General features: G+C 49.2%; 1 protein-coding gene across 1 annotated transcript; it reads right to left on the bottom strand.

The window, feature by feature from the left end:
- Positions 1–2,529: 2,529 nt before the first annotated feature.
- RALBP1 (ralA binding protein 1) lies at positions 2,530–34,477 on the bottom strand. The gene is made up of 10 exons (XM_079108855.1): positions 34,289–34,477; positions 18,745–19,035; positions 16,546–17,004; positions 9,690–10,039; positions 8,220–8,381; positions 7,133–7,264; positions 5,742–5,843; positions 4,387–4,508; positions 4,151–4,274; positions 2,530–2,851 (listed from the first exon to the last, which is right to left on the bottom strand). The coding sequence occupies exons 2-10, from the start codon at positions 18,986–18,988 to the stop codon at positions 2,660–2,662; spliced, it is 1,887 nt and encodes a 628-aa protein (XP_078964981.1). The 5' UTR covers positions 18,989–19,035; positions 34,289–34,477; the 3' UTR covers positions 2,530–2,659.
- Positions 34,478–53,233: the final 18,756 nt, after the last annotated feature.

The raw sequence follows: 53,233 nt of genomic DNA, 5'->3' as shown, positions 1-53,233 counted from the left end.
CCAGTGGGGCACTCTGATAGCACAGAGGGGCCTAGGAAATTGACAGTGCTTAGCCACCCAGGTGCTCAGAGGTTGCTGCAGCTGGAGTCCCAGGAGGCTTGGCTACTGCTCAAGACGGCAGCAGAGCTGAGAAGCAATGACGCAATGCTGGCTCTGCAAGGAAGCAGGCTGCTGGAGTTACAGGGTCACAAAGGCGTCCCCAGGGAAGGCCTGGAGGCCAGCACCAGGGCAGCAGGTCAGAGCACCCCTGGGTGGTTGCTGAAAGGGCAGCACATAAATGTGGACGGAAGCTGGGGCTGTGGGGGTCAGAGGAAGAGACCACCAGGATGCCGTGTGCCAGATGCTGGCTGGATGCGGAGCGACAGGGCTTGTTGGCCAGTTGCATTTCAGTCTTGCCTTGGTCCTGTCCCACCTTTCCCATGTCCTGATTTCTCCCTTTTGGAACAGAAATGTTTACTCTGTGCCATTAAATATTAGATATATGTGACTTGTTCTTGATTTTTATACCTGAGAGTTTGAGTCTGAGGAGGTTTTGGACTAAAAATTGTGGGTAATGCCGAGACTGTTAAGGTACAGGGAGTCTCCTGGAAATGAAGTACACAGGTTTTGCACTGGGAGACTGGCATGAAGCTTTTGGGGGCCAAGGAGAAATGTTATGGTTTAGATATGAGATGCCCCCCAAAAGAAGTTTCAGAGGCAAAATCAGAACACGAGAGCTGTGACCCAGTCGGTGGTTTAGTTCACTGACGTGGACTAACCAGGTGGTGACTCTGCGTAAGTAAGTCATGGCTGGAGAACAGGCCCGCCCTTTGGCAGGCTGGTTTTGCCCTGGAGAGCAGAGTGCTCTCTGCCCGCTGGCTGACGTGTTCCGAGCTGCCTTCCTCCACCACGATGTTCTGTTACCACCTAGGTCCAGAGGTATGGTATTGGCCGCCCACGGACTGAACCTCTGAAGCGTGAGCCAAGATGAATGTTTCCTCCTTAAATTACTCGTCCAGGTACTCTGTCAGTGAAAAAGCTGACTAGAACACATCCTAACGATGGCCTCACCTTTCAAATGCACCCTCTGTGAACTACCACCACTGGGCATGCTGGGCCGGCAGCAGATGAGGGGAAAGCTAGCTGCCCGTGACTCGGTCAGCGCAGGGTGGGTGTTGATCTGAAACTCACATGTGGGCATTCTGTGCCCAGCCTGAAGTAAGGTGGCGGAGTGCACAGAATCAGGCCTGGGACCCCCATGGGCCACTCTGGGGAACCCTCCCTGCCTGGCTGTACGGAGGGACAGGAGACACAGCAGAGCAGCCACTCCTGTCCTGAGGAGGCACCTGGACTCCTCACAGCCAGGGCATGCTCAATTACTTCAAAGAGAGAATGTGCACAAAATCACAAGACATCTTCCCAAATAGCTGTTGAATTTATTTGCTCAATCAATAATGGTCCTGGCAAAAATTAGTTAACCAACGCTGAGACAGTTGTAATGAAACATTGATTTTAAAAATCCATGATACCTTTATAGAAATTAGAGTTCACACAAACAAAAGAAACCTTCGGTGTTGCCAGCAAATACAAAATGAACGTAATATGTCAGACAGAACAGCAAGAAGGCGTTTATACATTTATATTTGACACCTGACCATATTTTCAGTCACCATAATATCTTCTCTCCAGATTTAAAAAAATAGTATGCTGATTTCTATAACAAAGCTTTTTTTCGTACAAAAATCAAATAATGGCCGACAAGTCACAACAGTGCAATAGGTAGAGGATAAAAAACCGCATCAAACAGGTGCTGGAAATAAATACTAACTGGGAGGAGGCCAGGGCCTCGCAGTGGTGTGTGGGGTCTGTCTGCAGAGCCACCAGGCCGGCCTCTCGGTGCCGCGCATCTGCCACAGGAGCCTGGCCCCCAAGCCTCGCAGCGCCCGATCTGACGGGCAGAAGCAGAAGAGGCCGGGCCGTTAGCCAGCAGGAGCAGCGGCCCTCCTCTGGCTGCCCTGCGGCTGGAGTCCTGCAGGGCCGAGGCCGGGCTTCGGTCAGGAGCACGCTGTGGCTTCTTCAGGCAGACGTGCACATCCAGCCCCAGCAAGCGACCCGCGTCGCTGTCTTACTGGAGGGTCGCCCTGAAGGTTTCTGGTTTGAGAAACACCCGCGATGCCTCGGCCAGGGGGCCGCCTCCCCATCCCCAGTGCGAAGGCCTTTGCTGATCACTGGCAGTGAGTAGCCGGGGCCTGTGAGCGGGCGGGCGCCCCAGCCTCCGTCTGCCACCCCGAGAGGCCTCCTGGGATCAGGAGGCAGCAGTGGGCCAGGGAACCCCCGGTGAGAGCCACTGGCCAGCGGCAACATGAGGCGGCTCCCCCTGAAAAATCTGCACCGAAAAGGTGTGAGAAGGCACAAGCAAGAGGCCAGGCGCGCCACCCGCGGCTCGCAGGCGGGCGCCACCTGGCTCGGTTTCCCCACCTCGAATGAGATCCTGATTCTGCTGTGATAAAAAAGCAAAGAAACACGATTTTTGGTTTAAAAAGAAGCCACTCAAGGGTTAAAATAGTTACTTTAAGTTAACAAAGAAAATCAATCTTCAAACAAGCTGACAGGACGGGGTCTGCCCCTCGGGCCCCGGCGTCCCCACGTCCTCCTCCTGGAACCTGAGCCTGGCCGGCGCTCACAGGGGCGTCTCCCTCCGGTCCCGGCCAGGCGAGGGCTTGGCCTCAGGCGCGTCGCGGGGCTCCTCGTCCTCGGGTGCCGGCTGCTCGGCCCTGGCCCGCTGTGTCTGGAGCAGGCGCAGCTGCACACGCAGCTCGATGATGGCCTCGCGCTCCTCGTGCACCGCCTGGTTCAGGTGGGTGTTCTTGATCTTGAGCGACAGAAAGAACGGTCAGCATAGGGCACGAGGGCCAGAGCCCTGGGGCACCTCGCTGGACCGCCTGGGGAGGACACGCCCGCACAGCGTGCCCGCGACACAGGCGGCCAGCGCCGAAGTGGACAGCGAGGATGAGCAGAGACCCCAGCCACCGAGAGGGAGGAGCCGCAAAGCCAGACGGCCCAGATCCCACACTCGCCTGCCCTCTTCTCCCCGGGTGCGCCCAGCCTCCTGCAGCCAGGGGACAGAGGGCGTGGCCTTGGTTGAGGGCCAAGCACAAGCAAGGAGGCCCTGCCAGCACCTGGCCATGCCTCACCTCCTCCTCTCTCGCCACCAAGGGGCAGGCAGAGGCCACTGTGGACGCCGAGGGGAAAGGCCTGGGTGGAGGGGCCCCCAGGCCGCCCTGGAGGGGGCATGTGGAAGTCTCGTGACCCCACCCCAAGGACTTCACTTGCGGTTGCCCTGCTCGAGCCTTCCGCAGCATGCCAGGAAGCAGGAAGAAGCAGAGGAGCGCCCCGCCAGGCCTTCCTGAGGCCCCACCCTCTGCTGCGGCCAGTGTCCCAGCCCCGGCCTCCTGGCAGCCTCTGTGCTCTGCCGCTGCTCTGCTAGAGGACTCCGTGGTTCTCACTGCAGCTGGCTGTCCACACTGGGGACTGACCAGGGGCACCCGGCCCTGTACTGCACCCCACTCTTTTATTTCAACATGTTCCAAGACGGGTCCTGCCACACTGCCGAGCGGCCTTGGGCTCACAGCCCTCCTGCCTCGGCCTCCCCTCCTGCCTCGGCCTCCCCTTCTACTCTGGTGTAGGTGTGGCTTGGCTTTGCCCCAGCAGCTGAGTGAGCTGCTGAGGAAGGCATGAGCAAGCCCTGCGCCCTCGGTCCACCGCCTCTCCCTGACACTGGTCCCCAGTTCCTGAGCACCTTGTCTCACCTCCTGCTTTATGGGCTGAAGGCCAGGAGGAAATGGCCACCCCCTGGCCCGCGGGGAGACCCAGGGGACTTCTCCTTCCACTGGCCTGGCTTTCTGCTCATCTCTGGGAGCAGAGACCAGACTGGAGCTGCTCAGGAAGACGGGTGTGCTGACTGCTGCCGGGCGGGCCCGCAAGGCACACTGAGTCACCCAGGCTGGCCACGCTTCACACCTGCCTGAGGACACCCAGCCAGCCACCCAGCCCCACAAACTCTAGGGTGCGATGCCCCTGAGGTCCTGCGAGCAGGTGACCGAGGAAGATCCTGAGGCCAAGTGTGCCTCAATGTTCCAGACCAGCGACCCTCAGCCTCCCCGCCACACACCTCCAGCTCCTCGTTCTGCCTCTGCAGGTCCTCCAGAATGACCTGCAGCTCCTCCTCGTCCTCGCTCTCGCTCTCGCTCTCGGAGGAGTACTCCTCGGTCTCACTGCGGCCGTGCTGCTGGCGACTGCGGGAGAGAAGGGCACCTGGTGGGGCCCAGCCAGCGTGAGGCCGTCCGGGGGCACACAGTCACCGGAGGCCTGGGAGCCAGCGCCAGGGTGGCCCCTGCACGCCCTCACCTCTGGATCTCGGCGATCTCGGCTCTGAGGCGCTCGATCTCTTCCTTCTCCGCCGCAATCTGCCGGCGCAGGAACTGCTCCATGGCCAGGAGCTCCTCCTGCTCAGTCAGGATCTCGTTCTCCTGGAGGAAGAGCACCGTGAGGCCCTCTGCTGCTCCTGCCCAGACGCGGTCACCGCTGGGGCCTCCTGTGCTGCCCTGGATTCCTGAGCCATCGATTCAACACGAGGTACAAACTGCGCAGCCCAAAGAGCAGTCCCCGAGCTGGAGACAGGGCCTCGGCAGAGAAAGGACTCTTCTCCCTGTGTCCCCTGCGGCCAGAGCTGAGGCTCAACCCAGCAGGGCCAGGGCTCAAGAGGCAGCCGCTCTGTCTTCCCAGGGGGAGAGCCCATGCCGGGGGCCTTCCAGTCACAGGGCAGGGGCGAGAGGGGTAGCAGCTCAGAGGGAGGACAGCAGGGCACCAGGAACCACTGTCCCTTTCTCCCCAGGAGCTCATGGTCAAAGCCCACTTCAGCAGAATCTCCAGTTATTAAACTCAAGTCACAGAAACAAAGAAACAGTGGACAAAGTCACACTCTGCCAAGACCTAAGGAGATCCCAACCTAGAGAGCAGCAGAAACTGCCCGTGGAGCCAGGAGCGGACGCAGGCCTGCCAGCAGGGGCCTGCCTCCCTGGGCTCCAGGAGCTCTGCACACGGGGAAGACCAGCCCGGCACTTCACTCCAGGCGCAGCTGTGTGCCCACCGGGCCAGACAAGTGACGGAAGGGACAGCTCAGTTTCTGGAGGGCCAGACAGCGTGTTGGAACCTAGAATGCCATTCCTTCCTAGCTGGTCTCTGGAGATTTCTGGAAGAGCTCGCTCTGCTGTACCTGGGACACAGCAGGCACTCAGCAGAGATTCACGGAACTGATGAAGGAGGAGACGGCGCTCTGCCAACTGATCTCACCTGCACGGCAGGACGTCGGAAATCCTAACCGCTGTCAGCCACAGTCACTGCTGAAGTCTAACCCTCATACTTCACAGATTCCAGATTCCTAGACACTAGGGAACATGTTCTAAGCTACTCAAGTCTGAGCTCATTAACAGGAACAAATACCAACTCAGACTTACATGTGAACTAAATGGAATTAAGGAGAGCACTTAGGAAGCAACTCGTGAGGAGTGCTCGGCGAGGCTGCTTCCTTCCCAAGCTGAGGACCTCAGCACATACACACAAAGGTACTGCCAGAGCCACGGGCACGGTCCCTCGAAATCCTGTAATTCTGGTTAACAGAGTCTATAGCTGAGTTTCTCATATTATGATTTAAAAATGACCATTAAGAAACCTGCAAAATGGAAACAAAGAGTCTAGCTTACCTGGGCAAGGAGAATATTTATGACCTCTTCGTTCTCATCCGTTTCTTCTTTGGAAATGTCCTCTTTTGAGGCTATCTCTTGTGCGATCTTGGTTTCACACTCCTGTGGAGCAAGACAAGTGGAAGCACTGATGGGTCTACACGTGACACCTCTGACGAAGCTGCACCACCACCAAGCTACACGCTTCCCTCGTGTCCTAGACCAGACTTGAAAGACATCGCCGTAGCAGGTGACCCATGCAGCTGGACAGGCAGCTGCGAGCTGGCCTGGAGCACAGCACGGGGCTCAGTCTGCCCGCACGGTGCAAGCGCACCTTCTGGTGGGCGTGTCTGCCACTTCTGGAACCTTCTGCGTAGGTGATCTTCCTCTGGTGGGCATGTCTGCCACTTCTGGAACCTTCTGCGTAAGTGATCTTCCTCTAGTGGGCGTGTCTGCCACTTCTGGAACATTCTGCGTAGGTGATCTTCCTCTGGTGGGCATGTCTGCCACTTCTGGAACCTTCTGCGTAAGTGATCTTCCTCTAGTGGGCGTGTCTGCCACTTCTGGAACCTTCTGCATAGGTGATCTTCCTCTGGTGGGCGTGTCTGCCACTTCTGGAACCTTCTGTGTAGGTGATCTTCCAGATGCTTTGAAGGGTGGTCACAGTGCCGACTTTAAGTGCATGATTTGATTAGTTGTGACGAATGTGCAGTCAAGTAGCCATGATCACTGCCATCACGCTGTGGAACAGCCCATCATCCCAGAGCCCCTGGGGGCTGCTCCACCATCTGCTGCTTCCTGCCGACCACCAGCCTGCCTTCCACACCTACGGGTTTTGCTTCTCTTGAGTCTCATGTAAAGGAAACCCATCACCAGTCACTCTTACCTGGATACTGGGGATAGGACCCAGGGGTGCTCTACCACTGAACTATACCCCCAGCCCTTTTCAATTTTTGAGACAAATCTCACTAATTTGCTGAGGCTGGCCTTGAACTTGCGATCCTCCTGCCTCAGCCCCCAGCATCCAGGTGTGTGCCACCCCGTCAGCTTCACCTGGCTTCATTACACGGCCTGGAGATTCCCATTTTGATGGCAGATGAGCAACCCGTCACGGCAGGAATGCACTCCAGTCTGCGCTGACTACCTGGAGGGCGTGGGGCTCTCCTAGTTTTCAGCTGTTGGAACTAGAGAGGTGGTGGCCACCCTGTGCACGGCCGTCGCCTGGAGCGGTGGTGGCCACCCTGTGCTGTCACCTGGAGCGGTGGTGGCCACCCTGTGCTCTCCAGAGCCGGCTCATCCTAGGGTCTCCACTGTCCAGCACGCCTGAGATGGGTCACCCTCCTGCCTGCCACCCCAGAGGCTCTGTCCACTTCTTTATAAACATGATATGCCAAGATGATAAATTAACTCACCTGTCTTTTAGCTTCTCTCAGTTTTCTTTTGAGGGCTGTCAAAATTCTTTGTACTTCCCATAATCTTTCTTCTTTAAATAAATCCTTTATCCCACCCTGCAGATCTCGATGTAAACAATTCAAAAGAAACTCCTAGAAAACAAGAGTACATACCTAATAGTATGCCATGTCTTATTAAATAAAAATAATGTGTAATTTGTAAAGATGCAGAATTAGCTACTTCTCCATCCAGTGATGGAGTGAAATAACAGTGAACCCACACCCCTGCCCACCCTTCCCGCACACCAACTAGTGAGGAACCAGGACCCGGAAGAGACAAGGCAAGAGAGGCAAGGATATGATGATGTGCATGCACAATAAGCAAATGCATTAATCATCAAATGTATGTAAATTTCTTTAAAAGTCTTGAATTTCTTTCTCAACTACATACCCAGAGCAGTTTCTTACATCAAGGTAGCATAGTGAAAGCCCAGGATTTGGTCTTACTCTGGTTGTACAGCCTAGCAGTCATGCAACATAAATCATTAACTTCCCTAAATTCCAGGGTTCTCATCTGTAAAACACGGCGACATCAGCAACTCCCTCCACTGACAGACATTTCCAGAGTCTGCGATTGTCCTGGGCTGAGACTTCACACGTCATCTCACTAGGAACTCCTGACACTGACCCCATAAGGGGATGCATTTAAAAATGAGAACACAAGGCTGGGTTGCAGCTCAGTGGTGGAGCACTTGCCTGGCACGTGTGAGGCCCTGGGTTCAATTCTCAACACCACATAAATATGAATAAAGGCTCATCAACAACTAATAAAAAATATTAAAACAAAATCATGAGAACACCAAGGCCGACGGAGGTTTGGCTGTTGCCTGAAACTGGCAACTGCCTGAAACTACTGAGAAGCAGAGGCCCAAAGCTCTCCACCATGATACTCCGACTTATGTGTACTCCGCAGCGGCTGGAGAGGCCTGCTTCCTGTACAGGACAAGCCCAGGAGGCCACACCCAGGAAGTGCAGGAGCAGAGCCGTCCCATCGCCGCCACGCCCGGGTCGCGCAAAGGCAGGTGGAGCGCAGCGTGAGGGTGCACACCTGTCTCCGGATCTCCTCCTTGATGCCCGCCTGGGTCTCCGGCAGCGTGGGCATTGTGGCCATGTTAGACCACCGCAGAGGTCTCGTCACTTGCTTTAGGACCACGTTTCCAAAGAGCTCTTGTACGTGTGTGAACAGCACGTAGAGTACACGGTTGCTGATCTAGGGGCAAGAAGGCAAGGGGCTGGTTAGCACCGACGTGATCTCACCGTGTCCCTCGTGCAGCGCAGCCTCAACCCAGACCTGGAGCGTAAGACAGGCCCTGCTCATCAGTGGCCAATTTAAGAAAAAGATCGCCACGTCTGAGTTAAACCTTGTGCTCAGGCACCACAGGATGGAAGGAAAACAGGCCAGGAAAAGGACAAAGCTGACGACCATCGGTTCGCTGTTTTCCATGACCACCATCAGCTGATTAAAACCCGATGTTCGTTTCCAACACACCGAGACATCCCTGCACCCACACCAGCGGCTCCCCTTTGGACCAGGTGGGATGCTGGTGCACCCGAAGGGGTGCAGCTGGCTGGACCTCCAGGCACACCTGCACTGCCAGGGTTCAAAGGTGACAGCCACACGCTGAGGCCAGGACTTGGCCAGCTGACAGCTACAGAAGTTCCTTCCTCTTACAACCCACTTGGATCTGCTGGGACAACCATCCACAGCACAGTAACATTAAGTAACGACGTTAAGATTTACCAAATGTGGAAATCCCAACTAATAGGAAAGATCATTATATTCTGAGAAATTTCAGAAAGATTTTGCTCCCAAAATATCATCAACAAGCAAGGAAAGAATCTCTAGTGAAATAAAACATACTCTTATAACAGTGACGATGTTCATGGTCAGTGGCCTAGTACACTGGTCAAAAAGAGGGCTCAGAATAAAAATCCACCAATATCTCCTGTATCTTTTCTGGCCTGAGTAAAAGGTCAGAAGCTGTACAGGAGAGCGTGACTTGGTGACGGCCTGCACTGAGCAGCAATAAGGCAGGCCAATTCACAGGCGGTCAAAGACCCCGATCCTCACGCTACACCCAACTCCCTGTTGTCCCTTCTCACGTCAAAAGCCTTTCTGGGATCCACCTTGACCAGTGAAAGCCTGGTTAAATCCATGACCAAACAAACGTCAGCCCTCTGTGCCCGAGTCTGTCTGACGTGCACATGGTATAATCGAGTAAGGATGCTGTTTGATGAAAACAGCAGGAGCCTTTATCGATTTCTGGATGAACTCTGTAACTGCAGGTACCAGGGCTCTGCTCCGACCACAGACCACTGCCACCGAGAACTGGTTTACAATCCCACAAGGACCGCACGATGTTCAGATTTCACAGCTACGAGCAGAAGGGCAAACACACTGATGGTCTTTCGTGTGGAAGCCGTGGACGTTATGCCAGAAGCCCCCAGTCCAGCCAGCCCACCCCCACCATCTCAGGCCAGCCCCAGCCGCGACGTGCCGCCCCCAGGCCAGCGGTACCTGCACGGTGGGGCTGAGCACGATGGAGATGTTCTGTATGTTCATCTTCGTCTCCAGTTCCTTGGCGATGACGTGGCCCATGTGCACGATGAGCCAGGAGATGAGAAGGTAGTTACATTCCGGCAGCTCCTGAAGCAAGCGCTGGAATTCCTGCACCTTCTCGCTCTCCGTGGCCCTCCCACAAGCCTCTTCGAATCTGGGCACGAGCTCTTTGGTAAGCAGATTCTCTGGTAGGTCCCGCAGGTACTGCTTCAGCAAACTGGCCACAGTGTTAGGCTCGTATTCTTCCAAATTTGGAGACTCCTCTCGGTCATAGGCCGCTTTTAGCTCATCCACCTTTGATTTAATTCCTTGAACCATTCAGATTCAGAAGAGAGAATGCCAAGAAAAAAATATCAAGCACACAAGCTGTCTTCACTGGGACACCTCCCCCCATCCTGCTGAGCGGATTCAAGAGCAGTCACCTGACCACTAGCAAACCCCTTGATGTGACCGACTTAAACGCACAGGGCCACACGGTTCCCCTGAGGACATGATCACATGAAGGACTACACTTCAGCCAGGTGCTGGCACACCTGGAACCCCAGTTACCGGGAGGCTGAGGCATGAGGATCATGACCTTGAGGCCAGTCTCAGTAACTTGGTCAGACCCTGTGTTAAAAATAAAAAGCACTGAACATGTAGCTTGATGCCCGAGTGCGCCCAGGCTCAATTTCAGCACCAAAACAACTAACTAAATAGATCACCCTTCAAGGGTGACCTTGATCACAACCTGAGAGATAACTAGAGATTTTAGTATTCACAGCAACTGCAAATATATTATGTAAAGATGCCCAGGTTCAGAAAGAAAAAGAAATTTGTAAGAATTAAACTACAATCCAAGCGTAAGTCTTATCCTCACAGCTAGCCAGATGCATTTTCTTTAGTCATAAGACTAAAACATAACATGTAACTTAGTTTACAAAAATATGTCCCCAGAAGTTGTAGATTGATTTATTCTTCCAAAAGTAAGAATGTTACTATAAATTTTAGTGATTTTACTATAAACTCTTTGAAAACTATTCTCTATTAAGTATTCCCTAATTCCCATATAGTTTCTATTTTATTTTATTTTATTTATTTTATTTTTTTTTTGAGGTACTGGGGATCGAACTCAGGGCCTTTGCAAGCACTCTACCAGATGAGCTATCTCCCCAGCCCTAGTTTCTATTTTAAAGTGCAAATTCCTAAGCATCCTGAACCACGCACATGTTTTTGCAGTACTGGTGAACCTCTGAGCTACGCCCAGGCCTTTAAGTGTTTACATAACCTAAACAGATCCGGAACTTAAAAACAAAGTGAACTCTGGGCTTCTAATATCAAACTGTTTGGGTTTTCTTATTGAACAGAAAGAAACAATACATTAATTAAATATTTTTCAAACACTGTCAGCTTCTAAGTCTTTGTGAAGCCCAATTTGCATTGTGACATAATTCAGTGACAACACTGATCCCTAAGCACAAAGTGGCTTTGTGCTAGCTTTTTTATTTTTCAGTTGTTGATGGACCTTTATTTTATTAATTTATTTTTATGTTGTGGTGAGGATCAAATCCAGTGCTTCACACATGCTAGGCAAGCGCTCTGCCACTGAGCCCCAGCCCCAGCCCAGTCCGTGCTGTTTTTAATACTTAAAACTTTAGGCCAATGGTTCGAATGAGCCATCTGATCTGGAAGCATGTATAATTCACACGGTGCTTCCATTCAGGCTTTGACATGTCTTATCTTTTGTGAAAACTTTTTAATGGCATTAAAATAATACTGTAACTTACCCAGAATCACAAACAGGCCCAAATACAAAAATAACAATGTGGATCTTATTTTTGTATAATCCTTGAGGCAAAAAGTCAGAAAATAATTCCTACTTTCTTACTTTTATGACAACATAAGTAAAACAGGATGAGGGATCAACTACAATTTCTGGCAACGACCCCACCCACGTAATCTGTAGGTGTATGTCTAAGATCCCGATGGTGCTGGCCCAGCAGACTGCCTCTGTGCATGCATGGGACGGCCTCCCACGTTCTCGGATAGGCAGTTAATGCTGTAAATCGGTCGCACAGATTCAAAGCAATCCCCATCAAAACACCAATAACACCCTTCTCAGCACTAAGGAAACAATTTCAGAATCTTTTGGAAGAAGAAAATAAAAAGTCCCAGAACAACCAATGCAATTCTAAGCCAGAAAAGTAAAGCTGGAGGTGTCACAACGCCCACTTCAAACGGCATCACACAGCTGCAGAGAGAAGCGTGTGGCTGGCAAGACCGGGCTCCCAGACCAACGGTGCAGAGCGAGACCAGAGACAGACCCACACACCCACGGTCACCTGCTCCTTGACAAAGGTGCCGAAAACAAGCATTAGAGAAAGGACAGCCTTCCACAAAACAGTGCTGGGGAGCTGGCCATCCCCATTCAGAAGCAGCAGCAGATCCTCGTGCCTCACCCTCCACGTGGATCCAAGGCCTGGGCTTCAGAAGAGAAGCTACGCGAGTCCTACGAGAAAGCAGAGCCCAGCACACAGGCCAGACGACCTTCCCACTGAGCAGCACACGGGCCAGACGACCTTCCCACTGAGCAGCACACGGGCCAGACGACCTTCCCACTGCCAGGAAACACTGCCAGTCTATAAATGGGATGACATCGAGTGAAAAAGCTTCTGCACCACAGAAGAAATAAGCAGGAATGTGGACAGAGAACCCACAGAATGGGAGGAAACCTTTGCCAGTGGCTCTTCTGACAAAGGAAGAATATCTGGAATATATAAAGAGCCCAAAAAACTTCACACCAAAAACCATTAAATAACTGAGTTAATAATTGGGCAAATGAACTAAACAGACACTTTTCAGAAAAAGAAATACAAATGGCCAAAAAAAAAAATTTTAAAGGCTCCACATCATTAGCAATTAGGAAGATGCAAATCAAAAGCACACCAGCACTTCCTCTCACTCTAGCCAGGCTGGAAACTGTCAAGACACAAACAACGACAGCTGCCGGAGATGATGTGGAGAAAAAGGAGCACTTGTACACTGCTGGTGTGACCGTAATTGGTGCAGCCACCATGGAAATCAGTGTGGAAGCGCCTCAAAAAGCCTGCACGGAGCCACCACGTGACCCAGCCGCACCATGTGGCGGTTCTACCTACAGATGAAAAGCCATCATACTACCGTGACACAGCAGCAGGTTCACAACAGCCGAACGAGGGAACCAGCCCAGGCATCGGTCAATGGATGAAGGGAAAAGAAAAGGTGGTAGGGATACACCATGGGGTTTTATTCAGTCATAAAGGAAAAATGAAATCATGTCATTTGCAGGAAAATGGATGGAACTCGATAACATAAGTGAAAGAAGCCAAACACAGGTCAAGGATCATGTTTTCTCTCATATGTGGAAGCTAGAAAGGAAAAAGGAAAGCAAGATGGAGGGTCGGGAATCCCATGAAAAGCGATGGGAGATCAGCAGAGTAGAGAAAAGGGATCAAGGCAAGAGAGAAGGAAGAGACAGGAAAGCGCTGGGGCGCGACACTGTTATACTGTGAGCGTGTATGAACACGTGACCATATATCCCGCCACTGTGCGCAACTGTAACACACCCACAAAAAACATGGGGAAAATGTTCCGTTTAAAGATGGACATTCAAATAAAGAATGCCGGGGAGAGAGAAAAAGGTTATACGGATATGGTAAAATGTAGATGAATCAATTAAAATATATAAAATTGCTTAAACTGTCTTTCACATTAGTTTTAAAGTTGAAACTGATATATTAATGAATGAGACCAAAAATTCTCTAGCAAAAAATATCCATGGCATTCAAAGAGGAAAGTTCAAGGTGCCCCCCAGACCACAGCAGGCTGTGCTGACTATACGGGGCGCTCAGCTCAGGAGCCGACCACGGAGACAGTGCAGTTTGAAGTTTTCAGAAAGAAGAGATCCTGCAGACATCAAAAACAGGTCAGAGGAAAAGAGGCCTTTGAACAAAGCTGTAGAGACTTCTCAGAGAAACTTCCACCTCAAACCAAATTTCTTTGTGTCTATCAAGGTGACAGAAGAAAAGCGGCTTATATTATTACTGCTTAAATCAAACAATTCATCATATATTAGTCTTTAAAAAAATCAACATTTAATTTAATTCTGGTAATACTAAGGACTTATCGATTCAAATTCATTCCTTAATTTTGTTTTCTACAAAATAGTAGCCTAACTACTATTTAATGTGCTCAGTATTCAAGGACATGTTATCTATTGGATCATGCTAAGACTTTCCAAAGTATCAAAAACATGTGCCCTTTCTCATCAGCTTAAGTATCAAATCCTCCTGCTGCAAACAGGTAACCCCCACGGATGCTCTTTAGCTCTACTGCATGTGACTTGACTCATAGAAATGTGTGTGACCAATAACTGGTTTCATAAAACTCTCCAAACAGAAGTGGGTGATGCTGGAGGTGAGTCGTGGGACCTGAGGGGTGCAGACGCCACTCCAGCTCAGAACTCCACCCAGAGAGGCACAGTTCTATTTTGGAAGAAAGAAACCTGTTTACTTTTAAATAAGATACCTTTTACTTGATTTTACAAACCAAAAATAAAACTTTGTGCCAACTATGAAACCAGTCTTCATACACAATGGGTGTAGATAATGGGAAGTCAACCTCGGTGATCCTGTACTAGCAGCACATGGCCAAGGGCAGCATCTGCGTCTGGGGCCTAAGCATTTAGAAAGAGGTGAAAGACCTCTACAATGAGAACTATACAACACTAAAGAAAGAAATTAAAGAACACCTTAGAAGATGGAAAGATCTTCCATGTTCTTGGATAGGAAGAATTAATAATGTCAAAATGGCCATACTACCTAAAGTGCTATACAAATTCAATGCAATTCCAATTAAAATCCCAATGATGTACCTTACAGAAATAGAGCAAGCAATTATGAAATTCATCTGGAAGAATAAGAAACCCAGAATAGCTAAAGCAATACTTAGCAGGAAGAGTGAAACAGGGGGTATCGCAATACCAGATCTTCAACTCTATTACAAAGCAATAGTAACAAAAACGGCATGGTATTGGTACCAAAATAGAAAGGTAGATCAATGGTATAGAATAGAGGACACGGACACAAACCCAAATAAATACAATTTTCTCATACTAGACAAAGGTGCCAAAAATATGCAATGGAGAAAAGATAGCCTCTTCAACAAATGGTGCTGGGAGAATTGGAAATCCATATGCAACAGAATGAAACTAAACCCATATCTCTCACCATGCACGAAACTAAACTCAAAATGGATTAAGGACCTCGGAATCAGACCAGAGACCCTGCAGATTATAGAAGAAAAAGTAGGTCCAAATCTTCACCTTGTTGGTCTAGGATCAGACTTCCTTAACAGGACTCCCATAGCACAAGAAATAAAAGCTAGAATCAACCACTGGGATAGATTCAAACTAAAAAGCTTTCTCTCAGCAAAGGAAACTATCAGCAATGTGAAGAAAGAGCCTACAGAATGGGAGAATATCTTTGCCAATCATACTTCAGATAGAGCACTAATCTCCAGAATCTATAAAGAACTCAAAAAACTTTACTCCAAGAATTCAAATAATCCAGTCGACAAATGGGCTAAGGAAATGAATAGACACTTCACAGAAGATCTACAAGCAATCAACAAACATATGGAAAAATGTTCAACATCTCTAGTAATAAGAGAAATGCAAATCAAAACCACCCTAAGATTCCATCTCACCCCAATTAGAATGGCGATTATCAAGAATACGAGCAACAACAGGTGTTGGCGAGGATGTGGGGAGAAAGGTACACTCATACATTGCTGGTGGGGCTGCAAATTAGTGCAGTCACTCTGGAAAGCAGTGTGGAGATTCCTTAGAAAACTTGGAATGGACCCGCCATTTGATCCAGCTATCCCACTCCTTGGCCTATACCCAAAGGACTTAAAATCAGCATACTACAGAGACACAGCCACATCAATGTTCATAGCTGCTCAATTCACAATAGCCAGACTGTGGAACCAACCTAGATGCCCTTCAATTGATGAGTGGATAAAGAAACTGTGGTATATATATACAATGGAATATTACTCAGCCATAAAGAATGATAAAATTATGGCATTTGCAGGCAAATGGATGAAATAGGAGAATATCATGCTAAGTGAGATAAGCCAATCTCAAAAAGCCAAAGGACGAATGATATCGCTAATAAGTGGAGGATGACACATAATGGGGGGGAGGGAAGGGTTAGTGTTAGGGTTAGAGTTAGGGTTAGGGAGGGGGGCAAGTATGGAGGAAGGAAGTACTGTATAGAGGGTAAAGAGGGGTGGGAGGGGTGGGGGGAAGGGAAAAAATAACAGAATGAATCAAACAACATTACTCTATGTAAATTTATGATTACACAAATGGTATGCCTTTACGCCATGTACAGAGAAACAACATGTATCCCATTTGTTTACAATAAAAAAAAAAAAAAAAAGAAAAGAAAATAGGCCACGGCCTCCTAGCCAAGCTCGGAAACCACCTGCAAGGCTGTCAGAAGCTCCCTTCACTCCCCACCCCTGGCTGCAGCACTCCCACCACTCAGCCTCACTCAGTTCAGAGGCCGGAAGGCGAGGCAGAGCAGGCTCTGGGCACAGCCGGCCTGGGCACTGCTAACCAAATGCTTCCCTCCACCCTGTCCCGGCCACTGCAATCTGTGGACAACTCAGGTGCAAATGCATGAAAAACAGCCTGTCAAGATGCAAGGGGGCCCTGCAGCTGGGAGGACGCAGCAGATGCTGGAGGCTCCGGCCCGGCCCCGGCCCCGCAGTGCCACGCAGCCCGTACCTGAGACTCTGTAGATGCCCTCGCACTGCATGCCATGCCTCTCCACGTGGTCCACACACTCTCGGAAGACGGCCGGCAGGCGCACACCATCGCACAGCATGGTCCTCTCCACCGCGGCCGCCAGGGGAATCCCGAAGACGGGCCTGAGGCTCGGAGCATCCACCTGAGGCACCTCTGGCTCCTGGAGGGGCTTCTTCTTTTTCTTCTTTTCCTTCCACTGTTTAACAACATCGGCCGCCGTCAAGTCTTTTGACTTCTTCTCTTTATGCTTTTCTTCTTTGTGCTTTTCTTCTTTATGCTTTTCTTCTTTGGGTTTCTCTTTTATTTTAAAATCCTTCTCCTTCTTCTTAGAAAAGCTGGGCTTCTTGAACACATGGATTCCCTTGGACCTCTTCATTTTGGAAGGGCTTTCGGCCTCATCTCCAGAACTATCTTCCTGAAAGGCAGCATAGCCTTCAGCTGCCAAAGAAATGCAAGGAATGTAAGTCACACGTGTGCTCAGCATCAAGTGTCCATCTGCTTCTGAAAAGGGCACGGCGGCAGGGGAGCCCAGGCCAGCTCTCCTGCTTTCCTCCAGGGCCGGCAAAAGCAGGCTCTGCGCTCAGCGGCAGGGGGTGGCAGTGCCCCCGCCGGCCACACGAGGGCGACAGGCACAGGCCTCGGGGAAACGGGCGGGCGTGGGTGCTGGCAGGGGGCAGGACACACCTGGAGGCCGGCACAGGGCAGGAGCACGGGGCCCTGCAGCGGGGCGTCCTCTCTTCCTGTGACCCCTGCCCTCAACCCACACTACGCAGCCCCTCCAGGCACCGACTGGCATGGCTGTGCCCGTGCTCTGACTGCTCCTGTCACCAGCTATGGGGTTCCTTCTGCTGGCTGTGGCAGGGGCCACAGCCACCTCCGGGGAGGGTGTCCCGCTTATGGTGGTGGCCAAGTGCGTCACCCTTGCCTGCAGGGCAGCTCCGGCTCTCACTGACCTGGAGCCCCATGGCCTTGATGCGGTCACAGCTGTCACACTCTGCTTCTGCGTTTGCACTGTTTTTGAGACAGGGCCTGCTTCTGCTGTCCAGGCTGGCCCCAAACCCCTGGGCTGAGTGACCTCTGCTTCCACCACCCCAGCAGCAAGGACGCAGGAGCTGCTGCCCAGCCCACTACTTCTGTTTTCAACAACTAGACCTCTCCCGTTCCTTTCCGTAGCTAGCTACAAGTTATTTCATAACAAAATCAAAGATATTTTGTAAGTTACAAAATATCATGACTCAATCTACACTAACCAGGTGGCAAAAATCTCAAGAACAAAATACCACGACGTAAAGTGACTGGTGGGAATGCAACTGGTTCAACTGCCCTGGAGAGCTGTTCTGCAGGACCTGCTGGAGCTGACAGACTCGGCCTGGAGTGTGCAACTCCACACCAGCACACATGACAGAAAGGCACGAGCCGGCTCACCAAAGTGCCACGTTCACAGGGCACCACTCACGGCAGCTGGAACAAGACAGCGGCTAAGGGATCAACCACAGCCCAGCGGTGAGCAAGCCCTAGAGCACCAGCACAGTGAAGCGCTGTCGGCTGCCAGACCAGAGCGCTGCTGGGGAGGACAGGGAGAGGTGGGCGAGTGCGGCAGGGCAGCGGCCTCCACGTTGGCAGGGCCCACTGCCGCCGCAGCCCGGCTCCTCTGTGGGGAGGAGGTCCCGCTGAAGGGGAAGCAAAAGGCAGTTTACTGCGGCCTCTGCAGTCCTGGGGCTGCAGGGCCGAGCTGCTCCTCCGTCTGCAACACCACCCACCAGCTGTGCACTGGGTCTGCTTCGCAAGCAGCTCAGAAACACCATGAAACAATCCACAGGAAGAAACGCCAACTGCCTGCCTTGAAAACACTCAAGGGCTCGTCCTCCACAGGGACCGGGAGCCTCAAACGGTCAGGGCCTTGGCCTGCGACCAGGAGTAACACCTTTCCAGTTCCAACTGAAGCGTACCTGAAAAGCCCACAGAACCTGCCGGAGAAAGTAAGGCCCTCTCAGGCCAAGACTCCAGTGTCTATTATCATAGATGATAAAAGACATCCTCTAGAAAACCTGTACCATTTCTCGGAAGCGGGCATTTCGTGCGTGAAATCAAGACCCTAAAATGCAACTCCAGCACATGGAAACCGAGACCCGAGACCAAGGCCCACGTGCACCAGCCCGCCCAAGTCAAAGTACTTACTCCTCTTCTCCTTCTTCTTGAACTTCCCTTTCTTCTTGCCGTGCTCCTTCTCATCCTCTGAGGCCGCATCGGCAGGCTCGTGCAGGGCGTCATGGGGGGGCGAGGGCTCGCCTGTGCGGTAGAGTCCAGGGAACTTGGTGGGGCTGATCTCCTCGGAGCTGGGCGTCCGGGTCAGCCCACTGCCGTGCTCAGCCCTGCGGTGCTCGCTGGGGCTGCTGGTGGGGGGCAGGAAGCACTCGGTCATGCTGAGATCCGACAGGGAGGCGGCTTCTCCTCACCTGCCCATCACACCTGTGCAGAGAGGACAGCGTCAGTGGCCAGCGACCAGCCAAGGAGCGCCAGGCTGCCCAAGCAGCCTGCAATCAGCCTTCGCCGACAGTAGAAGGCAGCACCCCCCTTCACAAATGCCCTCGCTTTTTATCCCAAGGCCCTGTCTCACAGTGGAGGGCCCTGGACCTGCCTATCAGTGAAGTCGACCAATCGAAACTAGAGCTGGTTCTCAGAGCAGAACCCAGGGTTCCCTTGAGCAAGAACCAGCTAGCACAAAGGGCTCTGTTCCGACTGCTGCGCACCATGAAACCTCGCCGCCCGCCGAGTAACAAACGGAACCACCACTCACACAGCCACACACCAAGCTCACGTCACAGGCACTCGCATTGCTTCACTCGACAGGCTGCAGGGTCGCACCAACCAGGTGGCTGCTGTGACAGCTGGCGCAGGCCATCCCACGGGCCTGTTTCCAAGAACCGAGGCTTTCTGGGGGGCACTAAAGCCAAGGCACCCTTACCAGGCGACCCTTGGGACAGAGGTGGAGGCTGGCCCAACAGCAGCAGCACTGCCCAGGCACACTGGGAAGGGCCAGGAGACCAGCTGGCCCGCAGGGAGGGGCTAGTGCGGAGCTGGTGGGGGCGGTCACCTCGTGCAAAGCTGGCCAGTCACCATGAGGCCGAGAGGAGGAGGGGTGCAGGCAGCAGCTTGCCTAGCATATACCCCAGGCCTGGTTCACTTCACAGTACCAGGAAAATAGCCTGGGAACTCACCCCACGCCTTCTCCCCCAGCCCCACGCCCTCCGGCCTTGTGCCCCCGGCCCCAGCCCCTCGCCCTCCGGCCCCGTCCTTACCTCTCAGGCTCTGGTGAGCTTTCGGCAGTGCTCGGGACGGAACCCTGGGCACCACAGGCTAGGCGAGTGCCCAGCACTGAGCTGCTCCCAGGGCCTCCCGTCACAGAGGTGGAGCAACGGTGCTGGAAATACCAACAGACGCAGACCCGCCCCTCAAAGGAGAAGAGAAGAACCAAAGTGGGGGAAGCCACGAAGACACACAGGCCACGCGGCACATGCCGCACAGAACGGAGACTCCAGGAAAACCTCACCGTGAGGCGCCGATTTCCGACAAGACTTAGGAAAGAAGCCCTCTGAGCAGGGTGCTGGTGAACACGGACACAGGACTGCACCCTCTGCCACCCCACACAACGCAGCACGGGGAATCACGGACCCAGAACCTGAAGACTGAACCACACAACTATGAAACTAAAAGCACACTTCCAAGATGGCTCCACGGCGCTGACCGACAGCCACGCAAGCTGAAGTCACACCGAGCTATCCACGGAAACGTGACGCCGAGTGTGGGCGACCCGTCCTTGCACCCTGGTGCACACGGCTTGCCATCGGGACACCCTGGAGCGGCTACTGCTGGCGTGTCTCGTCAGACACACCCTCCCAGACCCGCAGCTCCGCTCCCGGACAGCCACAAAGGGCTTAGGGTTCCGTGTCATCCCTCAGTGTGGACGTTGGTTAATGCTGGACTGCTGAAAACTAGAAACGCCCACAAGCAGGAGCGGGAAGTTCCACACCTGAGCTGGGATGGGAGGTCGGAACGCGGTGCTCTAAAGCAGTGTATGGAATTACCTCTAGGCTGCATGTGCACCTGGATGTGAATCCCTGTCTGGACTTGGTCGTGGTCCCAAAATATCACACTGCCTTTAGGCAAGTTTGCCAAAACCTGGAGAAGAGTCCCCAGCACGTCTGGTCCCAAGCAGTCCAATGAAGCAATACTCAACCCGCACGCGTGAAGTTCTAGAACACGCAGTCACCTGGGTGCCAGAAGACAGAGGACTGGGGGAGAGGAGAGAAGGCAGCGAGCGAGAACAAGCAGCCGGAGAGAGCACTTGGGGTTCACGACGGCCTTCTCTTGCTGGACGGGCACGCCCTGTGCGGCCAGCACAGTGGACAAAACTTCACTGAACACAAACTGTATCTCACCAAAAACTCAGAAGGAAACTAAAAAGGCCAGGGATGCTCTATAAAATGACCAGCTTTCCCACCGCTGCTACGGAGTACAGCACCCACACCCACACAAGCACTCCAACGGCTACAGCAAGAGCGCTGCTCCAACAAGGCACGTGGCTGGCAGCTGGGAAAGAGCGCCTTCTCTCCAGAGAACAGAAGGTAAGAAAGTCACTCCTACACAACCCAGAGAGTACCGAGTCAGAAGTGTAAAGCAAAGAGCCACAGGTCTGGAATCGCTCGTTAGGACCAAAAATGTTTCCACCTCTGAAACTGAATAATATTCCAAGAACAAAGAATGGGTATACAATTGAGATGAACCAAAAAAAAAGAAAACTCAAACTTAACTAAACAATTGTTTTAACTTCTCCAAAGAAGAGGACCTACATGATTCTTGGAATAGTCCTTTCTGCTCGTGTACCAGTCTAATCAGCCCATATAATAAGAATCACCACCTGTGCAAAGGGACAAAACAACACAGAGAAGAAAGAAATTAAGACTGCTAGGTTAAAATCTAAAATGAGCTAGAAAATAAATCTCCTGGCATACTGAACTTGATATCATCTAAACATTAAAAAGCCTCTGCGAGAAAACCAACAGCTTGCTGGACAAGCTTGCAAGTTCAGATTCAGTATTTTGTAAATGTTCTTTATGAATAAGTAATAGGCTTAAATTCACCAAGAGCTTTTCCTCATTGTTCTTAAGAACAAGCAGCAAGTCTCATACCCGATGTGCAGCCAAGGAGGGGATGCCCATTGGCTTGACAGGCTGTGAGCACTGAGCGCCACGCAGCGGGACTCCTGCCCGGAAATGCTGAGTCCCCAAGCAGTTCCTGAACATGTTGTCCTTGTTCTTCCTAAAGTAGAGGAACAGCCCAAGCCTACAGGGTCCAGGTCAGAAGGACAACTAAGTGCCCCCACAGTGAAGGAAAGAGAGAGGCCAATAGGCACTCCAACACGTCAAGGAAAGCTTGGAACTGGGGCAGAAGAGTCCCAAACCCTCCTCCATCATAGTAGCTTGTTAAGAGATAATGTCAACACTGGGATCTCAAGAAAGAGCAGCTGAATTATATCATTTCAAAATAAGGAACTACCAAAAGAAATACCTAATAGAGAAAAATCGCGGCTGCGAGGGATGCAAGAACAAGCTGGGAGCAGTTTCCATTCAGGTCTGTGAGTGCTTCTGGGTTCCCAGGAACACACCCAGGCTCGGGACTCTCCAGAAAGACTCCTGTGGCATCTGGCTGTGCTCACAGCTGGAATTTACTACGCAGAAAGAACACAAAGCAAACTTGCAAAGGCAGAGGGCATGAAGCCCAGAGGAAATCAGGACAAGCCTCAAGGGCCGCAGGTCACAGTGGATGTGACTGCACCCTCGGCAAGAGAGCTGCTGGGCACCCCGGCCGTCAGCTTCAAGCTGTCTCTGGAAGCTGCCTGGCGTAGACCCAAATTCCAGACTCTGCAAAAGAAGCAGGCGCTCACACACATCTTAGCTGTCTAGCTGAGCGTGGTGAGCAGTGCGTTCACTGGGGAGCGGCTCGCCTCGGCCCCAGGCACCAAGCCTGCCGCACCCTCTCTGTCCAGCCAGACGCCATTTCACTTCCCACACCAGCTTCAGGAGCCACCCAGGAGACTCTTAAACATTTCTTAGAATCCAAGTCCCACAAAAAAGAAGACTGGAATCTTTCAAAGTGAAAAGGATCTCCTCTTAAAACACGAGCGCTACTGTTCTTAAAATTCTGTTGCATTTATGAGCTGAAGTGGGACAGGCATGACCTTTCAGTCCACGTAGTTCCGAGGGGAGGCTGCGCCTCACCACCGGGGAAATGTCCCAGCACAGGACGGCGCCGTGTGACACCAACAGCTGGCACTGCCCGTGTGTCCCCCAGGATGACCTGCTGCGCTCGGGTTCCTGTCATTCCAGGACCTTCCTTGCCTCTCACCCGCCCTCTGGCCCCCACACTGCTCATCCATACCCTTAGTTAAGAGCCCAGGTGACTGACAGAAGTCCACAGCCACATGCAATCAAGGTCTCCCATGCAGCCTCCCAAGACTGTGCACTTTGAGTGTGCCCAGGAGTGGACACCAAGATCTGAAGGTGCTCCAGTTTCCATGTAGAATGGTACAGTACTTGCATATGACCTATGATTCTCCCTTTCACTTCATCACTGGATTGGTCATGATCCTAATGTGATGTAGATGCTATGTGAATAGCTGTTTGGAGAAAACGACAAGACAAAAAACTGAACACGTTCACTACAGGTGCAATTTTGTTTTTTGATCTGTAGTTGGCTGAATCCAGAGATGAGACCTCAGGACACAGACGGCCAACTGTACCCTTACCTAAAGGCACCTATCATCTGTAGATTATGAAAAGTCACTAGCTATAAATGAGATTAGCAGTCACACAAATACAGTTTTATGACTGACAGATCACTTCATTTTTAAACAAAGAAAATGAAATGCAGTTTTATTCTCAACTTATCAACAATAAATGGCTCTCAATTTTGTGCTCCTGAATTAATTTAAGCTTCACTTCACGATGAATTACCATGTTTCATTACATAAGTGTCAAGCTCCAAAAACAATTCCAAATGAATTCTACCAGTATTTTTGTTTTCCATAAGCTTTTATGCAAAACATTCACATTTAAATAACCTTTTCGGATGGCCTGTTTGAAGAACTTCATTCAAATATAAAGGAACAGGCTCCATGGCTATCACGTAACAGGTGCTCGGCAAAGACCCAGTCCCTTCCTCTACGTGTTACATTGGGACTGTTCGGGGTGGACACACACACGCTTAGGCACATCTTCGGTTACATGTGTATAAAAGGCCTCTGAAGACAAGCAAGGAAATATATAGGGGTGATCCCTTGGGAGAGATCTTGGATGGCTGAGGACAAGGTAGAGAAGAGACATACTTTTCACCCTTATGAACCATAAGCATGATCTCTTTCAAAAAACAATGTTCAATCTTTAGCTAAAAGTGCAATGATATTATTTTCATCTCTTCCAGACTTGCATCTCTCTGTAGAGAAAGTGGGAAATACACAGATGGAGAGGCAGGGTGGTAAAGCATCTGGGCTTCAGAGTCTGACCAGTCATCTAGGCTCAACTCTGAGCTGTTTGGAACGTGGGCGTGAGCTTCAACTAACTTCCTCCATCTTTGTGCTGTTAGCTATCTACAAAGCAAAAATATAAAAGTAACCAGATAAAAGTCTGTTCGAGTTTACTGCTTTCCATTTCCTTAATTTTCCATTTGCAAAATTTAATTACACTTAATTACATTTTTAAAATACCATATACTCAAAAAGACAACAAGAAATTTGTGAAAAAATACTGGCACCAGAAATGACAAATAATTGTTTTTTAATAAAACAAAAATAAGTAAAGTATATGAACAAAATGCACAATAAAAGATATTTTAAAATGAAAGAACAGCAAATGCGAAATGCCCTTTCACACCTACCAATTTTGTAAAGAAAAACAAGTTTCATACCTAGGACCAAGAGGGAGGGTGTGAAGAGACAGTCTCATACTGTTGGCAGAAGTATAAGCTGATAGGAGACATCTCAGAAAAAGCTATCAAATTAATATACTGATCCAGGAATTCCACTATCAGAACCATGGCCACCAAACACAAAAAAGTGAGCAAAGATGTAAATAAAAGGATATTTACCTCAGCACTATTTGTGACAGACAAAAAAATCTTCATTATCTTGCATCTTTACTGGTCACCTGAAAACCCTTCAGAAATAAAGCAGAGAGAAAGAAAAAAAAACACCACAAGAAACTCAGAGAACCATCATAATACAGGTAGCTTAACTGGCAAAGAAATGGATGGATGGGCGGCTGGCTAGACAGGCAGCTGGACGGGCAATGCTGGTGAAAACAGTGGAATAAGGAGTCCAAAGTCCACCCACCCCAAGAAAGCAACCCCAAATTGGCAAAAAACAGCCATAAACAACTTTTCAGAACCCTGGAAACAACCCAAAAGCTTACGGCAATCCCGACAAAGCTTATTCAGGAAAAACTGAATCTTGGTAAGAAATAAGTTTTGTGACTTTTGGGGGGGCGGGGACACTGGGGATTGAACTCAGGGGCACTTGACCACCGAGCCACATCCCCAGCTCTATTTTGTATTTTATTTAGAGACAGGGTCTCACTGAGTTGCTTAGCACCTCGCTTTTGCTGAGGCTGGCTTTGAAGTTGTGATCCTCCTGCCTGAGTGCCCCAAGTCGCTGGGATTACAGGTGTGTGCCACTGCACCCGGCTTTTGTGACACTTTAACAAACACACTCTCTATTCACATCCTGGGCTCCCCGACAGCCTTGAAAACAACAGCCTGTATTTCCAGCACTGGTGCTGCAGAATGAACCTCATTAGCGAACACGTGGTTGGCCTATCCATGGATCCTTGACTCACCTGCTTAAAAGACCTGTTTTATCCAGTGCAACTGACCTGGAACTTCCCCAGAGCAAGTCACCACGGTGCATGAGAAGTGCTGCAGAAAGCATCTGTACACACAATTTAGCTACCACGACTGGAACAGTGGGTGACAGGGCAAGCAATACAATGACCAGCAATCTTAAGACAGCAGGCTGCAGAACCATGGGATGGGAAGAAGGCCTGGACGAGAGTCAGCACGCTCTTGGGAATCCAGGGCTGTGCACGTGCTCGGAAGGGACTTGAGAAGACCCTGAGGCTCTGCACAAACAGGAAACCAAACTGGCTAAGTGCTTTATGTGTACCCCAGCAGGGCATAGCATACTTCTGCAAAGACTGAGATGCTTGTGGTTCCAAATATTTAAGGAAATCTCTTCCTAATCACTGCCAAGTCAATGGAACAGAACCTTCAACTGGCGCACCTGACAAACCACACAGAACTTACAACAATGTGTTCAGAAAAGTCACTAAGCGAACTAAGCACAACTATAATGAGTACAGGTACTAAGTACAAGTACTAAGTACAACTACAAAGAACATCTCCCAGAGATGGGAGAATCTGACTTCCAGTTGTCATGTTAGGATACTGACAACTGTTCAGTTTAAACAAAAATCTATGGGCACACAAAGAAACCAAAGAACCAGTCCACGTGCAGGAGAAAACAGCGATCACAGAAACTGGTCCCAAGAAGTCATCATGGGACTTACCACATAAAAACTTTTGTCAGAAGTTTTAGGCATATTCAAGCACCAAAGGAAAACATATCTAAAGAACCAAAGGAAAGCAAGAGGATTCTGTCTCAACAAAAAGGAAGTCTGAAGACAGAAATCATAAAAAATGAATCAAACAAGTTCTGGAGTTGAAAAGGACAGTAACAGAAATAGAAAATTTACTAGAAGGGCTCAGAACTGAAGGTAGGTCAACTGAGATAGATCAGTCCAAGGATCACAACAAAAAAAGAATAAGGAGAATGTAACAGAGCCTGAAAGGTACACTGGACTCCAAAAGACATGCCAAATACTCATCATGGGAGTCCCAAAAGAGAGGAAGGAGCAGACCACCTGAGGACAGACTGGCCCAACACTTCCCAATTTAATAAAGAGACTTCACAAACTCAAGTCAGATAAATGGAAGAGTTCCCACCATGACTCAGCCTAGACAGCTGAAAGACAAAGAATCTGGAAAAAAGCGAGATTACTCCTCAGACCCAGAGGCTAGAAGGCAGAGGGATGACAGCCGAGCACGGGGGGAGCCCATCAGGCAGGAAGGCCTTATCTGGCACAATTATCTTCCAAAATTGAAGGAGAAATGAAAACATTCCCAGATTAAGACGCACACAGAACTCATCACTTAGAAGACTCGCCCACCGTACAAGGATGCTACCCAGTGTCCACACTAAAGTGAAAGGACACTAGACAGTAACTCGAATCCACAGAAAGAAACAGAAGAGGGCTGGGGCTGGGGCTCAGTGGCAAAGCGCTTGCCTGGCATGTGTGAGACACTGGGTTCGATCCTCAGCACCACGTAAAAATAAACAAATACACAAACAAACAAATAAATAAAATAAAGGACCATTGACAAGTAAAAAAATTTTTTTAAAAAGCCAGGCTCGGTGGCACATGCTTGTAATCCTAACAGCTGGGGAGGTTGAGGCAGGAAGAGCACGAGTTCAAAGCCAGCCTCAGCAACTTAGTGAGGCACTAAGCAACTCAGTGAGACCCTGTCTCTAAATAAAATACAAAATAGGGCTGGGGATGTGGCTTAGTGGTTAAGTGTCCCTGAGTTCAATCCCCAGGACCAAAGGGGGGGAAAAAAAGAAAATACTGGCAAAGGTTACACACAGGTAAATACAAAAAACAGTACAAATTTAGATTTGTCTATCTCTTTTCTTTCTCTTAATTTAAAGGACAACTGCATAAAGCAATGATTAAAATCAGTGTTGAGCATACAATGTGTAAAGATGTAATTTATGACAATAACAGCATAAAGGGGGTGCAGCTCTATAGGACTAAAGTTTCTTATACTATTGAAATCAGGCAGGTATTAATCTGAACTAGACTGTCATAAACCTGCTGCCCTAGCTAAGAGGGCCACAGGTACAGGAGGATCCACTGAGCCCATCAGCTTAGGCGATATAATGAGTCTGTCTTGCAAAAGAAACAAAACAAAATGAAATAGCAGTACGGCAGAAGTTCTTCTTTATCAGTAATTAAATATAAATGAATTAAACTCCTCAATTAAAAGGCAGATATTACTGGGCATGTTGGCCCAAGCCTATAATCCCAGCAGCTTGGGAGGCTGAGGCAGGAGGAGCACAAGTTCAAAGACAGCCTCAGCAACTGAGTGAGGCCCTAAGTAACTTAGTAAGACCCTGTCTCAAAATAAAAAATAAAAGGGGCTGGGAGTGTGGCTCAGTGGTTCAGCACCCTGGATTCAATCCCCTGTACAACAAAAACAACAAAAGGCAGATGCGGGCAAATGGATTAAAATAAATTATCCAACTACATGCTGTCCACTGACTCACTAAAGATTCAAAGGCACAGATAGGCTGAAAGTAAAAGGACAGAAAAAATATTCCATGTAACTAGTAACCAAGAGACTAGAATGGCTACGCCAAACCTGAACAAAACAGACTGCCTCTTCGGTATTATGTAATGACAAATGGGTAAATCCACCGATAAAATGTGACAGTTATAAACATACGTGCATTAATAACAGAGCTCACAAAAAATACAAAACAAAAAATAAGAGAACTGACAAGAGAGAGATCAACCACAGGAGCATTCAATATCCCCTTCAATAATGGACAGACCAAGAGAGAAGAGCAACAGCAGAGAGGAGACGTGACACCACCACGACAAAGCACTCGCAGACAGCTGGAGAGCCACCGACACACACCTCTGGAGGGCACCTGGAACCTTCTCCAGGAGAGAGCACAGAACAGACTCCATAACGTGCAAAGGACTGAGATCCAATGCCAATTCTGTTCTCCAATCATAACAAAATAAAACTGGAAATCAATACAGACAAAAATGCTACAGACTGAAAAAGTATGCAGAAATTAAGCAACACATTCAACAAGCGAGGAACAGGAGGGAATTCCTCACCTGACAAAGGCAACAATGAAAACCCACAATCAACACCATACTTAATGGTGAAAGACTGGAGGGGAGCCAGAGCAGGAACAAGACAAGGAATCTGCTCTAGCCTCGTCCACTCTACTTTGTTCTACCTGGAGAATTAGGAGAGACAATGAATGGAATCTCTCCACACTGGAAAAAAGGCAAACCTATTTCTATTAGCAGACAGCACAGTCTTATATAGAAAATCCGAACTGATATGCTAGAAACTACTGGAGAAAAGGAATTCAACGAAGTTACAAGATATACAATGAAGAAAGAAAATAAGTTGTGTATTTAAACACTAGCAGTGAACAGGCAAAAAAGGAAATGAAAAAACTTTTCATTTGCAGTACATCCAAAGGAATAAGTAGGAATAAATTTAGCCAAGGAAGTAAAAGACTTGTATAATGAAAACTTATAACATGCCGAAAGAAATCTAAGTAAATGGAAAGACATTCATATTAATAGAAGAGAAAACTTAATACAGATGGCTCCAACTTATGATGTTTCCACTTTATGTGGGTTAACCAAGACACAATTCATTGTACACCGAGAACCATCTGGACTTCCCATTGTTGAACTCATCATTTTTTGATTTATAATGCCTTTATCAGTGCATCAACTGCATTTTCAATTTAAAATATTTTTAAAATTTCCAATGGGTGTTATGGTATGGATCTAGAAAGTCCCCAAAGTCTGTATTCAGAGGTGGGGTTTTGGGAAAGTACTGGATCACGAGGGCCAAACAGAATACTGTGAGGTGCGACCTACTTAGAGAACGTCACTGAAGGAGGAACCTGGGAGGGTTTTCCTTGTCCTGGGCCCCTTCCCCCTCTCTCTTCCTGTGCTTCCTGGGTGCCTTGAGCTTTCTTCTGCCATGCCCATTTGCCAAAAGAGAAAAACAAAAGTTGAAGAAGTCACATTTCTTGATTCCAAAACGTACTACAGGTTACAATAATTAAAACAGGACATGATATCAGCAGAAGAATGAATATGCTGACCAATGGATGTGAACTGAGAGTCCAGAAACCCAGATATTTGTGGTCAATTGATTTTCAACAAGGACATCAGGAGAGATGGTCTCAACAGATAGGGCTGTGACAACTGGATTACCACAACAAATAAAATAAACCCTTCTCACCATAAACACAATTAACTCCATAAGGATCAACACCTACAGGTAAGAACTAAAACCAGGGCTGGGCTGTGGCTCAGTGGCAGAGTGCTTGCCTAGCAAGTGTGAGGCACCACATAAAAAGAAATGAATAAAATAAAAGTCCATCAACATACTTAAAAAAAAAAAAAAAAAACACTAAAACCATAGAACTCTTAGAAGAGGAGAGTAAATTTTTTGTTCTTTTTTTTTTTTTTTTTTGGGGAAATCACTTTACCACTAAGCCACATCCATAACCCCAGCCCTTTTCATTTTTATTGTGATACTGGGTCTCACTAAGTTGCTGACGCTGGCCTTGAACTCCCAATCCTCCTGCTTCAGGCTCCTGAGTTGCTGGGATGACAGGCGTGTTCCATGGTGCACAGAGGAGGGTAATCTTCACATCCCTGGATCTGGCCACAGAGTCTTAGTATGATGCCAAAAGCATGAGCAACAACAACAACAAAAAACATCAACTTAACTTCAACTGTACTGAAAACTCCTGAGCACCAACGGATGTTATCAAGATAGTGAAAAGACAACTGAGAGTGCGAGAAGAACTTGTAACCATGTACCTGGCAAGGGTCCAGTACCCACGCCGTACCAAAAACTCTCAGCACTCAATCACAAAAGAAACAACCAGCTAAACATGGGCCAGGAACCTGAGCAGAGCTTTCTGCAGAGAAAACACACACCTGACTGACAAGCACATAAACAGATCTTCAACGCTATCACCTATCGAAGAAACGTAACCAAACCTTCCACACGATACCACGTCACACCCCAGGAAAGCCCGAATTTAAAAAAAAGAAAACAGCAAATGCTGGCGAAGGTGTGGAAAGGGGGAGAACTGGACTGCAGAGTGCGGTGCTGCCTTGGAAATGGCCTGGCAGCTCCTCCGATGCGGAACAGATGGCCCTTTCCTGACACTTCTGACCCAAATGACGTTTCTTTATCCCAAACTCCAGTTCTCCGACTTTGAGACACCAATCGGGCATACTACTCCACTCAGAATCCAGTGTGCAGCCCTCGCCTCAGCTGCCAGTCACAAGTCCCCAGCCGCCACCTGTACTTCTGACCACACAGCGACGATCCAAGTCACACAGCTCCTGCTGGGAGGGCTGGTAAAAGGTTTCTTTTTGGGCTTGATGTAAATGTTCCTCAACCTGACTGCAGAGATGGACGCACAACTGTGAGCAGACCAACCACCACCAAACTGTACACTTTAAGAGGGTTAATACTGTGAGCACATGAATTATGCGTCAATACAGATATTGCTTAAAGTAAAAGGTAGTTTAAAGGTCATAGTAAGATTGCTCCCGCAACCTTCGAGGACTTCTGCCCACCTCGCCATGCTTCCCTTCGCACTGAGACACACTCACTCTTCAGTATCTACGTGCAGGGGCCCTGTGTCAACTTGGCAATGTGCGCTCCTTCCCTAACCACCTTCTCAAAAAGCACTTAGCTATTAAATTCAGTAGCTTCAGAGTCACCAAATTTGATAGACTCCTAATATAATCCAATTTTATTCAACTACTCAAAGCATTTAAAGGAGTGCTTTCCTTTTTTAAAAAATAATTTTGATTTTCCCTAAGAGTTGGTTGTTTTGTTAGCTTTGTGTCTCTGTGACCAAAACACCTGCCAGAGACAACGTGGCGGAGGGGAGGTCTATTTTAGCTCACGGTTCCAGAGGGTCACGCCACGGTTGTCAGGGTCCACTGCTCGGGGCCCACGATGGAGCAGCACATGGCAGAAGGGCACATGACGGCAGCTGGGAAGCAGGGAGAGGGAGACACCCTGCAGGGCAGCCCCAGTGACCCACCTCCTCCAGCCTGGTTACCACCCAGCTGGCTGGTTACAGCTCTCACCATCCAGTCATCTCTCCTCTGAACACTTCCTCACCAATGGGAGCTGTGGAGGAGACGCCTCTCTTCCAAACCACTAACAGCTACCAAGTACAGCTTCCATTTAAAAACATCCTATTTTGGTTTTGATGACATTCCTTCTCATGATTCCTCTGTATCTATGAACACCTAGGAATTTCCTTTTCCGGTTCTTCCTCTGTCTGGCTTTAAGTCTCCCTGTTCTCCAAAGCCCACTTCCAAAACTACTTGTTATCTATGCACTCTTCTTGAACAGTGCTCCCTAAGTCAAAAGACTTGAGCCACCACACAGAACACAGAGATATATGGCTTCCCTAAAGAAACTGACCACCAGTCAAGCATGGTGGTGCTTGCCTATAATCCCAGTGACTCAGGAGGCTGAAGCAGGAGGATTGTAAGTTTGAGGCCAGCCTCAGCAACTTAGGCCCTCAACAATTCAGTGAGACTCTGTCTCAAAATGAAAAAAAGGGCTGGGGATATGGCTCAGTGGTAAAGTGCCCCTGGGTTAAATTCCAATATCCATCCCCCTACCCCCAAAAAAACCGATCACTACCCCTTTGTACATCACTGAACCCCCATACTTTCTCCAACCAAAGCAATCTTAAAACCATAAGGCACTTATAGACTGGTAGTGTAGCTCAGTGGCAGAGCACTTGCCTAGCATGCATGAGGAACTGGGTTCTATCACCAGCAACAGAAAATATATTTATATTGTACTCACTGACAATTCAAATAAAAGACAAGTCTGAGGGCTGGGGAGATAGCTCAGCTGGTAGAGTGCTTGCCTCACAATCACAAGGCCCTGAGTTCGATCCCCAGTACCGCAAAAAAAAAAAAAAAAAAAAAGACAAGTCTGACCATCTGAAGGCAGTGTCTCTCATCCATATTCAAGCCATCTTTACTTGGCAAAGAACCTACCACACAGTAATTCCTGTATTCTAAATAATCAGCGCTTTTCCTTGTTCCTTCTTACATATGCTAGCATAAGCTTCTATCATGTATTTTGCATTCTAAAAAGAACAAAATACTTTTGGGTTATGATCTGAACCTGATTTCTCCTTGCCAAGCAAAACCTCGGCAAATACAACTGCACAAGCCAGAACTATATGAAGTTAATATGAGCCTGCTGAAACCACTTCTATCTTTCTACTTCATGGGGGGGAAATGGTCTCTGCAAGACCTGCAGTAAACAATACTTCAAAGAGTGGGCAAATTTGGTAATCTTACACTGTTTCTTGATACTTTAAAAAAAAATCACTGTTAAAACTAGCATTCCCCACTTGGACCTACAGGGCATTTGAACCAAAAGTGGGTCCCACTGCCTACTCCTGCCCATACAGTCCACACTAATTACTCTCTTCCGGAAGGCAATCCAAAAACTGTCAAATCACCAAGGCAATTCTGCGGATAGAAGTGAGTTTCCCTTCTCCTTGAGTCTCATTCCTTTGGAACTGCTGCCTCCCTGAACACAGAGCCAAAAATGGGCCTATACCTATCACCACTCAAGTGTTCTGGGAATGACTGCCGAGTGTGATGGAGCATGGCCCGAAGAGCTGCAGCAGAGTGCGTCCACTTCATAAGGCAAAAACTTAAGGGAGTCTCCCCACCGAGGCTGGGCAGGGCGCGGCGCGCACTCAGAGTCCACGGGGCGCACTTCCGTTCCTGCACGTTCCAGATACCGCGAGCCAAGGTTTTCCTGACCCTCCTGCAGGCTGCTAGGCCTTCGGCTAACACACTTGCTCCAGGAGCGGCGACCTGCAGTAACGAATGCCAAAACTGGAACCAGCGTGACCACTTCTGGAAGACCGAGGTGTGGACTCTTCCGTAAAACCTGTTTCGCAATGCTAAATGCAGGCGAAGGGAGAGCAAGCTGGCCTCGACTGCAAGCCTGTCCGCACAAACGTCGAAAATGACTGGGGAGAGGAATTCTCAGCTCCAAACAGACGCTTCGGAGACCTGAACAGAGGACCCGGCCGCAGGCGCCAGGCCCGCAGCCGCCTCCGCTCACGGTGCCCGGTGCCTCCCGCAGTCACCTCCGCGCAGGATCCCGGTGCCTCCCGCAGCCACCTCCGCGTAGGGTCCCCGGTGCCTCCCGCAGCCACCTCCGCGTAGGGTCCCCGGTGCCTCCCGCAGCCACCTCTGCGCGGGGTCCCCGGTGCCTTCCGCAGCCTCCTCCGCTCACGCTGCCCGGTGCCTCCCGCAGCCTCCTCCGCTCACGCTGCCCAGTGCCTCCCGCAGCCACCTCCGCTCAGAGTCTCCGGTGCTACCCGGAGCCTCCAACGCTCACGGTGCCCGGTACCCCCGGCAGCCTCCTTCGCTCACGGTGCCCGGTACCCCCGGCAGCCTCCTTCGCTCACGGTGCCCGGTACCCCCGGCAGCCTCCTCCGCTCACGGTGACCGGTGCCCCCCGCAGCCTCGTCCGTGCACGGTGTCCCGCGCCTCCCGCCGCCTCGGGGTCGACCAGAGCCCCGCCCCAGGGCCCCGCACGCTTGCGGTGAGCCAGGCGGCAGCTCTGCGGGCGGAGGACCGAGCCCCGGGGCGCGGAAGGCGAGCCTGCCCCCGAGGAGCGCCGCGACGGCCACGCCCCCCGCCCGAGCCCGCTGACACAGGAGGGCAGCCCGCGACCCCGCACGCCACCGCCCCCCGCGACTGACCTGCGCCTGCCGCCGCGCAACCGCCCGCTCCGCCGCCGCCACTGCGGCCGCCGCCGCCGCCTTCTGCGCCGCGCCCCGGGCCGGCCTCAGGCGCCCCATTCCCACCCCGCCCGGCCTCCGCCTGTTTACAAGGGCTGGGACGGAACAGGTCGGGCCGGCCCCGCGCGCGCGCACGCGCACGCCCTCCTCCCGCCGCCGCAGGCTTCGCGGTCCTCCTCCCCCGGCTCTGACGGCTGAGACCGCCCAGAGCAAACGCCCGTGCCCCTGCGCGGGGCACGTCGGGAGTTGTCGTCTTCGGGCCCAAAGTCCCCCCGCGACCGAGGCCGCTTGTCCGCAATCGAACTACAACATCCAGAATGCATCCCGCCTCCCCTTGGGCTCATGAGGAGACTGGGATCGCGCGAGAGGACGCGAGAGGGCTGGTGCACCCTGGCGCCTGCGCAGTGCTGGTCGGGGCTTTCCGGCCGTGCGTCTACCTCGGCCGGTTCTGGTGTTGTGGCCTTGAAAGGGGGCGCTCGCTTCTCACGCTCTGGTCGGCCTCTTCCTCACCTTCTTAGCAGTTGCCTTCCTAGTCGGCGGCTCAACCACGCCAACCGGTCGCACTGGCTGCGGGGGTCGTCCCGTCCTCGAGGGGGCTTGGGTGGGATGCTCGCTTGGGGTTTGGAGAGGCGATGCCCGCCTGTGGGTGAGACCTGTTTGGAGCTGCCGGACCCTCCAGAGTGCCTAAAATGGTGGGTGCTCGGCGGCGACCGCCGTCTCCACTCCCTGTGGCTCCGCGTTTGCCACGCTGCTCTTGAGATAGGACTCACGGTTAGCAGAAGTGGCCAGCTTGCCCCGTGGCCTCACCGAGGTTCGGCGTCCGTGCCGCCAGTGCACGCCGCAAGCTGCAAGTCCCCGACCTCGTGCAGCAGTCTTGCTTTGTCAGGATCTGTAGCTCGTTAGAAGACAGCTGGGGCTTGCAGTCTCGGCCGTCCCCGCGAGCCACTGTCCGCAGAGGTGCATCTTTGTGTGCTCCCAGGTCAGCTTTTCTGCGATCTGGCCACGAAACTGCCTCTTCTGTGCATTTCCATCCCGGTCTCAGTGACCGCTGGAATGGCGTGTGAACGTGCCGATCACAGTACTCTGCCTCTGGCAACACTGATCGCCCAAGGGATAGGCACTGACCCAAGCTGTGCATTTTGGAGCCTTGACCGGAACGGAAAGAAGGCGGGAGGGAGAGGTGATTGCTGATGGTCAGGTTTCCTGTGACATGCAGTGTCCTGTCCGCAGCAGGGATGTGTGAGGCCAAAAGAGGTGGGAGAAGACAGAAAAAGCAGGAGCTGGCAGAGAAAAGCTGGTGGTCTCATTAAGGGGCCATGGTTTTCGCAGCTCTTAAAGGACTGTGAGCGTCTGAGCTGGGTGGGTGAGCCAGTACCTGCACAACCCCTCCACACACAGTTCTGCTAAGGGAGGCGCGGTTACGGAGCACATCAGTTGCCTGTCTCCTCAGTATTCTTTCCTCCAACTGAGGTATGCAGCATGACCAGTCTCTCTGGCAACCAAGAATTTCAGAGGTGATCATCATGTAACCCAACCAGAACCAAAGAGCCCACAAAGACTTGGGTTGGGACTTGTAACGAACTGCAGCTTCCTTGCTCTTCTGATGTTGTATAAGCATCTGAAGTCCAGAAAAGTAGCTACCACTTTGCTCTTACAAGGGGAAAACCAGAGAGGAATGAGAATTTAGGTGAGGACACTAGCAGAGCCTGAGGATGAAGTCAATTCTGTCAAATGCTGGAGAGTAACATTGTGTGGTAGCATTATTACAGCTCCAATATCAAACCTCACCTATTTTATGCTGTAGGCCCTCTTGTCCTGAAGACTGTCCAGAATTGTGACCCATCAATTTCCTGTGTCGTCTGAGACAGTTGGTATCAGAATTCTAAGAAGTCTAACTGATTTGGTTGTATTTCTTTGATGTGACACTGAGAGGTCCTGATTAACAAGGTTCCTACATACAAAGAAAATTGTGACTTGAGGTCCTGGGTTCAATCTCCAGCACCAAAACCAAACAAAACTGAAAGACACTCGGCTATGGCTCCATGACTTAATCAGCGATTCTCTGCACACAAAACTAGTATAAGACTGGCAAAAACAAACAAAAAGCCTCCCAACACCTCAGAGCCCTGGAAATCAATCAAATACAGAAAGTAGTTTGAGAAATATCTACTCTTGAAAATCTGCCAGAACTTTTAGTAGGAACAGTTGAAATCGCACTCTGTGCCCCAAAACACTAGTTTTACCAGTGTGGGTAGAGCTAGCCACAAAAACCCATCAGTTTTGCTGCTGGAGGGATGGACCCAATTTGTGGTGGGAGGTCAAAACCCCGGGGTTTTGCCACTGAAAGTTGCAGACTCATGGAAGCAAATCCTGCAGCTTTGTTTACCCAAGGTTGCAGTCCCAGGCAGGGTGAATGACAAGCCAGCCATAAATATAATGGAGATTTTAGAAATAAGAGTGTCACTGAAGGGCTAACAAGCCTGTACACACCTCTGACCAGCCAAGGAACTCTACTCGATGGGGTTTACTTAGAGGCCCATTGAAAGGTGAAGCCAGGGAGGCTTGAGAGCTGGTGGTGACCTTGAATGCGTCCCTCAACCCCCACACTTGATTGGTGAGCAGGAACAAGACTCGTAAACTCAAGGTGTTTGAGTACAACTGCTGCTCAGGTCACTGGCTGATCACTCACCTATGTGGTCACAGGGCGAGCTGCAGAAAGACTAAAACAAAATGAACTTTTTTTCCCTGGTATTTGGGAACTCAACCCAGGGCACTCTACCATTGAGCTACATCCCCAGCTATTTTTATTTTTATTTTTTATTTTGAGACAGGATCTTCCTAGGTTGCTAAGCCTGACCTTGAACTTGTGATCCTCCTGCCTCAGCCTTCAAGGCAGCTGGGACGAATGCATCACTGCACCCTGATGAAAATTAGAATTTTAAAAACAAAGTAGAGATGACCCGCTGTCACACCATGGGAGGGACAGATTTCAAATCAGTTCATATCTAGGCAGATAACTAAGAACAAATAAAATACCAACACTAAGAAAAATAAAGCATCTAGAATTGCTCAATATAAAATGTTCATATTTCAACCAAAAATAGCAGTTCATGCAGACAATCTGGAAAGTCATACACTTAAAGGGGGTAAAAAAAAGCAATAGAAAATAACTCATGGTGGGCCCAGATGTTTGATTTATAAGCAGACTCTTCAAAGTAGTTATTATAATTATGTTGAAAGAGACTCTTTGAAAAAAATTTAAGGAAAATTTAATGAGAATTACTTAATAGAAGGTCTCAATAAGGAAACAGTATAAAAAAGAAATGAAATTTCTAGAATTGAAAAGTAGGGTAACAGAAATGGAAACTTTATTAGAGGATCACAGTGGAAGATTTGAGATGAACCCAATCAGTATATGTGAACATAACTCAAGAGAAACTATTCTATCCAAAAAGGAGAAAATGATTGAAGAAATAAGAAGCTTAAGTCCAAAAAAGAGAACATTTTAGCAATGAGCCAGATTCAAGGACATATTTGCAGCTGTAAAATAGAGAAAGGAGTCAGACGTGGTGGCACACGCCTGTCGTCTCAGCCACTCCGGAGACAGGCAAGAGTTCCCAGGAGTATCCCAGGACCAGCCTGGATGACATAGACCCCATCTCAAAGCAAATGCTAACAAAAATCAGAACAAGCATGGCCACACTTTCAATATTGGAGTCGTATATAAATATCAGGTGCTCTTTTGATTCTTATAAGAAATACTATTTTTTATCAGGAACGATACATAAAATCATGAGCCCAAACCGGCAGTGTTTGGTAATGAAAGCTCTGGTGACATTCGAGAAGTAGAAGAGCTTCAGAGACCTGCTGGGGCCATGCAGGTTCCCCACATACCTAAGATGAGACTCCCAGAAGGAGGAGGAAGAAAGGAAAACCGAAGTTTAAAGACGTATGATGCTAGAAACTTCCAAAATGTGACTTAAAAAAATACACAGTGACAAGAAGTCCAAAATGAGCCAAAATAAGCAAACTCAAACCGCTGAAAACCCAGGAGAAAAAGAAAATCTTAACAGTGGCAAGAGAGAGAGAGAGAGACAGAGATTGATTCATCAGTACAGGGAAAAAACAATGATATAATATGCAGCTGATTTCTCATCAGACCAGTGGAAGCCAGAAGGTGGTGGATGCTGTGTGCGTGTGAGGAGGGGGTGGACACCAAACCAGCTGTCCACCAGGAGTTCTGTGTCCAGAGACTGCCCTTCAGACACAAAGACAGCACCGACATTCCCAGACAGGGTGGCAGCTACTGTTGGCAGACCCACCATCAGCAGAGGGACATGGCAACAGGGTGGCTGATATATGGGAAGAACTGAAGATGTGGGAAAAACGCAAAAAGACTACACACACACACACATCTGCTCTTTGTTTCTCTAAAAATGAAAGGATGAGCAATGATTACTACAGCCACCATGGGCGTTATGACAAGTGAATGTTGTCTATAGGACTGTGCAGGGGGAAGGTGGTGTGTGGGAGCAAACCAGGGGAACTGTTGATTACCGAAATCAGGTTGGCATTGGCATGAAGAAGGTGCCAGTGAAAGATTTACAGATTGTCTCATTCCATTCTGTGTTTCTATAACAAAGACCACAGATGGTGATTTAAAATGAACAGAGATTTATTCTTGCAGATCTGGGAACTGGAAAGTCCAAGACTGAAGGCTGCATTGTGTGGTGGAAGACTAACAGGCAAGAGAAAACAGGAGACCTCCTTTTGATGTCAAGTGTCCCCCTGCTTTTTTTTTTTTTTTTTTTTTTTTTTTGGCATTGGATTGAGCCCAGGGGTTCTTGGCCACTGAGCCACATCCCAGCCCTTTTTATGTTTTATTTTGAGACAGAGTCTCACCAAGTTACTTAGGGCCTTGCTAAGTTGCTGAGGCTGGCCATGAACTTGCAATCCTCCTGCTTCAGCCTCCTGAACCACTGGGATTACAGGCATGAGCCATCGGGCCCAGTTCCCAAGCCTTTTATAAGGGCCAATCCCCTCTACTTCAGAAAGTCTTCACCTCTTTCTACTATCATCTTAGGTGTTAAGTCTTAACCTAAGAATTTTGGAGGAAGCACAAAACTTCAAACCATAGAGTGCATTGTATTCCATAGAAAAATCAGTAAAAAAAAAGTATTTTAAAATGTTAAATAAAATAAATGTCAAAATATTTTAAGTAAAACTTTTAAAATATAGCTAAGAAATCAACAAAGGAATTAAATGGTACACTACATGTTATTTGTTTAGAACAAAGCAAAAGAGCAATAGAGGAACTCAGCATCAGAAAGAAAAAATAGGGGTGGGGTGTATCTCAGTGTACAGCACTTACCTAGCATGTGTGAGGCCCTGGGCTGAATCCCCAGTTGAGGGGGCGGGGGGAAGAAATAAGGAAGGAAAGAAGGAAAAGAAAGGTAAAGAAAAGAAAAAAAGAAAAGCAATCTAATGGAAAAGTAGACAAGGTCATGAATAAACATCTCTTCAAAGAGACAAGATAAGGTCATTAAGCCTTTGAAAAGATGCTCAACACTGTTAGTCATTGGGAAATTGCAAGTTTAAAGTCCACAGAAAGGCATCACCTCACACTTACTAGGATGACTGCTATCAAAAACAGAACAAGAACAAAATAGCAAGTGTTAGGATGTGGAAAGACTGGAACTGGGCACATTTCTGGAAGAAAGTACAGTGTTGCAGCCATTGCACAGAAGACAGTGTGGTGGTCCCCCAAAAAATCAAAAGCAGAATTACCCTATGGCCCAGCAACTCCCAAAGAATTTAAGGCAGAGACTTGAAGAGATATTTGCACATCTATGTTCAAGGCAGCTGTATTTGTGACAGTCAAAAAGTGGAGTCAAGTCAAGCATCCATCACTGCACAAGTTGATAAAAAAAATTTGGTATGAACAACAAGGCAATATTATGCAGCCCTAAAAAGTAAGGAAATTCTTACACATGCTTCAGTCTGGATGGATGCTGAGGACATTGTGTTTCGCAAATTAAGATAGTCACAGAAGAATGAGTACCTTATCTCACAGAGGTACCTAGAGAAGTCAAATTCAAAGAGAGAAAGTAGGAGAGTGGGTGCCTGGGCCTGTGAGTGAGAAACTGCTTTGCAAGATGAGAAGAATTTTGAGATGAATGGTGGCATGACTGTACAGTGCTGTCCATGTGCTTAATGACACCAAATGTGGGTTAAAATGGTTAAGTGTTAACTTCTAGGTGTATTTTGCCACAATTAAAAGGAATAATAACAAAAAGGAGGAACAGAACTGGGGTGTAGCTCAGTGGAAGAATGCTTGCCTCTCATGCCTAAAACTATTCCATTCAGTTGGTGCATTGCAAAAAGAGAGAAAAGAGCAGTGAGGGGATACAAGAAGGAGGAACAGAGCTGAGGATGTAGCTCAGAGGCAGGAAAAAAAAGAGGAGCAAAGAAACAAAATAGACATGACTCACACAGAAAGCAACTGCAAAAATGGCAATCGAATCATATCAGTAATTACATTAAATATAGGTGGACTAAACACTGTAATCAAAAGGAAGAGACCGCCAGGATGAATTTGAAATGAAGGTAATATCCCACCATAGATTGTCTAAAACAAACATTCTCCAAAGTACTTAAAGGAACAGATTGATTGAAAGAAATTGTTATGACCAGGGTGTCCTGAACAAAGAATTGAGCAAGACACACACAAGTAACAGGCAAAGTGCAGATTTATTGAAGGTGAAGGTGAAGGCGGCACTCCCTAGGGTAAAGTGGAGAGGGCTGACCAAGAGAGAGGAGGCTGGAGGCCCTGATATCTGGAAATTGGTGTCTTGTACACTGAGCTGTGAAGTGGTCTCTTTCCTACATGGACCTGATTGAAGACCTACCCCATTTGCTCCTCTTGGGTACCTTATGATACCTGATTAGAATAGTGTCCAATTTTCCCCCATTGGTTACTGTAGAAAACCTCATTAGAATACTGTCCACTTTGCCGGAATTAGTCATTTTAAAATACGGAAGGTGTGGTGGGAGTTGTCCTAGTGACAACTCCCCAGGGGCAGGAGTTGTCATGGTGATGGGACTTACTTGAAACAGGGATATGACTCATCACTGTCTTGTCTTCCAGCCGCATCCTTTTTCCTTTCCTTTCTTTTTTTTTTTTTTTTTGGTACCAGAGATTCAACCCAGAGGTGCTTAACCACTGAGAGCCACATCCCCAGCTAAACCCCCCTTATTAAAATTTTAGTTGTAGGTGGACATGATACCTTTATTTTATTTATTTATTTTTATGTGGTGCTGAGGACTGAACCCAGTGCCTCACACGTGCGAGGCAAGTGCTCTGCCACCAAGCCACAACCCCAGACCATCCCCAGCCCTTTTTACTTTTTATTTTGAGACAGAGTCTGGCTATGTTGCTTAGGCCCTCGCTAAGTTGCTGAGGCTGGCTTTGAATTTGTGATCCTCCTGCCTCAGCCTCCCGAGCTGCTGGGATGACAGGCATGTGCCACTGCACCTGGCTACACCCTTTTTAAGTACAAATGAAAGCTTGTTCAGGATAGACCACAAGGTAGGCCAAAAACCCAAGCATCTACACAATGTTAAAAGACAGAAAACATTTGAAATATGTTCTCTTACCGCAATGAAATCAAATTAGAAATCAGCAAAGAGAGAAATCTGAGAAATCTCTAGATGTTTGGAAATTAAACAACACATTTGTAAATAACCCATGGGCCAAAGAAGAAATTATAAGGAAAAATTTTAAATACGCCTTTTCTTTTCTTTTTGCCGAGCTGGAGATCAAACTGAAGGCCTTGCGTGTGCTAGACAAGTGCTCTATCCCTGTCTGCACCCCAGCCCAGAAGGCACTTCAACCTGAATGAAAACAGAAGAATAGATCAGCTCAGTGTGAAGGCAGCGAGCTGTAGCCACACGTGGAGGAAAGTCGAGAACATCCAATGCTCATCTTAGAACCAAGACACTCGAAGCTTCCGCCTCAAAAACTGAAGAGGGAGTAAGACCTATGTGGAAAAGAAGCAAGGAAATGTTGAAGAGAATACAAGTTAATGAATTAGGAACAGAAGAAAAAAGGGGAAAAAGGCCCCAAAACTTGTTCTTTGAAAAGAACAAATTGGGCCAGGTGTGGTGGTGCACACTTATAATCCAGAGATTTGGGAGGCTGAGGCAGGAGGATTGCAAGTTCAAGACCAGCCTTAGCAACTTAGCGAGGACCTCAGCAACTTAGCAAGATGTGTCTCAAAAGTTAAAAAAAATAAATAAGTAAAGGGGCTGGGGTTGTAGCTCAGTGGCAGAGCACTTGCCTGGTGTGTGTGAGGCACTGGGTTCGATCCTTAAAACCACATTAAAATGAAACAAAGGCATGATGTCCGTCTACAACTACAAAAAATTGAAAAAAAAAATACAGGCTTTGAAAACTATACAGTCTTCAGGTTCTCTAAAAAATAAAAATTAAAAAAAAATAAAAAGGGCTGGGGATGTGGCTCAGTGGTTAAGTGCCCCTGAGTTCAATCCCCAGTATCAAAAAAAAAAAAAAAAAAAAAAAAGAACAAATTGATAAACCTTTAACTGGACTGACTAAGGAAAAGCAAGAAGACATAAATTACCAAATGGAAATGAAAAGAGGGGGGTTGTCTAAATTTGCATCCTTTTGTGGGGAGCAGGGGTAGTGGGGTTGCACTGGCAGAGTTGAGTTCTGACTTCCTGAGTTTGTCCAGGTTCAGTCAGCAGCTCCCTCGTGTGTGCTCCCTCTGTAATCCACTTGTGTATTTCTGATGTTTGTGGAAACTTGCTTTGTAATGTGCACAGCTTGGCTCTCATAGTGTTTTTGAAAGGCCAAAGCGAAGGTTATTATGTCATACCATGATGGTGGTCTGATTGCATTCAGTAATAGGAAATCAGCGCGGAGCAAAAACACAGAATCAGTAGACGCAGCTTTCCACCACTCTGCTTTCATTTTAGTTCTCAAATAAAATATTTAATTACAAAAAAACGATATGAAAAGAGGGAGAACACAATAGACCTGACAGAAATAATGAGCATTGGAAAGAAATATTATGAAAATCAAAACTGCAACAATTAATAAAAAAGCTTTAGTTAAAACGGAGACGTTCTTAGGGAGAAGAAATCACTAAAGCTAACTTCTGACTTTTTTTTCTCTTAGGGGTTGTGGGGATGGAACCCAAGGCCTTGAGCACACTAGGCAAGTGCTCTACCATCAAGCCCCAGCCCCAGCCCTTTTTCATTTTTATTTTCAGACGGGTTCTTGCTAAGTTGCTTAGGGCCTCGCCAAGTTACCGAGGCTGGCTTTGGGATCCTCCTGACTCAGCCTCTGAGTCACTGGAATGACAGAGGTGAGCCATCACACCTGGCAACAAAAAATTCATTTTCACTTTTATCCGTTATCCACACCCATCTCCGGAGACTGAGTCTCCAGGACCTGTGAGGGAAACTGGTCAGATGCCAAACTCCCTTTCTCAGAGTCCACTTCCCGGAAGGCATCCACGTTCACTTTTTGTTGTTGCTGTGCTGGGGTTGAACCCAGGGATGGTCTGCCCCTGAGCTATACCTGCGGCCCTTTGTATTTATTTTCATTTTGAGACGGGTCTCCCTAATTTTCCCAGACTGGCCTTGAACTTGTGATCCTCCTACCCTGTCCTCCTAAGTCACTGGGATTACAAGCGAGGGCCCCTGTGCCCAGCCTGTTTTTCTTTCTTTCTTTTTTTTTTTTAAGAGACAGTGCCTGCGTTGCCCCAGCTGACCTCAAACCTCTGGCTGAAACAACCATCCTGCCTCAGTTTCCTGAATAGCTGGGTAGCAGGTGCGTGGCACACCCTGGGCGTGCTTGCTGCCCTTTAAATGATTCTCCTGACAGAGGCTCCACGTGGCCAGGTGGCAGGCCTCTGTTCTTGTCCCTTGGTGCTGGAAGGCAGTCTCCACTTTTCTTTGGTTTCTGATGTCTCACAAGCAGAGGTGCCAGTGGCCTTTTCCTGAGCTCCGTCCTGGCTGTCCGTACAACCGGGTATTGGACGGCTGTCCCTGTGAGGAGAGACCAGGTCATTTGTTGTCCAGTGATGTAGCTCGTGTCTCTGGAGTAAAGGTTGGACAGACCACTTGCAGCCCATTATAAAAGGCTGGGGGTTCCTAGGCCAGGCTCCTCGGCTGGCTGGGGTGGCCCCAGGTCCCCCTTGGGGACCAGGGCAGAGAGAGCCAGGGTGAAGTGAAGCCTGAGCTGTGGCCGTCTGTGCCTGTCCAAGTGCCCTGTCTCGGACCTCCAGGGCGCCCGCGCTGTGCGGGCTGACTTGATGGCTTAAAGGAAGGTCAGATCTCAACCTCATGGACCCGGACACTTGCTTCCCGCTGTGGTCCTCCGCCTGAGACCCCAGTTCCGGTTAACGGCCCTGGGGCAATGACGGAAGAAGCAGGAATGCTGAGCCAGGCTCAGTCCCACGAGACGTGGGGCGCCCCTCGGGGCTCTTTGACTTGAAGGCTCCCACCCGGCTGCACCCGGACTTTCCCAGAGGCACTGGAGTCTGTGGCTCCCTGCTCCCTTTCTCTTCGGCGCCCACCCGTGTCCTGCGGGCTGGCCCTCCCAGCACCCCTCGCCCTTCTCCGCCAGGACCCCTAACGAAGGTGTTGCTTGCTTCTTGTTCCATCCCGGCGTCTCCCTCCCAGAGGGCCCAGGGGTGCAAGAAGGGGAAGGAAGGTGGGGTGGGCTCTCGACTTGACGCCGGGCAGGGGTCGAGGCACCGTCTTCGTGGCAGCTGGACACACAACCCTGGACGTGCGTCCTTGCTGAAGATCTCGGCCGTGGCGAGCTGGGAAGCGGGCGAGGAGGAACTGTCAGTCGGCGAGCAGCCGCGGGGAGCCAGTGGGCAAGAGGCGCAGGCCTCCTTGGTGGCCTAGGGAGAGGTCCTTGCCTCTCGCAGTGGGCAGCCGCCCCGTGAGCTCCCGGGCATTTGAATTCCCCGTCAGACACAGGTGTGTCCAGAGCCCTGGCTGGGAAGGTGGTGAGGGTGTGGCCCGACTGCCATCTTGCTGGACCTAGCGTGGCCCAGGAAGTTGGTGCAGCACACTTCTGGGTGTCCATAGGGTGTTTCCAGAGGCGACAGGCGTGTGCCACAGGAAACTGACAGGGAGACTGCGCTGGACACGGTGGCACACCGTCCAATAGGCTAGGGGCAGGAGGGGACAAACATGGAAGAAGGGGGAAGCCCACCAGCCCGCGCAAGCTCTGCTCTTATTTGGGGGGGCGTCTGTTTCTGAGGATGTCTCCCCTGGACCCCGGCACCTTCAGTCCTTCTCGAGGGACACTCACCAGCGACCCTCCAGGAGCGTCCACACCTTCTGCCGGGCCTGGAGCTGTGTCTCTGTGGCTCTTGGTCTGCAGACGGCCATCATGGGCCCCTCGGCGACTGGAGGTGTGAGCCAGCCTGATGCCAGTCCTCCCTGCCCACGGGTCCACACGGCGGCTGGCTCTGTTCCTCCAGGAAGCCGCCACACTGCGTTCTGAAGCATGGGGTGCGAGCACTGCAGCCGTGCCACCAAGGCCGGGACCCTCCAGCCCCCCAGCCCTCGCCCTGTGACTGTCATGGTGACACCCTCCCTGGGCAGGGCTGACCTTTCCTCCACCAGGGGAATGATTTCCTGTGCCGTCCTTCACAACACAACAGCTCTGTCCTCAGGACCTGCTCTCCTGGGTGCGGTGCCTCCCGAGGGCTAGCTGAGTCCAGCATCACCTGGCTGCACATGTGCCAGGCCCAGTAATGGAGGAAAGATCCCCTGGGCTGCCGGAGAGGGCTGGCAGCCCCACGTCTGTTGCTTGTGTTGTGTGTCCATCGTGTCTCTGTGAGTGTGCATCTGTTTGTGTCTGTGGGTGTCTGTGTGGGTATCTATGCCTGTCTGCGTGTGTTCCATGTGTGCGTGAAAATGTGGGTCTGTGTACATGTGTGTGTTCTCTGTTTAGGGTTTTTGTGTGTTTCTTTCTGTTTGACTGTTTATGTGCATGTTCTGTGTGTCTGTCAGTGTGTCTCTGTGTATCTGCCTGTGTGATCTGTGTGCATGTGTTTGTGCGTGTTGTGAAAATGAGTGTGTCCTATGTGATTGGGTGCCTCATGTGTTTCTCTGTGTCTGTGTGTGCCATGTGTTTTGTGTCTGTGTGAAATCATCCATGAGCATTCTGTCTTTGTGTGTGTGTGTGTACATACATCTGTGTGTCTCTGTGTGTCTGCTTGTGTCTTTTCTGTATGTGCATGTGTGTGTGAAATCGTCCATGAGTATTCTGTGTTGTGTGTTCATCTGTCTCACATATGTGTTGTGTGTCTATGTGTGTTTTTATGTGTTTGCTTGTGTTGGTTCTGTGTGTGCTTGTGTTGTGGGTTGGATGTGCGGTGTCCCCCAAGCTCCCGTCGACACAGGAGTATTCAGAGGTGAGGGGACTGGATCTGGAGAGCTGCAACCCTGTCCGCCCATCCTGTTTGGCATGAGTGGCCTGGGTGGTGGCTGTGGGCAGGTGGAGGCAGCTCCCGGGGGAGCCCTGGAGGCCGGTCTTCCTTGCAGCCTCTCTCCACCCTGCTTCCTGACCTCTCCGAGAGCTGAGCACTTTCCTCCCCCATGTCCTGCTGACCCAATGTCCTGCGTCATGGGGGACCCGAGCAGCGGAGCTGGCTGTCTGTGAACGGAGACTGGACACGGGGCTCCAGAGAGTTTCCCAGCTCCACGTTTCCTTGCCGGTGTTTTGGCCACAGTGATGAAGAGCTGACTCAAGCAGCCTGTGCATGTGTCTGTGTGTGTCTGTGTGTAAGTTTGGTGTGAATGTGTGTCTTCATGTGTGTGTTTGTGTTCTGTGTGTGTCTCTGTGTGCCCATGTGTGTGTTCGTGTGGGTTTTCTGTTCCTTTGTATGCTTCTGTGTGTGTAGGTGTGTTCTGTGTTGGTGAGAGTTTATGTGTGCCTTTGTGTCTGGGTGTGTGTATATGTCTGTGTCTCTGTGTGTCTGTGCATGTGTGTGTCTATGTGGGTTTGGTTGTGTGTTTCTGCATATGCATGGGTGTATGTTTGTGTCTCTGTGTTCTGTCAATAGTTTTGTATTTGTGTGTGTGTTCTCTCTGTTTTTGTGAGTGAGTCTGTGTGTGACTCTTTGTGTGTCTGTTTCTTACTGTGTGTTTCTCTGTGTATATACTTGTATGTTTGGCATGTGCCTCTGTGTGTTCTGTGTTTTATATGTATATGCCTGTATGTGTCTCTGTATATGTATTTGCATGTGTTTGGCATGTGTCTATCTGTATGTTCCCTGTGTATATGTATGTGTGTCTCTGAATGTGCATGTTATATGTGTCTCTCAGTGTCTCTTGGTGTGTGTTCTAGGTATGTTATTTTTGTCTCTGTGTGTCTGCATATGCAGTACATGTCTGTGTCTATGTGTGACTGTGTCTGTGTTTGTGTGTTCTGTTTATATGCATGAGTTTGTGTGTTTCTGGGTACATGCATTCTTGTATCTATGTGTGTGCCTTTGTGTGTGTCTATCTGTGTGGTGTCTGCATGTGTGTTCTGCATATGTGTATGCTTGTTCTCTTTGTGTATGTTTATTTTGTGTGTATGTGCTTTGTGTGACTGTATATCTCTGTGAGTATATCAGTATGTTTCTCTGTGTATGTTCTGTGTATGAGTGCATTTTTGTGTGTCTGTTTCTCTGTGTGTTTGTGCATCTACATGTTTTCTCCATGTGTCCTGTGTGTCTATGTGAGTGTGTTTTGTTATTAGTGTGTGTTCTCTGTGTTTCTGAGTGCATGTCTGTATGTGTTTCTGTGGGTCTGTGTGTATTCTGCATGTCTCTCTGTTTTGTGTGTCTGTGTGTTTTCTCTGTGCGTATGTGTTCGTGTATGCATCTGTGTGTCTTTGTGTGTGTGTTGTGTGTATGTTCTGTGTGTTCTGGTTTAGATGTGAGGTGTCCCCCCAAAGTTCATGTGTGAGACAATTAGCGAAAGTTCTTGATGGAATGAATACTCTAATGGGTGGATCGATCCACTTGAATGGATTGACTGAGTGGTGGCTGCGGGCGGGGGTGCAGCTAGAGGAGAGGCCCCAGGGGTGCTCCTTGGGTTTATATCTTCCCTGGTGAGCAGCACTCTCTCTTTCCATGTCCCGAGCTGCTTTCCTCCTCCATGCCCTTCAGCCATGATGTCCTTCCTCACCTCAGGCCCAGAGCCATGGATTCGGCCACCTACGGACTGAGACCTCTGAAACCGTGAGCCCGAATCACCTTCTCCTCCTCTAACTGTTCTTGTCAGGCCTTTTGGTTACAGCAGCAAAAAATCAACCAACACAGTGTGCACCGTGTGTCTGTGCCCGTGTGTGCTCTGTGTGTGCACGTGTCTACGTATCAACACAGCCTGTGTGTGTCTGTGCGTTCTGTGTATGAGTGTGTGTGGTGTGTGCACACAGCTTGCTCCGAGTCCCTGGTACAACTTGCCCTCAACTCCAGGGAGATCTGCTGGACGGCAGGTCTGTGCTGGGGGTGGCTCTGGCAAGCAGCAGGGCGTATGTGGAGGGTCTACTCACTGCCTTGTCAAGGACCAGCTGGTCATCTGGCCACACCTCTCTAACCCAAAACACGGTCATGAGCTTTGCAAAACTACATGTGTAACAAGCTGGTGGAATTAGACTAGGTAATAATAGTAAATGGTTGTTGGACTTTGATGGAGCTGAGTTTGAAGGTTGACTTTGATTCCTATGTGTCAGTTAGAAAACTTTGCCTTTCTTCCTTCTTTTTTTCTTTTCTTTTATTCACTCATTTATTTACTTTTTGAGACAAGGTCTTGCTTTCTCGCCCAGACTGGACTCAAACTAGGAATCCTCCTGCCTCAGCCTCCTGAGCAGAGCAAACATTTTCTTAAAGGGCTAGATAATGCATTAGGTTTGCTGTCCCGTGGTACCTGGTGTGACTTTGCAATCTTGCCGCTGTGATACAAAAGCAAGTTAGACAGCATATAAACAATGAGTATGGCACTGTCCCCAAAAGCTTTACTTAGAGGAACAAGTGGATGACTGGATTTGGCCCACGGGGCTATTTGCTGTCCCCTGCTCTGTGAGCATATTTTCTGAGCTCAGTTGGGTCATGTGCAAAACTGGGCCTAATTCTTTAAGGTTGTTCTGACACTTCCGTGAAACAATGTGAGCCGCAGTCCCAAGTGTGGCAAGCCAGCTGGGTCCTGGGCTGAGCACGGACCTGGCCGCTTGCTGGTAGGTTTCTGAACCTAAGCAGGCTGTGCCGTGGGTGGGCGAGGCTGGAGACGGCCTGCGGGGCTGCCTGAGGGAGTCACAGGGTGTGTGGGCGCTCCACTGACAGCCACCGTGACTCCACCGGGAGCATCCAGCTCACCTCCCAGGCGTTCAGGGACCTGAATGGCATCGCTCAGTCAGGCAGACTGCAGGCCACGGCCCTGGCTGCATCCTTCCCCTCCCGTCTGTCCCCACGCCTTCCCCTAGGTGACCGGCCTGGAGATTCCAGTCCTGCTGGATTCCGCCACGCGTGGTATGATGCAAAGCTGCCCTTGCCCTTCACGCTGCAGCCATTTCTCCGCCTCCCCTCTTACAACCTCGCTTGTCAGTCTGAGAACATCCAGCTGGCCACTGGTCCCTCAGTCAGCCTGCGAGTCTCCTCCGCCTTATTTGTTCCCTATTAGCCCGCGGAATTCCAATATTTAGGAGAAGCTCCCACACCATTTCTCCCTCTTTTCCTTCCTTCCAGCCCCGAGCGGACGCTCTGGTGATCCGCCTAATAAAATCTCTGGCGTGAGTTCCCGTGTCCGGAGTGGCTTTCTGGGTGCTGTTGCTGGACCTGACTCAGACCAGGCACCCAGAGCGCCTGCTCCCCAGGATTTCAAGGGTCTGAGCTGCCTTGGGACCCGAGTTGAGCGGCATTTTACTTACACGTGGAACACACGCTCTTAACAAATGAATTTCTAGTTTTCAGGTATCAGGTGGTCCATCTTCTCACTGAAGTTAACACAGAAAGAGCCTTAACCAAAACGGGGCTTGAAGCTTGGCGTTTGAAGCCATCAAAGCATTTCCTCACAGCTGCTCTTGGGAGCTTTTGGAACTAGTTAGGCCTGTAAGAACAGGGTGGTTCCGCCGGGGACATTAACGTGTGGGTCTAATTACTGAGGATTATCAATCAAAACAGCCATCAGGGAGCTGGAGTCTAACTGGCAGGAGCACTTCTGGGAAATAAGGGAGGAGAAACGTCTCTCTAGGGAGTAGGGAGAGTTCCTGGAGCTAGCTGCCCTGGCACATGCCTGTAATCCCAGCGTTCGGGAGTCTGAGGCAGGAGGATCAGGAATTCAGCAATTTAGTGAGGCCATAAGCAACGAGGCAAGATCCTGTCTCAAAATAAAATATTTAAAAGGGCTGGGGACGTGGAGCTGTAGCTCAGAGGTGGAGTGCCGGGCAGTGTGTGAGGTCCTGGGGGCCTAGGCCCGTACAGGGTAAGAGCCCCTTTGTTACACACCTAACCCCCGGGCGGGGAGCCGCAGGTGCTGCAGCTGTAGCAAGCAGCGCTGGCGGAAGAGTCAGTTGGTGCAGGCTTCCCACAGAGAAATTCAGGGTATCTAACCACATTTTAAATACAGAGAAGCTGTGACTCAGTTTACTCCCAGGTTATTTATAACCAGACAGATGAGGCATGCCCAAGGATCCCTATGGTGCTTTGATAATGAACGGGCGTGTCAGCATAGCTTCAGTCAATTGTGAGCAATCCATCATAGCAGACTGCATATCTTTTTAAAAAGCAGATCTTTATGTGCTGGCAGGAGGGACCCATGATGGAGCAGACAGCAAGCTGTTAGTAACCTGCCCGGAATATATCTGAGAATGTATCGTCGTCTCTGCAGTGAGCTAGGTGAAAGCTGTGGATTATGGGGGAAGGAAATAATGATGCTTTCTTTGTCTGGAAAAACAAATCCACCGTATTTTTATTTGCCTCCATCAGCTGCCAGAGCAAAGAACCCCGTGGTGGTGCAGCCCAGTTACTTACACAAGACGTGGATGAGACGTTGCTATAACACTCGTCTGAACATGACCATTCAAATGCAAGCCGCAGCTCCTTTATCCACCATCATGGCCAAGAACTGTGAAACAAAGTAAGATATTTTTGCAGGAAAATAATGTAGAAATCATTTCAATATTAAAAGCATTCTAGAAGTGGCCAAAATCGTCATAAATTCAGAAAGACATGCAACATGAAAAGCATGTAATGCAACAGGGTGGTAAGTTGAACTATCCGAGTTCACAAAGTCCAATATGCAACGTGTTCATGATTCAAAAACACTTCTGTTGACTTATTGGAATGTTGATGGACTTAGGAAACGATTTGTATGCATCAAGTAACTTATACGCTTGTCTATCAGAATTTTAAAAGATACCTTCTTTTATTAATTTCATGCAACAAATGGACATGTTAAAAAATATTCCAGGGGCTGGGGTTGTGGCTCAGTGGTAGAGAGCTTGCCTAAGCATGTGTGAGGCACTGGCTTTGAGCCTCAGTACCACATATAAATTAATTAATTAATGGTATTAAAATATATATATTCCATTAATACCAAGCAAGCAACGAACCTAGGCCCTCACACAAGCTAGGCAAATGCTCCATTGCTGAGCTACGCAGCCGGCTGTTTTGTTTACTGATTTAGTTTTGAGACAGAGTCTTGCTAAGTTACTGAGGTTGACCTTGAACTTGGGATCCTCCTGCCTCAGCCTCCCCAGGGCTGGGATGGCAGGCGTGTGCCATTTTCCATTCCTTTCTCCTTTCTCTCAACTCTCCCATGTGAGAGGCGTCTCTGGAGTTATGGAGTCCTTGTGATCTCTGGCAAGACAGTCAGACTTGGCTCTGAGTGGCATTTCCCAATCTTAGGTTCATTAGCAAGCTCTGTTCACAGTACGAGACCTCTAACCTCATTGGGCTTTCCATGTGGATCTTTCTCCAATACTCTACAGACCTTCCCCATATCTGTGGTTTCACTCTCTGAGGATTTAGTCACTGGCTGTCAACAAGGAGGGCCAGTACGGCACAGGAAGATGTTTTGAAAGTGCAGAGTGTAGGGTAGCAAGGAGCGGGCGGTGAGAGAGGGAGGGAGGGGGAGGCAAGCTGCACAGGCAACTTTTACCACCACGTTCCAGAGCTCGTTCTGTTTGATTATCCGTCATCTTTGTTAGTCTCCGGCTGTGCCCAACTCAGATGTTACACTGATCGCAGGAACGCATGCATAGTGAGAAAGTACATAGTACACATAGGTTTGCTGCTTCCTGTGGTTTCAGGCAGCCCCGTTCCTGTGGATGGGGGAGACTACCGAATAATGAAAATTTTTGTATATATGAAAAGTCAAAAAATTGCACAGTGACGTACCAAGTATGAGATTCTACAGTTGTTGCTATTGTTTACCTGGTCACATGACTAACTGTTCTCTATCCACGTATCCATCCTTCGGCCACCCTTAATTATTATGAATTTCAAAGTAAGTTGCAGACGTGCCCTCCCTGTGTCCCACAACACCTCAGTTTGTGTAGGTTGTATTTGTTTATAGTTCATTTTTTTCTTTTTTCTTTTTTTTTTTTTTTTTTGTGTGTGTGTGTACCAGGGATTGAACCCAGGGTGCTTAACCACTGAGCAACATCTCCAACTCTTTCCAAAAAAAAAAAAAAAAAAAAAAAAAAAAATATATATATATATATATATATATACACATATACACACGCAAATATATATATATATATTATTTGTTCTAATTAGTTATACATGACAGTAAAATGCCTTTGGACACATCACACATAAATGGAGTTTAACTTCTTGTTCTTCTGGTTGTATATGATGCAGAGTT

Source organism: Sciurus vulgaris (genome assembly GCF_902686455.1).
Source record: "Sciurus vulgaris genome assembly, chromosome: 13".
In the NCBI taxonomy this organism is placed as follows: domain Eukaryota; kingdom Metazoa; phylum Chordata; class Mammalia; order Rodentia; family Sciuridae; genus Sciurus; species Sciurus vulgaris.
This window is presented reverse-complemented; position numbering and strand designations above follow the sequence as displayed.

What these genes read in the sequence shown, in the direction of transcription:
- RALBP1 (XM_079108855.1), bottom strand. Translation starts at nt 18,988, where the DNA reads ATGACCGAGTGCTTCCTGCCCCCCACCAGCAGCCCCAGCGAGCACCGC. An exon ending in TGAGAGAAGCTAAAAGACAG is followed by an intron (nt 5,844 to 7,132) that starts GTGAGTTAATTT and finishes CTTGCTCCACAG; the next exon opens with GAGTGTGAAACCAAGATCGC. An exon ending in TAAATATTCTCCTTGCCCAG is followed by an intron (nt 4,509 to 5,741) that starts GTAAGCTAGACT and finishes CTCTTCCTCCAG; the next exon opens with GAGAACGAGATCCTGACTGA.